The sequence below is a fragment of the Ptychodera flava genome, assembly GCF_041260155.1.
Source record: "Ptychodera flava strain L36383 chromosome 23 unlocalized genomic scaffold, AS_Pfla_20210202 Scaffold_23__1_contigs__length_28996876_pilon, whole genome shotgun sequence".
Classification (NCBI taxonomy): domain Eukaryota; kingdom Metazoa; phylum Hemichordata; class Enteropneusta; family Ptychoderidae; genus Ptychodera; species Ptychodera flava.
In genome coordinates this window covers 28,244,940-28,315,009 of record NW_027248277.1, presented here as the reverse complement: position 1 = coordinate 28,315,009, position 70,070 = coordinate 28,244,940, and the positions used below count along the sequence as shown (strand labels likewise).

Here is a 70,070-nt window from a genome sequence, read left to right as displayed (position 1 = left end):
AACAACCGTAGTGCTTGTCAACGATGACGTTTAAAACTGACGAGATGACATTTTTGCAAATTACTAAAGCTTTCTGTGGCTCTCGTTCATCACGACAGACAACGCTTGACGCCTAAAACTCCTAAAACTGACCAACCGAAACCGTCACCAGTCCTGCGAAATACCTTTTGGAATCGACTACAACCTTTGCTAGCGTCTCCCCCATAAATAATCGTACAGTCTGGTGATTTACGTCATCAGTGTATTACATGATCCAAACATTGGCTTCAGATTCGGATTCAGAGAAAAAAAGTCTGAAATAAAAGACATCAAGAGTAATTTTGGTGACTAAATTGAATTATTTTGAGATAATAAGGACTGTGCATCAAGAGACCATATGGTACTACATTTATGCCCAGTTACAAAACGATCGCTTCACAGATGCCACAGAAATCGTTGGGACGGACGGACATGACCTAACCCATAAAGTCCCCGCTTGCGGGGACTTAATAAGGACTGGTGCACTTTGACATACTCTTAATGTAATCTTATAGAAATGACTTCAAATATGCTCAAGTCTGAAATTTGTCCGCGATCAATGAACGTTGCCACAAATAGAGCACACATTTCAATTTACACATGCATCGTTTCTGTAGTGATGTGTCGTGTAGACAGTAAAATTGTTTTGATACAACGAAGTATGAACATGCAAGAATAAAATGTTTAGATTTCGGTTGATCAAGCAACATTTACAAGGTTTTTAGCCATCAATGCCATGTAATCTTAATAATTAAACTTTTGGAAAGAAGTCATCACAACAAACCCCTCCAGTGGTTAAGAAAAATCACACAAACATGCAAACACTCAGTTTTTGATGATACATATTATGCCTTATACATTTATACCTTTGTTGATGATGACTCCCAAAATTAGACCCACTAGCCAATCCATTATAACAATGTAATTTTTACTTAATCATCAGGGCGAATAAGCTTTAGTTCCCATTGAAAACAATGGTGTCTAATGTACTGAACACACTGCACACTTCTCGCTGGTTAAAATTCCTTAATCCTTTGCCATGCAAAATTCCTATGGTTTTAAGTTTTGAATTTCGTGACAAAACTTATGTTATTTGCATGGAATTTATTCCAATCACTGAAAAATATACTCCTGCCCCAAATAAAATGACGATCTTACAGCGTTTATGCAGAACAAGGGTCTGAAATTGACGCAATTTTCATCAGTAAGCATCCCGTAAGTCGTACAGACAAAATACCTGTCTCCTGTTTTAATGTATACGAAATTTGGGTGAATATGAACGATGAAAATTGCAGTAAAAAGGAAAGATATCACAGAACAGAGGCCAACACAGGGCAAAGTCTCGTGTAGTGAACATTATGGATCAATATTCTTTTACCATAAATTGATACATTGTTGTCTAGCACGCTCGCAAATTGTTCCAAGCTCACAATGGCGCCAAACTTGGCTAAAGTCCGGGGCTAAAGTGCGCTAAAATATGCTGAAATATAAAAGTATCACTAAAAATTCAATAAAGTTGTTGATTTAATTTGAGTACAAGAAAGAAACTAAGATGTTGACGATATTGGCATATGAGTCAATGTAGGGGTTATCATGGAAATATTCTGGACGTGACCTGAACACACGAGCAACACGTGCGTGCAGAGTTCTATCGATATTCTAATGAAAATAAATTGATAATGTTCTCTGTCGTCAATGGCGAACGACTGAAAGCGCATTAAGATAGGACATGCGCTTTGCCGAATAGTTCTCACACAGGCATACTTTTCCCCCATGGCATGATCACCGTAATTTGCTGGTAATAATAGTTATGAGAACAGGCCATGTTGGAGTCAGCAGTTGTCATATTGCTTGCTATATAAAAATGTAGGGAAAAGTCAACTTATAGCACTAAAGTCTGATAAAAAGGTTTTACATACACTCATAGTTGTTTCTAATAAATGACTTCATACTTGCCAGAGTAACAAATTTATGTGATTAATGAAAGTAGCAATGGTTAGTGTGTACATCAAAGATCAAGCTTATATATGCCTTCATAATTCAGCTTGCGAACGCACAGAATCATGCTACCAATACCATGATTTGAACTTAGTTCTATGAAAATACAATGATCTTTAATTTCCTGAGCACTATGACACCACTACCTTGACCTCATCAAGCACGCCTTCAATAATTACATTGATCATTTCTGGTGATATTTTGCTGGATAATCGATACTAGTTGTGTTGATGTGATGAAACATGATCATACAAAAATAATGTGCTGATTTTGGTTTACAAACAATATTTTTGTGTTCTACAGTGTGAAACTGGAAGCACTCACTACTTTTGAAACACCTGACAACACTTCCTGGTCTGTTTGCTAGAGGTCCATATATCTTATTGACTTTGTTGTGTGTACTGGTACTTTGTTATGTTTTCTGTGCTGTTTTTTGTCTTTAACTGTTAATGGTGTATTACAAATTTTGACCTAGTGTTATTGGATTGTGGATGAGTATCATTGTGATTATTTTAAACACAAATGCAATGCCATCAAAGTAATGACAATAATAATTGAACTTTAGGTAAAATAAGGTGATCACAACAAAACTCTCCAGTGCTTAAGAAAATAACACACACACCCCTGCACACACATGGGTTTGGAATGATAGTATATGCCTTATCGAAGCCCCATTGGTACATCAACACTACTACTGGCAGGCATGTTAATGTTTAAGTTGTTGACAACACTCCCCAGATCACACTGCATGATAATGCAGACATAATGATTAAAGGTTGTACTGTCACCTGTCCCACTTTTGCCACAGTTACCATGGAAAGAGAAAATTTAACCAATCACAGATTTTATGCGGATGGCCGATTTTTAAAAAAACAGCGCCCTCACATGGGCATTTTGAATACCAAGGAACGCCCCTTTGACCATATATGGACATATTTAGATTACAGGTGACTGTATACCTTTAAGCATCACACAGTTACCGAATCAAAGTCACATGGATTCTAAAAAGGTAAAAACACATTCACAAATGGGTCATCAATTCTCTTTGTGTGGACTTGGAAACAGTGATAAACTGTACAATTACAGTAATTTACTGGTCATTGGATAAACAGGTGTCATGCTTGTTTCTGGTAAGATCACGATGTGTAAGTGCAGGGAATACTGTTTTTTTATTTTTTTGTGGGGTCGCCATTTTATGGGTGCGGCATCATTTATTATTAAACATTTTAAAACATGTAGGCATGGTCAATACACGTCCTTCAGTTAGCACGTTTACATGAACAAAGTGTGGTTTGAAAATAAAATCATGAGAAAAATGCATAACTTTATCAGCTGTTGAGGCTTTAACCAATGACTGAATAATGAACTGTTTAGATATTTTCCTTACAGATTTAATCACTGTGATATTGTGTAGTTTGTCTTGAATTTATCTACTCCGTGTGCAATTATTTGACACATCTTTTACCAATGATCTAACACCTCATCTGAAATTCTGTGCTGTGCTTTTTCCACAGACAATAGTAATGGAAATTGTCTGGCTTTCTCTAATGCAAATCCACTGAGAAGGCTATTATCAGAAAATAATTGAAACTGGTCAAAATTGAGTGGTATACCATAGCTGGGTGTGATTTATAGCTATTATATCATAACATTGCATTGAAATTCTGGCATAGAACGTCAGAAAAGGATTATTGCTCTGCCTGAAAGCTTGCCACATGTGCTAGTCATGGTATATCGTGAACATACCATGGTTCTTTTCATGTCTCCTTCAATCAGATTGCTGCATTTGCATCATCAATACACTGGTATGATAAAATAATAATAATAATAATAATAATAATAATAATAATATTTTTATTGCTTGCTTGTAAATATAACATTTACATCACATTTGTGGCAATAAAAGTCTGATACAAAAATAAGTTAAAATTTTCTTCAATAAAGATAAAGTATTACAGTATAAAAATAAAATGTTATTACCCGAATAGATAGGTTTATGTGCCCAAGAGCTGGCGACAATATGCCCAACGCCAGGAGGGCTTGGCTCCTGCTGCTATGGCACATAAACCAATGTATTCAGGTAATAATATTTTTTTTACATGTCTCTTCACAGTTAAAGCTACATGTTATTTATTACTTACAGGGCATTCTCAAAGAATCTTACCATTAACGACTAGCGCATCAAACAAATTGTAATGAAAATCAAAGTAGTAGTGCATGCATAGATATTTTCCATCATTCTACCGGTAAGCATGTAATTAGACGTCTAAAACGTCAGGCTTCACCGGACTGCATGTATGGAAACTGGTCAGTACATTGTTCACACAGCTCGTTAACTCCCCGATGTTCCTATTAAAGTCAATGCACTGACTGCACCCATATCAAGTCATGTAACAATCGTTACGTATGCCATTAAAGTTCCATTAGCTGTATCTTCTGGCGATTTTTCCGTTAGTTTTGATTGAAATGATCACTGGCTCATGTTGAAGAGTCTTTCAAATAACATAGAATCGAATATTATTCGGAAACATTACGTGCCCGACAACTAAATAAAATGTGATTTTACAACGAAAATTTCAATTTTTGTCCGGACAGAAATACAAACTCTGTTGACACGCCGATTGCAACGCAGGCATTCTTCTGCACCTGTGCGAGCGTGCCCGGTACTTATGTCGTAGTCCATTGTCCAAACACGTTACGTAGCCAGATGTCTGGCAATCCACGACGCAATGTTGTTTTGATCCCGCAATAAAGGTGAACTTGTACATCTCGCGTGATCGCGGCGTCACCATATCCGCGTTCTCCCCAGCACGCTGAGCATGCCAGACGTCAACAAACGAGCTCGGAAGGGCAACACGTTTGGACAAAAAATAGCAGTTTTATTTGCTCACGTGTTCACACACGTGAGCATATGGTTTAGCCATGTCTGTCTGTCTGTGTGTGTGTGTGTCTGTATCCCCATTATCTCAAAAACGGCTGAACGTATTTCAGTCAAATTTGGTAGACATCTTCAGAATTCAAATGGCTAGAACTGAAAAGGTTTTGGTGGGCGTGGCTTGCATATTAATGAAGTTATCACAGTTTTAATTTTTGTGATACATGGTAGTCTATGGGAAGCATGATGACCATGGTTTCTGGACATCTCGACCCTAACCAACTCGACCCCAGTCAACTCGACCGCTACCAACCTAACCCTGGTTAGACCTTATAGCCTTGCTCCTTCATGCCAAATATCAAAGTCACAGGTCTTGCCGATTTTGAGAAAAAGATTTTTAAAGTATTATTTTTCTGATTTTTCTATGACCTTTGACCTCCCCTATACCTATGCAGCTAAGCTATGGCAATGGCTTATTCTGGCCTATGTTAAAGTCCAAGACAGCCAGCGTCTATTGGACAATGGCCAGTAGGGGACCAAATTGCTCTCCACAATTTTGGGGATTCCACTTCACCTTTGACCTTGGCATCTTCCTGCAACTCATTTATTATGTGCATTTCTAATTCTGAGCTAGCCAATAGAGCTAGAGGTCTGATTTTGGTATATAGGGATAACTTAGCAATACAACTTTTTTGACAAAATGTCATGTGATCTCGATGACTTTGACCTTAAATATGAGTATATGTCCATAACTCAGTAACCACAAGTGCTACACCCTTCATATTTGGTATGATGGGAGACCTTATGACATCACATCCTGTACCTCATTAATTATGTGCATATCTAATTCTGAGCCAGCCAATAGAGCTAGAGGTCTGATTTTGGTATATAGGGATAACTTAGCAATACAATTTTTTTGACAAAATGTCATGTGACCTCGATGACCTTTGACCTCAAATATACATATACGGCCATAACTAAGTAACCCCAAGTGCTACACCCTTCATATTTGGTATGATGGGAGACCTTATGACACCACATCCTGTACCTCATTAATTATGCGCATATCTAATTCTGAGCCAGCCAATAGAGCTAGAGGTCTGATTTTTGGTATATAGGGATAACTTAGCAATACAATTTTTTTGACAAAATGTCATGTGATCTCGATGACCTTTGACCTTAAATATGAGTATATGTCCATAACTCAGTAACCACAAGTGCTACACCCTTCATAGTTGGTATGATGGGAGACCTTATGACATCACATCCTGTACCTCATTAATTATGTGCATATCTAATTCTGAGCCAGCCAATAGAGCTAGAGGTCTGATTTTTGGTATATAGGGATAACTTAGCAATACAATTTTTTTGACAAAATGTCATGTGACCTCGATGACCTTTGACCTCAAATATACATATATGGCCATAACTAAGTAACCCCAAGTGCTACACCCTTCATATTTGGTATGATGGGAGACCTTATGACACCACATCCTGTACCTCATTAATTATGCACATATCTAATTCTGAGCCAGCCAATAGAGCTAGAGGTCTGATTTTTGGTATATAGGGATAACTTAGCAATACAATTTTTTGACAAAATGTCATGTGACCTCGATGACCTTTGACCTCAAATATACATATATGGCCATAACTAAGTAACCGCAAGTGCTACACCCTTCATATTTGGTATGATGGGAGACCTTATGACATCACATCCTGTACCTTATTAATTATGCACATATCTAATTCTGAGCCAGCCAATAGAGCTGGAGGTCTGATTTTTGGTATATAGGGATAACTTAGCAATACAATTTTTTGACAAAATGTCATGTGACCCGATGACCTTTGACCTCAAATATACATATATGGCCATAACTGAGTAACTTTAAGTGCTACACCCTCCATATTTGGTATGATGGGAGACCTTATGACATCACATCCTGTACCTAATTAATTATGCACATATCTAATTCTGAGCCAGCCAATAGAGCTAGAGGTCTGATTTTAATCAAGTTAGGTAAGGATTTGAAAGGATACATCAGCAGTGGGAACCATTAAGGGGTGACATGAAAGATATTTGCTAATTTGCATATTTAATGAACTTTCCTAATTAGGGATATATATCTAAATTAACTTGATTTTAGTCATTGAAACTTGCTATATACATCAAAGATACTGTGATATAACATTATTGAAAGTCAAAAGACATTTTTACTTCAGCCAATTCCTAATTTGCATATTAAATGAATTTTCATACTTAGGGATATTCATCTGAATTGACTTGATCAAAATTGATGTAACTTGCTATGTACATTTCAGACACTGTAATACAATATTATTGAAAGTCATTAAGCATTTTCTCTTCAGCCAATTCCTAATTGGCATGTTTAATGAACTTTCCTAATTAGAGATATATATCTGAATTGACTTGACCAAAGTTGACAAAACTTGCTACATATATTGCAGATACCATGATACAACATTATGACAATCATTAAGCATTTTTACTTAAGTCAATTCCTAATTTACATATTTAATGAACTTTGCTTATTAGGGATATATACTGGGATTTACTTGATCAAAGTTGGCAAAACATGACAACATTGATGATTATACCTGGTTAAAACAATATCGAAAGTCATTTCACATTTTCATGTCAGCTAATTTACAATTTGCATATCTAATGAGCTTTCACAGCTCGGCATATATGGCTTGAAAGACTTGGCCAACGGTAATTACACTTGCTATGTAAAATGGTGATACAATGACAGCAGTCAAAGAACTTTGATATTTTTATTTCAGCTAATTACATATCTGTATACTTCATGACCTTTGAGAATTAATCGGCGGTGATTATTGTTCATTATGTTGATCATAATACTTTCAATGAAGTTGCAAACATGTGGCAAAGGTTCAAATTTACACATAACTGTATGAAACACGTGAGCATTTTCAGTTCATATCTGGTGTGGCTATAACATCACTAATCATGTTGTGTTTCTTCGTAAAACACACATTTTGCAACAAATATGAGCCTCCAACATGGAATTGTCCGAGGTAACAAATGGTCAAAAGTTACAAATAATGGCCCTTTAATGTTGGGTTCCATATAAGTCAATATACATGAATATACTGAATGTATATAAAGCATTGTGAGAGCGTCTATGTTTGCCTTAGCACCAATGAGAATCTCTGCAACATCTTTATGGCCATTTTGGGCAGCATGGTGCAGTGGAGTAAAACTTCTCTGAAGTGTGAAATATGAAAACAATGAAGAGTATATATGTGTACCAAGAGTTTATAAAAATAAAGTCAGAAGAAGCCATTTAAGATATAAATAATATGCATCCTTTGGAAAGAACATTGGCCTTATTGGTAGGTCTTGAGGACATAAAGTCTCATGAGTAGAATTATGTATTCTTACTTGAAAAAGCACATGATATCATGATGCTGTTGCATCATGATAACTTTCTATTCAAAAACATTTCTAACTGTCGAAAAATAGTTTTAAATTGGAAAAGGAAACAAACTTATTTCCCTTCGGCCAGAAGAATAGCCTATAAATATTTTCTTGACAAGTCAACCGAGATAGCTAAAATACATTATGATAGATCAACATGGCAAAAAACTAGTGTATATTGTTGAACTGGCATCTTCAATGATATTTTTTAACAATGATGTAGTATACAAAAAGAGAGACACAGGTACTCTAGCTTTCATGTACAGTCATTACTCTAATTTACATTGATATGCACTTGCTAGAAGTAAACGTTAAATTTTTGATTATTCTGAAGGTAAAGTCCCATCTAATATTGATAACCAATAATGTTGATGGAAAGGTTACAATAGCAATGGCTGTTCATTTACCATCATTGAAATGAGCCCAGCAACCAATGTATATAAACTACTTTTTGTAAAAAAATAAACACACTGTCAACTTTTCACCCACCACTAAGATAAAAACAGTATGAGGCTGGTTCATTCTGATATTAGTAGGTCAAAATAACTAGTCAGCTTTCTTGCTTGCTTAAGTACAAAGCTGATGCCGACTTTTTTTCGAAAGTTTACATCACCTAAACCTTCGAAAATGAAGATTTTATGAAATCGGACCCTGAGAGTTTCAGCCCTTTCCGTCGACTACCTTGTGAGCTGCTAACAGCTAATTATAATCAACGAAATAGCGAAACTGCGAAATGGCGAAATAGCGAAATGAGGGACTGGACAGAAATTACCAGGAGGGAGGGCTGGTGTTGTCACGAATTAATGAGGTTCAGGATGTGACGCTATTAGGTGCCTCATCCAACCAAATATGAAGGCTGTAGCTCTTGAAGTTACTGATTTCTAGGCATATTGATGAAATCAAGGTCAAAGGTCATCCTGGTAACGTGAAATTTTGGCGGAAAACTTTGCTTACATAATCAATCCTGTCCACAAATTTCAGCTCTCTAGCTCTACTGGCTAGCCTTTAATTTCATAATTGTTTAATAAATGAGGTACAGGATGATGAGAGTCAAAGGTCACCAGAAATTTTAGTTATATGGTTTCATCCCTTACTGGTCATTTTTCAATATACACCAGCCCTCTCGGACTGTATGTAGGAAACGATATAGTCATAGCTTTACTGCAAGGTCTAGGGCAGGTTAAAGGTCATAGAAAATTCAGAAAAAATAATACTTTCAAAATCTTCATTGCAAGATTAACGTGGACATGGTTTAAGACATTGATGTTTGCAATGTAGCAGCCAAGCCATATGAATGTACAGAAATTTGATTGATCAAGTATTATACAAATAAGGTCAATTTTAACGTTAAAATCCAAGATGGCCACAAGAAAAATGGGTTTAAATATTATTGATGTGGACTGTGACATGTAGGGGAAGGTCACTCCTGGTGTGCATGAAAATAGGGGAGGTTACCAACACTTTTGAAGGGTTATTATTTTACGCACAGCGTCATTTTGAAAAAGTGCCGGCCCTCCCTCCCTTTAATTTCTCTCACTTCCCTTACTCACATGAGGGCGCTGTAATAACAGGACAATGGAGAGCTTGTGGAGCAAGTGTTACATCGAATCGACCCTCTGTTTGCTGTTTGTCGGATTTGTTCATTCTATATATTTCAGTTTCGCATTATTTCTTTATAAATATTTGAATTTACTACTCAGTTTCTTTATTTCTTCATTTCGCTATTTAGCCATTTTGCAGTTTCACTATTTCGTTGATTATAATTAGCCGCTGCAAACGAGGTGTTTTGTCAAGGCGATAAGCCCCCGCGTCAGTGATCGGCAGAACAAATTCATGAAGGGGATTAGGGAGGGCAATTAACAGATATAGAGTGTTTTCTTTGAAATAATACACACAGATAACTAGGTTAAAGTAACAGGTGGACTATAGACACAGGTAAGGCTTATGTAATGAAAAATAGTTTAATACAAGACATTATTGATAATATTCATAACTTCTAGACAATATTGCTCGCGAGACTCTGTGAAGAAACAGAAGTTGACTCTGATTTATTGTGAGACAGTAAACTGCATGTACCAATAAACTAATACTTTCATGTGGCGTGTACCATTGACAGTATGTATATGTTATATGTTTATTGAGACACTAACAGTGGCATTCCAGACTCAGCCTCACCTCACAATTTGACAACAAAGTCAAACTAAATGTTAAGATATCAATACCTTTACAGTAGTCTTGAGAAACTTACATAGAAGCTTATGTTCAATAAAATAATCAGCATTTCCAAATAACGTAGTCTGTAAAAGTTTTCAGATGTGTTCAACTTACACTTTGTACCAAGATTATCAAGTAAGTTCGTCAGATACTGAATTTCTTTAAATTTATATCTAGCACTTAAGAATAATCCAAGCGACTTGGAGGAATTTGTGCAACATGCAGTTAATATGCTGACATCACAGTATCGTTGAGCAAAGTTATTGAGTTAACCAGAGATAAATGTTGAAATTTACTGTTCCTCCAAACTTGATTGACGAAAGAATGTAATATTCGGTTTGTATGCTTTCACCAGTTTTTAAAGATTGCCACAAAAATGCTATCATGTCAGTTCATGAGTCTAAAATCTGAAATGTCAACTTTAAATCTCTTGATGTCCCAAGCATTCTGTTTATTTAGTCAGTAATGTACAGTTTTAGGTTGACAACAGCGTCCATCTTAAGTTATTACTTAAAAGAGAGCTTGTCATCAAACAATACACTTATATGGTTTAGCTTATATCGGTGGTTGAAGCATCTTTGAACTGTGATCTTGACATACTAACCAGTTTATGTACATTTTATGTGACAATGAAGGTGGCGGATAAAAGTAAACCAGATTTTTCTCATATGGATTGACTTCCTTATGGCCACACACAATAACTAACTAAAATTTAGTCACCATGGACCAGTGGTTAGGGTAACGGACTCACTATCGAGGATGGCGAGTTCGAGTCCCGGTTCAAGTCCCGGTAGATCCAGAGTAGCGGATTCACTGTCGGAGGACGGTGAATTCAAGACTCTAGCTCGGTGTTGTGCCCTTGAGCAAGGCACTTTACTCCTCAGTGCTCCATTGGGTTTAGTGGGTTATGGGTACTCGTCCTGTAAATGGGCTAGCACCCATTGGATGATGGACAAAATAAAAAAAATTGCCCCGAAAACTTTTGAGTTTGAAAACATATGGGTCATTACACATTGATAAGGTATTCATCCTGCTTTATAAAGTATTGGCATTTCATAATTGTTCGTTAAAAAATAATACGCTGCGAATCTTTGTGTTCTCCGTTAATGTAACTGGTACGGTGTCTCTTTGCATACTATGTGCTCTTCTTTTAATTGGATATTTCAAACTGATGGGTGTTTAAAAAAAAACAACTTAAAACTGATAAAATATGTCAAAGATACAGTACATCATAATGCAAGCTTTGATGTACGGTTTTTGATTTCAATATATTTTATCTTTCACCTTTCAACCTCCCTTCTAAATTTTGTTAGTTGTCTAAGAATTTTGATATCAAATCATGACTTCCAATTTATCAATATTCTTACACCTTGCTGTTTAGTAATATTTTTTTTTTGTTTTCAGATGCGAATTTGTTGGAATATATTTTATATATAGGATGGTAACTTTTGCCCACAAATGTTTCTTTAGCTTGTTAACTATGAGATCTCTTTGATATTGTCATCTTTTACATCTAAAATGTCAAATTTCTTAACAACAAACTCTGCAAACAAAAGGCTCTTTATTAAGTATACTAAGTTTTGCTATTTTGTTCCAATTGTATTTAGTGTCGTGTTTAATTCATTGTCTCTCAAATGTGTTCTTTAAAAGCAGCAAGATGCACTGGCATTGAATTATCCTACAAGTGAAATGAAAAATAATTGATGATATTTAATCCCTGTAAAAGTAACTAACTATTCAAGAAATTATTCAACCTGATCATAAATGACAGGTTGCATTTAAACCCTGATACACTGAAATTGATTTCTTTAAAGATAGAGTAAATGCGTTGTGTAACAGTGTTGGGCTGGCATTCGATTATCCTGCAGATGAAATGAAAACTCGTTAATGATGTGTAATCAACTTGAAAGTAACTGTGGAAGAAATTGTTTAGCCTAAGATAATGACAAGTTGCTTTGAATCTCTAATACATTAAACTTTGTACTTGCAATGTTTCCACTCGTAATCAGAGCTTAAATTGTAACAAATTAACATAATGCCATGAACGTTATTGAAGATACATTTGAAAACTTGATCAACAGACACAAAATTAAACCTAGTACTTGTTATGTGTTGCTTATATAAATGTTTTTTTCAGAGTCAATGTGCCTGTAATTTTACTAAAGCTAGATATTTTGAAACTGCAGTTATGATCTACTTTTCTGCTCTGATACCCAATTTATAACAATGTCTTACACTTTATTTGTTACAAAACTGGGATATCTGATCCTAATTAACCATTTCTTATTTGATTTTCAAATGATGCATAACTCTTGTGATGACCACATATAAAATTTAATGTTGCATTGTTTTGAACTGTAACAGTAAACCTCATTTGTTTGCATACATAATTAAGGTAGTCTGATTCAGCTTTCAAAAAGACTAAAATTATACTCTTGAGAAATACACTAATACAGACTCTGAGTTACAATTTATCTTCGGTTAATGAACCATGACACACATTATCACGAAAGCTATTGAGTTAAAAAACAAAAAACAAAACAAAACAAAAACATATTCATTATTTGTTAATTACAAATATTGTCTTTATATAGTCCAGTCAATTTAGGGTTTAACTTAGGACTAATTGCAACATAAAATATTTCTTCACCATGAGCTTTGGGAAGGTCCCACTAATATCATATAAAAAGTATAGGAAAATCTAAGTGGTGCAAATGGATTAAATTTGCATATATTCAAATTACCTATGTGTTTTCTTTAAAATGCATGCAATGCTCACAGTTGGGCATGTAAACTGAATTGTAGTGACTATTTTCTTTGCCATACGATTGAGTAAGGTTCAAAAAGTTAATTATAAAAGTCTGGAACAATAAGTGCAATGCATATTAGTTAATTCGCATCATGTAAGCTCATTATTTCAATATTTCTAACAAAATGGAAGTGTTTACTCCTGTAAACAAACTTTTTCACTACGAAATTGATAAACTTTGACGAATGTATCTTTGTGTCTTGCTATATTGGTGGCATATAGAAGTGTATGAGGAAATAGAAGCAATGGACATACTTTTTCTTCCTAGATTGCGTAATATAATTAATATCTAAATTATGTTGTGCTAGCCCAGCATTTTCTGTTCAGGTTTGTTGGGTAGCTCCTCATCCTAGTCCCTGTTGTTTGCTGCAAAGTGAGAATTATTTCGCTTGCCGTGAGAACCATAACAAAACGTGCAGAATCCCGGAAGCAATTGTGACAAAATGCAAACTAACCATAGAAGAACATAGCAAAACTTGAAAGGACCATGATATTGCCCTGCTTCCTGTCCTACTATGGACAATCTCCAAGTTTTGTTACGGTCTACTTTGCTCTGTCACCTTTCCTTGCGTTCAGCCCATTTTACTATGGCCTACCAGGTTTCTCATCCGTACCGTCACAATTTTCAAAATTTGGACGGAAACCATGGCAATCACGGCTAGTCACATTTGCCCATTCCGTCCTTCCACATTGTCTCACATCCATCCCATTTTGTCCATGGTGGCCTGAAACGGGACTGCCATGGTCGCCGGGAACATAGTGTAAATATAGCATTATGTATGAAGCCAAATGTTTTACCAGGATAAATTTGCAGACATCAGTTTTCTTCCTAAATCAGACCTAGTCAGTCAAAATGAGTGAGTAAATCATTTGCTTATATGTCATCTATAGTTCATATATTTGATTCAACATTGGCGCTGGTTATTAAAAGCATTAATATCCGAATATTGTTTTCAGATGGTCAATATAAGCAATTTCATTTACCTTAAAATAACTGAAATTTATGAATCTAAACTTGACCTATTCTTTTATCTTTGAACTTCCCATGTTATGCATTGCGTATTCAACAAACTAAGTTTCAGTGGTAAAGAATGCCCTCAGATTTTACTTGTGTCATAAGATTTAAACTTGGCGCTTAGTATGCAGACACATGAAACATTTAATAAAATAATTGATCGTTTTCAGTTTTCCCTGACACATTTATGTCATAACAACAGAACATTAATAACTGGCAGCAATCAGATTCCAAAGTCAAGTAGAAAGATTATTTTCCAGTAGCTTTAAGCAATATTTATGCTGTACCGGTATTCTATGACAAACAAAGAAGCCAGAAAAGGGCAAAAGACATGGATGGGGAATAAATCATACAACTTGTTCACAACTCTCCTTTTAATCATATATACTACTTTAATTGTTTAATTGTTTTAAAGTCTCCTTATTTGTACTTGTATGAAAATTATTTGTGGGAAATAATTGTATTTTTAAAGATACCTATTTGTTTATTATTCATTGTTTACATTTACAAAATGCACACATTGAACTTCAGTTGCATCACTTGACTTCATGCAGCCATCAGTATCACCACTGCCTGCTATAGTGCATAGATGTAATTTTCCCTAATCGGGTAATTTTTCTTTATTCTTTTATATTATACCAAGCCTAGCATTTTTTTTTCTTGCAAAAAACAAAATCCTAATTGATTCTGCTTTGAAAGTATTGATAATATTATTACTGTGTCAGCAAGTTGCCAATCATTTCATTTCTTTGGTAACTTCACAGAGGAACAGCACTCCCATTCATGTAAGAGGCAAATACTGGATGATGTACACATACCAATCTTCCACAAAGTTTTAGTTAAACAAGTCATCGTTGATGAACAGTCCCCACTTGTGAATGGGTACTTTGATTAGAAGTCCCTAGAGAGGATAGAGTCTTGTTCATTAATGGGTCTGTGATTAAATGAGTTCCATGATAGTTAAAACGTAAAAACAATGTCTGTTGCTACCCTTATTACAAAAGGTCATGAATAAGTCAATTAGTAATTAATCAATAGGATGTAGCCAACATAAAACTTCTATGACTGAGGAAGTATCACACAATATGACCTCAGCTTTATTATGAATTGATATTCACAAGTGGCACAAACAATCCCACATCATCAAATCTATTAAATTTAACAAACTTTTATGAGGTGAAACATACTTTCACAATAGTTTGCCATTTTACTAAAGCTCACAAGTTAAACTCATATTTGTATTTTACTTTCAATGCACAAATGGTAGAACATTACCAACTTGTAATGCACAAAGTATCACAACAATCAAAGTTGAAAAAAAATCACTTTTCAAAGGACTATGTGCATTCTACTGGTGACACATTTACTATGATATTTCATTCACTACTGATCAACTGTCATTATTTTTCCATTTTGCTGTTGGTCTTTTGCAATGTTCTATAGCTAGCTCTTCTAGTTACAAGATACACAACTATATATTTGCATAGATGCTTAATGCAATGTTTAAATTTACAAGTCTTACCAAGCACCATGAATTATTGATTGAACAGCATATAATGGGCCAAAGACGACAACTATTGCAACAGGTCAGGTGAGATTGCAATTACATATAGTGTTAGAATTGTCAGTACATTGTATCAATTATGCAAAAAAGGGCTCAATGAATCATAAAATTAGGTACACTTACATTTCTATCTTTGTGGGTAGATATTATCATTCACTATGTTACCTGATATCAATATCAAGACTTGCTAACAATGTTTCCTTTGTATATGATAAATTTTAGAATCTGTGGTGCCTGAGATGCAGCTGTTGTAACAAAAGATGCACTGAACCATGCACACAATTATTCATAAAACCATTCACATAAACTTCCAAAGAAATATTGTAATAAAGTCCCAAAGAATGTTCATATAATAGTGAGTTAACTAGGCAAAAGAGTCGAACTGTGATCCTGAGGATGCAATTGTTGTTTTTGTTCAAATTCTGTTCCTCAGAAAGTCTTTGCCCATCGCTTTGCAATTGATTAAGTTCTTTGAATTTAGGATCTTTGAATTATTACATATGTATTGCCGTATTCCAAGTTGCACGTGAAAAAAATAAACCTGTATTTTTACAAGCTGATATGCAAATTAGCAAAAATTAAAGTAATCCCTGTGTCTTTCTTTGGAAAAAACGTAATTTCTAACATTTTATTCCCACACTGTACACATATAACGGAAAAGGGATACGTCCAGCGTGCGAAATTAACGTCGGTCGACGGTCCGAGACTGACAGATTTATTGTCGGGCCAAAAGTTTTTAGCAACATGTTGGTCCTTATGACCGACTGAAATTTGGAATAAATGATGAAAATTTCTCCGTCAAGACCTGTAACAGATGCAGAAGATGACTGACTCTGAACCATGTGATTCAGACTTGAATGTCATGCACCTATCAATGTTTTCAACTGTGGAAGTGCGGGGCAACAGGGAATATTGATCGCACTTCGTGTCCTGGTACTGGGAATTCGATCTCTATGGTACGCCAGACAGGGAGGGGTGGCGGTTAACAATGTTGCAACATAGTAATTTTGTCTTGCGACTTTTTGCATTCGAGTCTAATCTCTCCGATCGACGCGCATAGCATGGTGCAGCTGATTACTTTCAGATCAGTATGAATTATGTCCGTGCATGCAGATTCTAGCAATGGAATGAATTGATTTTTGTGCAACAATGTGACACAATATTATAATAATACTCGTCTAGTGAGTGTAACCCTGGTAATGTTAGCATATCTGTGTCATATGACAACAACACCCAGTATCACTTCACTAGTTCTACACCTTAAGTGTTCGATATTTACATGTACACAAATATACATAATACAGCCCTTCGTTTTATCAAACTGACTCGTTTTCTTTGCTTTGATTTTCCATTTAAGCGTTCAAAACATAAACAGTTCAGTGCTGTTGACTAATCATATTTGGTTTCGAACATGGAGGTATTTTTTTTACCTCAATGGTTTTGAACTACGCCCGATAAAAGGACTAGATGTTACATGACAGCCCTATTGTGCTACTTGCAGTCGACAATCAAGTTCACGTTTCGCTGCGTTGATTTGTGGACCGCCAAAACATCTTGCTTGCTCATTGGTCTTTAACCAAAGTTCACAAGGCCGAGTGTTACCACGATATATCGACATGATAATAAGTGTACATTTTATAAAACAGAGCGGCCCTATCATAACAGTTTTGTCGAGTTGCAAGATCCGTTATGTATACTCTCAGAGGCCAAGAGTAGGGCTTCAAATAGTCTCGATGTATAGCGGTACCGTTTTATGACAGGCATGCAAAACTAACCGTCATCCTGGGCTGTAGGCCTAAATGTCTCAAAAATACGTCATATAAGATTTTACGGTATCATTATCTGATCGTGTCGATAGTTTTCAGCAGTATCGAGTGTCTGTCAAACTTTTCAGAGTCATTTTAATTACTTTAAGTTTTCAAAGTGATGAGACCCAGCAATTGCTCAGGCAAAACTTTTCCATCAGAAAATATGCATTCATTTCCGCGAGTGGTGTTTGCCATTCATGTTGTCTGCAATTTCTTTAATCGAGAAAAAGTTACGATACTTGTCCTTTTAATTAAAAGTATAACTTCATCTGTTTCTTCATGAATGCAACAGAGGCCACATTTAAGCATATTTGTTTATTTGAACAATGTTGAAAGTAATCCATACGTCATATCAAAATACATACCAAGTATTTTCTCCCTTCTGTTTAAAAAGGACGTAGTAATCAATGTTTGCATAAAAAATATTCATACACTTATGACTGTTTTCAAGGTACTAAGTTATTCACTCACTCTTCTACCTCTCGCATTTTCTAATTTCAGAAGTGATTTGCAGCTCGCCAACCATTTTCAAATCACAATATCACATGCCCTGGTCAGTGTACAATTTTACACAGCCATGTAGAGAACATCATCTCCCATAGACTGTCATGAGAGACAAACAGTCTCGCTTTCATAACCACATGTAGCCAGTGCATGAGCCTGTATTTGCCGGCTCCTGGGTGTTTGATATCATTTTATGATCCGAAAGTGGGGGATTCGACATGGCTAGAAAAAAAGTCAAATTCTCCTGTTAGTCCTATAGCTATGTGCAGGCCCTTCTGAACTGAAGCTATTTTTTCTTAATTTCGCACACTGGATACGTCTGACACCAAATTCATTGCAATATTTGGTCACAAAGTGATCAAAATCATAATTTGCCAAATTAATACCGCGTGTGACAAACTGGTATTTTTTATTAGGCGATATGCAAATGATATCATCGATATGAAAATTTAATAAACAACATCTTTTGGGAACTACTTTCTATTTGTAAATATTGTCGTCTGCAAACTTTGCCGTTCATGGAACAGCTAGAGGATAAATATTACGACTGGGTGAATTATGTGTACGTCAAACACTTTGAAAGTGAATTTTATAACCAAGATGATGAGGAAAGTGTGAACAAAACGACAATGCAGGCCTTCGAAGTCGAAAACAGCAACTCAGCGATGGAGCCAGAAGTCGAACGCCCTTCAACTTCAACTTCGGCTAGCGAGAAACCGAGGTTGGTAAGTTTCTCTGCGGACGAAGTAGCTGCTTTTGTGGGCGACCACAAAAACAAGAATACCGTTTTGAAAACGAAGCGAGAGGTCGCCGTGTTTGAAGAATGGAAATTTAACAATGAAGACAGAGAGACATACGTTAACGGAAATACCACCGTCCGATCTTGATCCCCTCCTTGCGAATTTTTTCTCGGCATCAGGAAGAAGAACGGCGACGACTACGAGCCGGAAATCAATCAAAAGGTGCTTGCGTGATAATGATTATGGTGCTAGCATTATCCGTGACGAAGCGTTCGCATCAAGTCGTCGTGCTTTGGCAGCGAAACGCAAACAGCTCAAGGCAGCAGGAAAGGGGAACTTGCCAAACAAGTCCGAGGCGATAACATCTGAACACGAGAACACTTTGCTGAAAGCCAGTCAGCTCAGAGTCCACTCCGCATCGTCGTTACTTAATTAACACCCTCTGGCTGAATAACACAAAACTATTCAGTCTTCGCGCCAGTAATGAACACCATCAGATGGAATGGGGTGACGTTTCCCTGGGCATGATGAAAACGGGGAATATATCATCTACAACGAAAGGCTCACTAAGACTCGCCGAGGGGAACCAGGCAATACGCGAAGTTTTGCCCCAAAAGCGTACGCTACCCCGGCTTCTCCAGATACATGTCCCGTTATCGCGTACAAGACCTACGCTTCGCGAAGACCAATAACATGAAATCTGCCACTTCGCCATTCTATCTAGGCATTGAATATGTTCCAGGTACCATCAACAGAGGCATATGGTTCCGTAACCAGCGTATGAGAATCAACAAGCTAAACACGCTCATGGGACGATGTCCCGGATGATGTCGAAAGCGGCCGGACTCACCGGTAAGCTCAGTAATCACAGCGCTCGCAAAGCTTGTGTTCAGCGACTCCTCGATGCAGGCGTTCCTCCAAACACCGCGGCACAACTTAGCGGACATATAAATGTGTCAAGTCTCAATAGGTATGCTGTACCTAACCAATGCCAGATGAGCAATATTCTAACCGGTGTACAGGAAAGCTACGACTCGCGACCGAGTAGCAGCAGTACTGCAGCCGTCTGATCGCGATTCTCATACTCCTGCGATGTTACCGTCAACCGCCGTCGTTCCAGAGCAATCAAACCCTTCCGTAATGACAAGCAACAACTTGAATACGCTGAATCACGTTCCTCAACTGCATGAGTATGTTTGCCAATACCCAAATACATGGTGGAAGTTTTAATTTCCACTTTAACGTTGCTGGGATGGAAGTCCCAAGTCGACCGGCTCCTGTATCTCTCCGAGTAATACAAGTAAACGCCGTAGACCATGTGTGATTTATTCTGACAATTCGGACTGAAACGATCCCCGATTTCAAAATTTTGCCACTTCTATTGAAAGCAAAATATGATGTGTAGTGTTCTCTGTTTGTTTAAATATAACAAACTTTAGGTAATTTAATGACAAGTTTTCTCCGGTTTTTTTTGTGAAATAAAAGTTAGGATTTGTGATCTACGTGTACTACTTCAGCGTTTTGTTTTCAATGGGCAAGTGAATGAGCTCGAGCGAAGATGATGACCTCATAAATTTACATATGAATAGACGTGTGTTAGCCAAGCCAATCAGAGACCTCATACAGAAACGTAATGGCTGCGAATCACTGGCATTTTCTTATGTAATATTAGTGCACTTCGCGATGCATTTTGCTGTATAAGAGGAACAAAAAATATCATGTAATAATAACAGAACCCCATGAGCTCGCACAGCATTGAGGGATACTGAAGTTATTTTAACTCATGATGTGGCATATCCTGCTGTACCTTTCACTCGCTTCGCTCGTGAAAAGTACTGCCGCAGGATATGCCGCATCACTCGTTAAAATAACTTCAGTATCCCTCAAATGCTGTGCGAGCTCATGGGGTCTGTCATATGTTATATAGAAGTTATACGACAATCACCCCATCATGGACAGGCAATATGGTATTTTAAGAAACTCTTAGAAAATACAGCTTATTATTTTGAGAACTCTTTATATGAATATTTCAACATCATAACCTGAGATGTACACACAGCTGTGACTATATTTACTTTTAATTCATAGTAAGATACAGTATGGCCTGTTTTGTATGAACCCCTATTACAATACTCAACCTTAAACATGCTAAAAGTTGTATTTTATGGTTTACAAGAACTTTGAAATCTATTGTTTACTGTGTGTAGTATTGGTCAATTAGAAGATAATCATTACTTCACTAACTGGCACACTTTTCCTTTCAATGTTCAGATGTGAAGCACCAGAAATTCACAATTTGCACACTTCAAGCAATGGCATACTTTTTGACTACGTCATTTAGTTGTAAAATGTACATGAATTAAGAGACGGAAAAACTGATGGGATTCTTTTTGAAGATACTCATTTGGGTAATCTACACAAAGACCCTGAGTTGCTAGCACTACTGCAATATTTGTGTGTGGATAGATATTGTTGATTCATTGAGGTTGCAAGGTATCACAGCAATGCTAGCAATTTTGTTATGTTGATGACTTTGTCATGGTTTTTTGTAATAAACATTGTTTCCAACGAAAAAATTGCCAGATTACTTTGAAATTTTTAGTTCCATAGAGCTACATGTTCACAATGTAATATAAGTAATTATAATAGGCTAGCATCATTCTGATAATGTTTATTGTCGTTTTGTCAAAATATATTTTCATGTACTGCTCTCATCATTTTTCTGGAAAAAAATATCTTCAGTTTCACAGGCAAAAGTTTAGTTTCCATTTGGATTCCTTGTAATGATGTTTTTTGAAGATATCAACCTTAAATACACATTGTGATATAATTTAAATTTTCTTTCATGGCAAATTTTTTTCTTATACTGAGAGTACAGCTACTGATATTAACATTGTAGAAGCACTTAAAGCAATATGCCGTGTTGGTGTTAATATTATGTTAAGTTCATCAGTGAACAATGGTAAATATAACTGAAGGAATCGATGAATCTGTCAGTACCAGCAGAATGTAGAACGGACGATTCTGTGGAACTAGAGGCATCGCATGTCAAAAACTGAGTAAGCTTTTAGCAGTCGGAGGCTCAACTGGAGGAGACAACTTGGGGGAACGCTCCTTTACGACTAGTCGGATTGTCATTAGCCTGAAACTAATACAGTTATTGCACAAAAAGGTTACACTGAGTGGCAAGACTTGAGACCATAGCATCAGTTAGTCGGTTGAAATGGTAGGCAAGTCACTGCAAGACTAGTATCCTCGTCAGACGGTGGATGACAACAGTCCTCCTCTTATGGAGACCGGAAACGTGAAGAAACATCAAGCGCTGAATGATCAGAACTGTTCATCATTTGGAACTTTCCACTGATGCTTCATGAAAGTCTATGCAGAAAACAATGCTGATCATGATTAGTAAGTACCAGTATAGTCAGTCTTTGTCCCATTGAGGCTTGTGAGGGCAAGTATCAGCTGGGTGGTTGGATTGTACCTTCTGTGTGAATAGACATGGATGGCAGCGATATGATGTTCAGTTTTCCCCTGTAGGTGAGGAGGAGGTCTATTAGGTGCTCTGCTCTGTACTGTCTGTGACTTTCTGGCTCTTCATGGAAAATGATGGATGACTCCATGACCTCGCACAAGGGCAGGAAGTGATAGTTTTGAAAAATCCAAGGTCATCTAGACTCCCAGTACTTGTCTTTGAAGTGAACTTGTAGGGCCATGGCACAATAAACAACACTTGATCAGCTGCCTTCCTCGAAGCACCCGATTTTGGCTTTTTCTTTTTTATCTTTACTGCGAATGCCTTGTAATCTAAGTGCCTATACCTCTTTGCTTTGTGTCTCTGGTCGTTGTCTTCAATTCACTTGACTCAGAGTCGGACATGGAAAAGCTGGATGTTGATGAGACAACACCAACTTCTTTCTTTTCCTTCTTACAGCAGCCATCACCTTTTCGCCTTTTTTCACTGAATGGATTGAGGTCGGAGAAGTCATATGTGCAGTTTTCCGGTTTTTTTAGCTTCTGCTTCAGTTGAGAATTCCAGGCCATGGCTTCCTTTATTTCAAGTTCCCAAACCAATTGATTGTTTTTCTTTCTTGATGGAGTCTAACAGCAGGGACCTGTTGTCACTATGGCCGAGGGAGTACTATCAGAAGACCATGAGGTAGAGCTAAAAAAAGATGGATCGTCAGCACGTTTGGAACTGGTTGCCTTTAGGTTGGTCTTCTTTTTCACTGCTTGGTCCTCTCTGGCTTCACTAAGTAGAGGTGAATGGCTGTCTGCCAACTTAGTGGGCGACGACCAGAAGTTGAAAGGATTAACTCATCACATTAAAGCCCGGGGCGAAATGGACCGGGATTCGGATTAATGCCAAGTTTGGGTGGGCATTTTGGGGCATGGTTCTGTATAATGAGTCTGTTGGTAACGGTTGCTATCGTTCGCATTTTCTGCGTAATCTGTTTGCTCTCAAATCATGCTCTGACTATAAGCTTAGGTACAGCCTTGTAATACGCGAAAGAAAAAAGAAAGAAGGAAAAAATATCAATTTCATTAAAACAGGAGCGTGCTGAGTTGATCAACTGAAGTTTTTGGTGAGTTGATTTACTGAAGTTTTGGGTCATCATACAGTACGCGTTTAAGAATGATTCGGCTACTGACCGCCATATCTACATACGGAAATGGCAAGGTATGTACATGTAGTGAAATAATCGTCAAGAAAGTAATAAACATAAACATTAAAAATAATCCATAGCTGGCAATTTCATATGTTGAAATCACGAATTACCGATCAGAACATTGACTGAGAAACATGGTCGGAAAAATGGCGGGAAATAGGTGAATGACGCGACGTCATGACCGATCGCTAAAATAAAAAAAAATAAAGTAAGTTCATTACATCACGGAAGGATCAACATTTCCTGAATCTCGCGTACCATGATATCTGTAAGCAATCAAAGTCGGCTGCTCGGTTGCTTTGAGGGTGACCCCGGACAACTCATCAAGAGTAATGTTTATTTTCGGAACAATGGCATCAACTACGGACTGGGTTCATAGATATCTTCGTTATTGAAGAAATTAAAGTCCAACCTTTTTCAGAATCTTACGATGTAGTGCCAACTCAATGAGCTGGTCTTGGACAAACGTATCCTCTTAGGCCTAAGCCTTTCAAAGAAGATCGGATAGAGGGACAGTGATCGGATGATGACGCTCACTGCTCTCACTTGCTCACCTCGAACTAACATTGACAAATACAATGTTTCAACTGTTTTGATGTCTTACAAGCTTTGTTTAATTCTCATAACAGAAGTCCAAACGTTACTGGGGCAACCGGTATGTCAAAACCTTACAAGCCCTCCGAACACGACATGTCATTACCATGTGTGAGAACACGTGTACATATACAGAAACCATACGGCCGTTCGGGCTAGCATTTATATCAAAAGCGACTGTAGCATACCGGTACTTTCGGCGTAGATTTGGGGGCTGTTTAAAAAAAAGTAGCTCTCTTTGACTGACTGTAATGAAATTGATCATAGAGGCTAGTTGTTTTCGATGACTCTGCCTGCATTTCTGTAAAATACAGTGTACGCACTTTTCGCAAGAATACATCGTACCAGTATTGACTCATCTCTTGCTAAGTCGCATGACCGAAAGTGGCTCACTTTTGTGATGTCATTGCATCATAAAACGCTTGTTAGTAAAAAGTTTATGACAACCACGAAGTTTTCATTGTGTGTGCATGCCAATATATATGTAACTCTAAACCGTAATTGTTCTCATATGCACAGCAAATGTTTGACAAGTTTACACCTCTGTGCGTCACTGAATGATTGACAATTGTTTGAATCACGGAATGACTGTTCCCTGGGGGCCATTTCCTTTGTTACGAAAGCTTTTTTCCCCTGATTGTTGTAATTTTAAAATGCTTGTGAAACTTTTCGGATACCTGTATGGCCTATGTGTTTATGAAACAGTCTACGTTTATGGTATGCCAACAGTGTTTGTTGGAGAATCGCTTCAGCTGATTTTCAAGGAGCGGTCTACCTTGCTGTTGCAAGTTGTCACTCAAGCGCCGTTATGAATTTTCGATGAGTAAGGGTGTTTTATACACCGTGTAACCTCCACAAATGTAATAATCTCCACAAATGTAATATCAACCACAATTGTAATAAAATCAACCAGAAATGTAATAAAATAGTCAACCATTAATGTAAAAACCCGCAACCACAGTAATGTAATAAACAAATTAACCATAAATGTAATAAAACTCAACCATAAATGTAATAACCTTGAACTTGCATATGTGACCATTTGTTTATCAATGTCCTGAGTAAATAATAATTTTAATAAGACTAGTGTAATGTTACTGCATACTTTCCTGAAACTAGGTTTCCTTTCCGAAACACAGAATAGAATACTTTGAGAACGCTATCAGAAATCGGCGAGGTACTGATCAAACCATTAGATAATGGAAGTGGAACAGCAGTTCTAGACACTGATAATTACATAATAAGGTAGCGTCAAAATAATCATCAACCAGTGATACCACACAAAGTTTATGACAGATGACTCAGAACAAATAACAGAGAAATATAAAACCTTATAACAAAAACTTACGACACAAAACATGTTGATGAGAACATATATTTCAATCTAGTAAAAAACAATACGAACACTACCTTGAAAACAGTAGAACAAATTAGACTCCTGGCATCTCTAGTGAAGGAACAAACTTCAAGTGGGACAACATAGGAATACAGATAATCTATCGATTATTCCACACAATTTATCCACTGAAGACAAATTTGAGGCAATTGATTAAGAAAGTACGCAAATTTTCGAAAAACGGCGTGAAAGGATTGTAGTGTTATAAGTCTTCCCCACTCTGGAGTAGAGACTGCACTGACATTCACATTAACATTGGCCAGAGGTCCATATATCTTTCTTTCATGAATTTGACTTTGTTTGTATACCGTCTATTTACTGTCTGTTCTGTGCTGTTTTGTGTCTATGTTTACAACTATTGTCTTACAAATTTTGACCTAGTGTTATTGGATTATGGATTGGTATGATTGCGATTATTTTACAGCTGTGTCTAGCCATGGCCAATCAGTTCTGTACACAAAACAGGGAAACGTAAAATACACTTTCAAATATGCAAAAACACCAAACCCAAACAATTAAGACATGAAGTAATGTGTGGAGTTGCTTTCCTTATTACATAGATCAATATTTAATGGCTAATTCCTCAATTGCAACGACAAATAGATTTATTACATTTATGGTTGATAAGTATACATTTATGGTGTTTTTTTTATTACATTTATGGTTACCATTTATTACATTTGTGGTTGGTGTTTTTATTACATTTATGGTTGATTTTTGTTACATTTATGGGCGATATTACATTTATGGGTGCATTTTATTACAATTGTGGTTGTTATACATTTGTGGAGATTATTACATTTGCGGAGGTTTACACCGCACTGGGGTTTAACGGTACAATCTTGACCAGTGGGGCTCTTATGTTCATAGACGGGTACTTTACAAATGCTGCAAAGTCTCATCGGGCGGCAGAACGTCGACTAAGACGTGAAAAACTCTTAGTGAAACACTACTGCCATGAACGAGCAGACTGAGCAAAAGGCAGGAATTAAGGATCAGAGAGAGGCTGAGTTAGAGGTTCACCAAAGAGGGTGCTAAACTGATTCCCGCCACTGAGTATGTAAATTATACAAAATTACCAAAGTCAATTTACACAATGCCTGTTAAATGCATGGCAAATATCATGTGTGTCATTTGTCATTTATTGTTAACCTTTCAGTTCAGTCAATATGATGTTATAGTTCCCTGATGTTTTGAGTACTTTCCAGTGTATTAACACACTACTTGTCACAGTCATTAGCTTTCGTTTAGGTTTTGGCAACAGGTATTATGTAAAATTGTACTTTATGTCAAGCAAAGTTTACAAAGTGTTTGTTGTGACAGTGAAGCTTCCATCACACATGTACCGGTACATGCAATTTATTAGCATGGTGAAAACATGATTGACCTTGAAAATGAAAGCAAAAATCACAAGAATCCAACACAATTTGGATGCACAAGTGTTTAGTGACCACAAAGACCTTCACTTGTATTCATTTACAACTTCTGAATAATTATTGCACTACATTGTCGCAAGTCAAATGAAGCAAATACTATGATTCTATATAAGAAGAAGGTGACATTAGGCAATGACTCCGATTCATCATGTAGTGAGGCAAGAATGTTGAAAAAAAATGTTTAGTTTTTATATTCCAAACATGCATTAATAAAATTATAAACAAGTTGTATTTGTGTCACATACTAAAATGTCACTGTGGATTCACAAAATATATATCTTCCCTGTATGAGTATAAAGACAAACTAAAATGGACTCTGACAGAACTGTTCAAGGTCCATAAAAATATTACTGTAATTGTACTTGAAACCGTTTCTATGTCATGATTTAAAACATAATGTAATTGAACAAGATTGCATTTTTGTATATATTAAATTTCAAGTCTGCAGACAATACAGAAGCAAATGCCATCTAGCACTATCAGGTATTCTCTGTAGACTGTTAGTTACTGCTAGTCTCCTTTATGAAGTTGCTTACTTCTCTTTAAAACTTCTATGACACATGAGGTACCACACGATATGACGTCAGATATAATTTAAATATATGTTCACAAGTCACAAACAATATCCCACATCAACAAAACTATTCAAATTTAATGCACCTTTATGTGCATGAACATACTTTCATAAGGTGTAACATACTTTCACAATAGTTTGCCAATTTACCAAATCTTACAAGTCAAACTCATATTTGTATTTTACTTTCAATGCACAAATGGTAGAACATTACCAACTTGTAATGCACAAAGTATCACAGCGATCAAATTCGAAAAAAATCACTTTTCAAAGGACTATGTGCATTCTGCTAGTGACACACTTACAATGATATTTCATTCACTTCTGATCAACCTATTATGTAAAGCATCATTTTCCATGTTGCTGTTGGTCTTTTGCAATGTTCTATAACTAGCTCTTCTGGTTAGACGATATACAACTAAGTATTTGCATAAATGCAGTGTTTAAATTTACAAGCTTTATGGTACAGTTCAAGCACCATGAATTACTGATGGACAGCATATAATGGGCTTAAGACATCAACTATTGCAACAGTCCACGTGAGATTGCAGTTACTTGTAGAACAAATGTGTTAGAATTGTCAGTACGTTGTATCATTGATGCAAAAGGGGCTCAATGAATCATAAAGTTAGGTACACTTACATTTCTATCTCTGCGTGTACATGTTTTATACAATTGTTCACTATATAACTACATATCGACTCTAACATTAGTGCTAATTTTGTTTCCTTTGCCCAAATTTATTATATTTTTGTAGTAATGTGTAATTTGTAGTGCCTGAGCTGCAGCCGTTGTAACAGAAGATGCACTGAACCATGCACACAGTTATTCATAAAACCATTCACATTAATTTCAAAAGCAATATTGCAAAGAAGTCAAATCACTCAAACATTAAGTTTACACAGTAAGCAGAGTAGAGTAGAGCAGAATTGTGATCTTTAGGGAATAACTTTTTGTTTCAATTCAAATTCTGTTTCTGTGATAGCAATGTTTTTTTTTTTCATTTTACTGAGAGTACAACAACTGATATTAGAATTTTAGAAACACTCAGAGCCTGACACTCATTACAATATGCTGTGTTGATGTCAACATCATGCTAAGTTTATTGGTGAACAATGGTAAAGATAATTTTAAAAATTCATCAAAGATTAAGATAAGATCTAAAAGAATACATAAATCTATCATTTTATCATAATAAATGCATAGCAGCCAACTGTACATGTACTATATTTTCCCTTCTTAAGATCAACTGCAAATAAGAATTCAAAAGAACGTGGCCCTGAACAGATTAAAAACAAATTACATACCGATAAATGACCATATTAGATCACAAAACAAACTGACATACAGTTGTATGCCTTGACAAAGGGGTAAAATGAGAATCAAGACCAGGAACACTAAGATACTGTCATCTTGTGACAGAGATCTAAAGTGATGCTTTGATACAACCAACAACTTGTGAGTCCATGCATATATTTAACACTACGATGGCATATATTTAACACTACGATACAGATTAACATCAAAGCATATTCAGAATGCTTAACAAGTGGTATTTTAAGATATTTTCCACTCAGACTAAATAACTTCTTATCTGAAAATACAGTGGTTTCTTTCCACGGACAATAGAAATGAAAATTGTGTGGTTAACTCTACTGCACATCTATTGACCGTGAGAGACAATAATTTATCAAAAATAAAATAAAAAATGACAAAATTTGTGATAGTTCATGTGTTACTTCAACTTTAATTATTTGGATACTGTAAATCATACACTATTTGAGACCCTTGGTGAGGTTATCTCAATTGTTTGCAGCATATTTGAAAAAATACATCCTAAAGGTTGGCATGTATACAAATAGGCAAACAGTGGAAGTGCCACACTTATGTCTTTCTGCTGAAGGAGATAGTTACACTTACCTTTGTCAGAGCTTCTAAGTTTGCCTTAGCACCAATAAGAATCTCTGCAACATCTTTATGGCCATTTTGGGCAGCATAGTGCAGTGGAGTAAAACCATCCTGAAGAGTGAAATATGAAAACAATGAAGTACAGATATTTGTATCAATTGTTATGGTAATAAATACAGAAGCCATCAACAATATAGATCACCGGTATTATTGGTAGATCTGAATGACAAAAATTCTCACAAATGAAATTTTGTAGCATGCTTATATTAAAGAACTAGAATAAGTCTTTTTTGAACTCTTTATAAAATGTAATGTTACTTGAGTAGGCACAAACCCCTTGTGAAATGTTTGATTTGATGTCGCATTGTGATTATTTTCTATTCAAGAACATTTCTATCTATTGAAAAACAAGTCATCGTTGATGACACAGTCCCCACTTGTTAATGGGTACTTTGATTACAAGTCCTCAGAGAGGATATCCTCTTCATTAATTAGGTCTGTGATAAAAATACTTTGATACAAATGGCCCTCAATGGCCAAGAATGAGTTCCATGGTGATGAAAACATAAAACTAATGTAGGCCACCATCCTAAAGGTCAATTAATGAGTCAACTAGGAATTAATCAACAGGATGTTACAAAACATTTTTGCATCCCATCATAACACTGATAGATTATCACTGGTACCATATTTTATAAAGTTTGATGCAGTGCTTCTGGACATTCACCCTAAAAACAAAAGTTCATCATGTAAATGCAAATTAGCAATTAATTAATTTGATTTATTGGATCGTATCACAAAATAAATCAACGTGCAATGTATGACATAGGTTAATGTCCTTATGTACCAACTTAGAATAAAATCGGTTAAGATATGCCTGGGTTATGGCTCTGTACATGAAAAAAACGTAACTAAATGGCCGCATAGCAGCCATATTGGATCATATCACAAAAAATAAATTGACGTGCATATCTATGACATTTGTCAATGTCCTTGTACCAACTTTGAATAAAATCCGTTGAGATATGCCCAAGTATGGTTCTGTACATGAAAAAATCATAACAAAATGGCCACACAGCAGCCATATTGGAACGTATCACAAAAGAAATTGACGTGCATATCTATGACATTGGTCAATGTTCTTGTACCAACTTTGAATAAAATCGGTTGAAACATATCTGAGTAATGGTTCTGTACATAGAAAATCGTAATAAAATGGCCGCATGGCGGCCATATTGGATTGTATCACAAAACAAATAGACGTGCATATGCAGGCCTAGGTAAGAAATATTAGCAAAGCGTACGGTCCATATCGTCAGGATGGAATTCTAATAGCTAAGCTACGAAGTCCCACCTATGAGATGTAAAACACAGATAGTTGATGACAAAAGCCAGTTGTCAAACGCAATTTTGACGATTTTTCCCGTCATACATGGCGTTTCAACATGGCGGCCTAGGATAACGTCGATGCGAAGGCAGCAGTCGTGGTAAGTTTTCACTGTTATTTTTATGTTTTGAAGTGAGAAATCGTGAAAAAATGTATCGCCTTCCGGGTCAAATATCATGGAAAATCCCCTCGTGAAGTATTTTTGTCGAACGTTTGGTATTTTAGAGAAGATAGATGTTAATTGTGGACTGCTGTGGGTCTACCAGCAGATCTGTGCGATTTTGCAAATACTAATAGGAAATAGAGCAAACTTTGCATGAGTACCATTTAATAAGCTAGACCCTGCACATACGGTAATCTCAAAGATCAGATGGTAGAAGTCGCATGTTGTATACGACCAAGTCACAAGACTAATGAGTTGGTATAAAGCCTTGTACCATACCGTGTACCATACTTGTACTGATACGCACGTGGTTTTCTATGGATATCGCACAGATCTGCTTTATAGCAGACCCACAGCATAATAGAATAATACACGTGAATACACATGAATCCACATGAATATAGGCTTGCTGAATACAAAACTATGTATTCATGACTGTATTCATCTGTATATGCACTCATCAGCTAAAATACAGGCAATAATCCATGCAAATACAGTAAGTATTATAGGTTTTTATGCAGTGCTACAATACGTTACATCAAACATGCTAAAAGTTATTGGTCATGGTCTACAAGAACTTTGAAATCCATGTGTAATATTGGTCAACTAGAATATTGACATTAGTTAACTGGCACTCTTTTTCTTTGAATGATTCCACAGAAATTATCCGAAAATCATTCAAACACGAACTAGCAATGAGGTGTTTTTAAAGAAACTCTAAGAAAATACAGCTTTATTACTTTGCCTACTCTTTATATATTTCAATATGGTAACCTGACATGAACACACAGCTATGACAATATTTAGGGGTTATTACACGAAGTTTGGGCGATACCGCGTCGTATTCGAGTGATGTGTGCGTATTTTGACGAGTTGCGCAGCAACGAGTCAAAATACGGACACATCACGAGAATACGACGCGGTATCGCCCTAACTTCGTGTAATGACCCCTTTATCATACATGCATGCTTTGGTTATGACTGTTTTCCTACAGACGCTCCGAAATTAGCGACGAAATCAACTTGAAATCGACCTTGCTTCCTTCAGGCTGTACTTATAAAAGTTGGTTGCTAAGGAGTGATGACAACCGTATCACTTCTTGATATTATTCCGCTATTGCATGGCCATTCCACTTCAAAGGAGGGTTTATAGAGCACTTTTAAGCAAACAATTTAGATATTACGATGTCGACACAGGTTTTCACAATTTGAAGAAGATTGATTTTAGTTTAAAATGACGATGGATGTGAAACATAGGCGGGAGATTGTAAAATGGGTGTGTTTTTGTGTTTGATACATAACCTCATCCCTGCGTGAAAGTTATGAGGCCGCCAAAATCGGGTCAAAATACTCGCGCCACGCTCAAACTCTATCGAGTATGAACAGCTGAGAGCACAGCTTGCACAGAGAGCAAGCAGCTCTGCGACATCTATGAATGCACATACAGTGGATATAATACCCATACCAGTCAGTTTATCTCGAAGAATTATACATGTTCCAAGACGTCAAATATGCCGGATTTACCATCTCAGATCTCAGTAAGCGGATTAGTGAAAACATGAAGTGAGTACACTGTAAGCTGTAGTGTCGTAACTCGTTCGTGATTTTGTTGCTGTACGAATAAAACATTTCAAAGGTATTTCCGTCGTCTGCTCGTATATTTTCGTTCCTGGCTTGCCTAAATAGAACTAAACTTCCTTTAACAACCTAAGCGAAAGTTTGACTTTCCCTAGATGGTACATTGTATCTGAAACCCGCACCGCATCGGTGCCACCAGACACGATCATGACCTGTGAACTGACAGGTACAAATCGGAAATATCATGTGCACCTTCAACCTTGTCTGTCGCGAGTATTTTCAGTGCGGTTGGATTTTCGTGGCTCATTTACGACTGTAAACGATGTAATTCACCGCCCAGATACTTTAAGCTTATCAACAGGAAACTTGTCGTAAAGCGATTCAATCATGATGCTCTGTCAACCGATATCATTACGTGTAATCGTACAACCATGGTGTAATCGTAAGCAGCGTAGACGACACGAAAACACTGCACCGTGCACAGCAACGGGACCGGCCGTGAATTGACAGGTATTGGCAAAATATACAAATTTTCAATACGTTTGTTTGTATGTCTTTGGTACAACTGTACTTGTGCCTAAGTGCAATGCCCATGAAGTGACTGCAAACAACAGAATTTTGACCATAATCAAAATGACGTTTCGGATTGTCATTTGTCTTATTCGCTCAGCTGTTTAGTACATATATACCAACGGAGGTCATGCATACAGCGAAGGTCACGCGTACGCGTCGCTGTAAGTAGTTCGGTTACAGTGAAAATATAATTCGTATTTTCACTAGTTACAATATGGGCTCATATCAGTACCGTCTGAACAATAGAAGAATGGCAATACAGGCACAGCATGTATGATAATATTACTTTTATACGCACTGACATACAGTATGGCCTGTATTGTATCCAGCTCTATTACACTACTTCATGTCAACTGCTAAAAGTTATCTTTTATGGTTTACAAGAACTTTGAAATCTATTTCACACCCAGTGTAATATTGGTTAGCTAAAACATTGTCATTAGTTCACTGGCACTATTTTCCTTTGAATGTTTACATGTGAAGTACCAGAAAGTCACAACTTGCACATTTCAAACTCTGTGGCATATTTCTCAACAACCTCATTTAGTTGTAAAATGTACAAAAAATAAGAGACAGAAATATGAAAGGTTTTTTTTAAGATAATCATTTTTGTAAACTACACAAAAGGCAATCATGTTGCTGGGATGCAGCCATATTTGTTGTGTAGTTATTGTTGGATCATTGAGTTTGCAAGATCTCACAACAATGCTAGCATTTATATATGTTGTCAAATTGTTCTTCGTTTTTGGTAAAAACGTTCTTTCCGTAGAATCAATTGCCAGTCTGAGAATACTTTGAAACTTTTAGTTCCCTAGAGATACTGTTCAAAATAATAATATAATAATTAATATATAGGCTAGCATTATTTTGATAATATTGTTGTCATTTTGTCAAAAATATAGTTTCATGTACTGCACTACTAATGTCTGTCATCATTTTTGTGGAAAATCTGTTCAGATGTCACTAGCCAAAAAATTGAAATTGCCGTTTAGCTTCCCATAATGATGTTACTTGAAGATACCATTCTGAAATATGGCACACTGTGCATTACTTTATATTATCTTTTATAGCAATATTTTTTTACTGAGAGTACAAGTACTGATATTATAATTTTAGAAGCTCTCAATATGCTGTGTTGGTGTCAATATTATGCTAAGTTTATTAGTGAACAATGATAAAGATAATTTTAAAAGTTAATCACAGATTCAGATAAGAACTAAAAGAATAAATGAATCTGTCAGGAAATCACAATAAATGCACAGCAGCCAACTGTACTGTATTTTCTCTTTTTAAGATCAACTGCAAGTTAGACATTTAAAGCATGGCTCTGGACAGACAAATTAAAAACAAATTACGTATACCACAAAATGGCCATATTACATCACAAAACAAACTGATTTACAGCTGCATGCCTTTGCAAAAGGGGAAAATGAGAATCAAGACCAGCAACATTAAGACACTGCCATCTTGTGATAGAGATCTAAAGTGATGCTTTGAGACAACTAACAACTTATGAATCCATGCATATATTTAGCACTATGATGTAGATTAACATCAAAGCATATTCAAAATGCTTAACCAGTGACATTTAAAGATATTTTCCACTCAGGCTAAATAACTGGTTATCTTAAAATACAGTGGTTTCTTTCAAAGACAATACAATGAAAATTGTGTGGTTATCTCCACTGCACATCCATTGACTGTGAGAGACTAATAGAATCCCACACCCCAACGGGTTGGGATGGAATGTCTCACACGAGTTGGGGAATTCTGTCTCACACGAGCCAAAGGCGAGTGTGAGACTGAATCCCCCAACGAGTGTGAGACATTCCCCCCCAACCCATTGGGGTGTGGGATTATTTTTCTCACGTCCCTCCAATATCTTTAGAAAATTGCATTTTATTGTGGTAGGTTTATACTATCAAAAACCAGCACTCGATTGCTCTTGTTTCATTTGTATCATTCCGCACAGAAAAATGAAGTTCCTTTCATTGATGTGCATATCAAACACGTTCATATGTACCGTATATTACCGATATGGCAATTTTGTTTTGTTGGTCAGCCACAAAATTCACCAGGTCATCTGGGAAAATGTTGCGAAACAGCTCTGGTGGCCATCTGTTGATGACATTGCATGGACGCTGTCGTCTGCTACAGCCTCGTGTGCAGATGGCTCGCTCATCGAAGTCTTTCGCTAACTGTATCGCTGTCAAGTCAGTTCTTCTCCAGAAAATATGACGACGAGCGTAAACAGCCGATAGGTTTGTAATGGCCTGAATTCTCCCGTTACAACATAAAAGCGGTCATCCTCCGTGTATTTGTTGCCGACGCTGGACCGTACTCAAATCTAGAACAACCCATTCACTCTGCAGTTCAGTCGTCTGTCTGCTATAGTGCCAGTTGTACATTACGCGATGTTCTATTCGTCAAATAATTCGTACAGAGAACTAGGCGCTGAGCAGAATTGACCAATCAACATACGTTTCACATACGAGGTGTTCGTTCGCGCAACAATACAGAGTGTGAGAACAAATTGATCTCACACTGGTGTTCTCACACTCCCAGCGCACTGGGGACGTGAGAAAATATTTTCTCCAAAAAAACCCCAGAAAAATGACAAAATTTGTGATAGTTCATGTGGTACTTCAACTTTAATTATTTGGATATTGTAAATCATACTCTTTTTGAGACCTTGGGTAAGGTTATCTCAATTGGTTGCAGCATATTTGAAAAATACATCCTAAAGGTTGGCATGTATACAAATCGGCAAACAGTGGAAGTGCCACTCTTATCTCTTTCTGCTTGAGGAGATAGTTACACTTACCTTTGTAAGAGCTTCTATGTTTGCCTTAGCACCAATAAGAATCTCTGCAACATCTTTATGGCCATTTTGGGCAGCCATGTGCAGTGGAGTAAAACCATTCTGAAGAGTGAAATATGAAAACAATGAAGTAAAGGTATTTGTATCAATAGTTATGGTAATAAATTCAGAAGCCGTCAACAATATAGATCACTGGTATTATTGGTAGACCTGATGGACAAAAATTCTCACAAATGAAATTATGTAGCATGATTATATAGAAAACTAGTCATTTTTGAACTCTTTATAAAATGTAATGTTACTTTAGTAGGCACAATCCCTCTATGCAATGAATGATATACTGTTGCATTGTGATTATTTTCTATTCAAGAACATTTCTATCTATTGAAAACAATAATTGTAAAACTAAACAAAGATACAAAGCAACTCATTGCCCTTTGACCACAAAACACCTACAAACATTTTCTTGATGAGTCAAAAAAGACAGCCCAAAAACATGATGACAGATCAAGATGTCAAACAAGTGTATTTTGTTGTATTTTGTTTGTCTTCACAGGTGTTTTGTCATAATGATACCGTTATACTACACAAAAAGTGAGTCAAGGATACTTTATCTTCCTTATATGGGTATTACTTTAGTTTGGACTGCTATGCACTTTGCTAGTATCAAACATTTAACTTTTGAACAAACGATTATCAGATTGAACCATTTCACTGTTGTTTTATCATAGTGGTAGGTGGGAAGATGACAGTAGGTTAACTGTTCTAACACAGAACATTCATAATATGAGGTTATTACGAAAATACCGCAAAGGATTAACGAGACATTGGCAAGCGGTATCGCCCGACGCGAAGCGGAGGGCGATGCGCGGCGCCAATGTCCGAGTGCATCCTTGCAGTATTTTCGTAATAACCTTATTATTATACATCTTACATTCCTGATCGGGGTATCAAAATGTCGTAGTAGTGACCGTTTTTCGTGCATGTCAACAATTTTTCTTCCGATTTTATCGGCGCCACTGTGGAACGCTACCTCGGACGTGCTTCTGCAGTTTTGGAGTGTGAGCACTACACACATACGTACGTACAGAGCGCGCGCGAGACTTGTTCTGGCACTCGTCCAAGGGTTCCCTTGAAACCGTTCTACAGTGAACGCGCAGATACAGCCGCAGGGAATGGTGCCTTGAAACCGTACGTGTTACGGAACGGGCGCGCGTTCAATACGGCTTTTTTAGCGAACGCTAAATCTATTGTTCTGATGGTAGATGTATAATAATGTCCCGTATATGCATGTTCGTATTGCATATATAATGACAAGTGTTAATATTATATACTCGAATTAGGGAAAAGTCAAATTGTTCAAGCACAGTTTCAAATCAAACAGTCAGCTACATTTACTGTGAATATTTTTTAAATTATCAGACTAAGCAACTCTCTCAATGACCAACATTTTGAAAGCTATTTGTGTCTCCATGCACACACAGGGAAGACAATGATTTTTCTGCATTTTAATAAATGATAGAAACAGCAAATTCTAGATTTTTTTGATTTGACTGATTTTTATCAATATGATAAACAGTCAGTGTACTGTAGACCTTGAGGTCTGTGCCTGCCTTACTAATGATACAAGTGGCTATATATAGCAGTCACCAGGTTTGTTTACAAAATGCTGACTGTAGGACGTTCCAAATTGTTGACCTTACAACATACTTTAAATGTGGGAAATTCATTGTTTTACCAGGAAAAAATTGCATTCTTTAGTTTTCTTCCTAAATCAGACACACATTAGAGCAACTCTTACTGTAGTCAGTCAAAATGAGGGAGCAAACCCTTTGCTTACATGTCATCGATAGTTAACATATTTGACTCCATATTGGTGCTGGTTATTAAAAATATTATTATGTGATATTTTTTTCATCAGGTTCATACAAGCAATTTCATTTACCTGAAATAACTGGAATTTATGCAGCTAAACTTGACGATTCTTTTTATTTTTAAACTTCCCATGCTATGCATTGGATATTCAACAAATTAAGTTTAAATGGTAAAGCATGCCCTCTGATTTTACTTGTGTTATAAGATTTAATATGCACACACATGAAACATTTAATGCAAATAACTGACCATTTTCAGTATTCCAGACAAATTTATGACATAACAACTGAACAATCATATCTGGCAGCAATCATATTCCAAAGTCGTGTAGGAAGATCATTTTCCGGTTATTTGCTTTCTCACTACCTCTCATTTAAACCATTTTAATGTTTACTTTGTAAATTGTTTTTAAATCTCATTATTTGTGCCTCTGTGAAAATAATATAGGAAACAATTGTATTTATAACAAGTCATCGTTGATGACACAGTCCCCGCTTGCTAATGGGTGCTTTGATTACAGGTCCTGTGATAAAAATACTTTGATACAGATGGCACTCAATGGCCAAGAATGAGTTCCATGGTGATGAAAAACATAAAACCGATGTAGGCCACTATCCTAAAGGTCATTAAATGAGTCAACTGGGAATTAGTTGACAGGATGTTGCAAAACATTTTTTCATACTATCCTAACACTAATAGATTATCACCGGTACCATATTTCATAAAGTTTAATGCAGTATTTACAACACTATGAGATCAACATCTGTATCAAGTTTCATCAAATTTGACGTTGTATTTGTGGATATATTACTCTAATTAGGAAAGTTCATTACATATGCAATTACAAATTAATTAAAATGACACTGATAAATGTCTTTTTCACTGTTAAAGCAATGTGAGCTTAACATGTGTACAAAGTTTCATGAAATTTGATGCAGTATTTCTTGACATATCAGCCTAATTATGAAACTTCAATAATTGACATGATACTGCTACATGACCTGAAACAAACTGACGAGCATGTATGAAATATGTTAATGTCCTTGTACCAACTTTGAATGATACTTGTAGAAATATGTCTGAGTTATGGCTCAGTATATGAGAAAATCGTAACAAGATCGCCGCCACGCAGCGATATTTGATCTTACTGTTTAAAAAATCAACATGTATATGTATGACATAAGTCAATGTCCAGTTACAAACTTTGAATAAAATCAGTTGAGACTTGCCAGAGTCATGGCTCTCGACATGCAAAAAAACCATAACAAAATTGCCACCATGTGGCCATATCGGACCATATCGAGAAACAAATCAAAGTACATATTTATATTGAAGTACATTATGTATACTACGGTATAAGTCAATGTCCTTGTACCAACTTTAAATAAATTTGCTTGATACATGTCTGAGTTATGGTTCAGGACATGAAAATCGTAAAAAAAATGGCCACAAGGCGGCAATATTGGATCGTATCACAAAACAAATCAATATGCATATGTATGACACAGGTCAATGTCCTTGTACCAACTTTGAATAAAATCGGTTGAGATATGCCTGAATTATGGCTCTGTACACGAAAAAATCATAACAAAATGGCTGCACAGCAGCCATATTGGATCGCATCACAAAACAAATCCATGTGCATATATATGACATAGGTCAATGTCCTTGTACCAACTTTGAATAAAATCGTTGAGATATGCCTGAGTTATGCCTCTGTACATGAAAAATCAAACAAAAATGGCTGCCTGGCGGCCATATTGGATCGTATCACAAAACAAATTGACATGCATATATATGACATAGGTCAATGTCCTTGTACCAACTTTGAATAAAATCGGTTGAGATATGCCTGACTTATGGCTCTGTACATGAGAAAATCGAAACAAAATGGCCGCCTGGCGGCCATATTGGATCGTATCACAAAACAAATCAACATGCATATATATGACATAGGTCAATGTCCTTGTACCAACTTTGAATAAAATCGGTTGAGATATGCCTGAGGTATGGTTCTGTACATGAAAAATCAAACAAAATGACCGCCTGGCGGCCATATTGGATCGTATCAAAAAAAAATCAACATGCATATAAATGACATTGGTCATTGTCCTTGTACCAACTTTGAATAAACTCGGTTGAAAAATGCCTGAGTTATGGCTCTGTACATGAAAAAATCTTATAAAATGGCCGTCTGGCGGCCATATTGGATCGTATTGCAAAATAATCGATGTACATCTGTAGGTCATAGTGCTGTGCCTTTTTGCCAAGTTTGAACAAAATTGGTTCGGCAGTGTCTGAGAAACTGTTGATGACGGACGGACGGACGACGCACACGGACGGACCCAATCTATAAGTCCCCGCCGGACTTGTCCGCGGGGACTAAAAATGCCATTGTTTGTTTATTATTATTGTTTGTTTTACAAATATACACATTTTAAATTTCAGTTGCATCACTTACAGTAAAATAATTTTTTTCTCGCAAAACAAAAAATCATAAATGATTCTGGATTATGGGTTTGAACGGTATAACTATTACTGTGTCACAGACTGCCTGGTATGGCACAGCATAGTCTGCTACCATGTTGCACTGATCTACACCAATAATGAGATGTAATTTTTCCCTAATCTGGTATTTTTGTCTTTATTCTTTTCTTAATATTTCTTTACGCCTGAAATTCATTTTTTTCTCGCAAACAAAAAATCCTAAATGAACCTGCGTTGAAACCGTTGAACTACTTTTGGAATAATATCATTACCATGTCAGCTAATTGCCAATCCTTTCTTTTCTTTGTTCACTTGAGAGGAACAGCATTCCCACTTACGTAAGAGGCAAATACTGAATGATCACTTGGTCTACACAACCAAAATTGATGAAAGTTTCTATGCACATTGACGATACTATGATACAACATTATTGAAAGTCATTAAGCATTTTTACTTCAGCCAATTCATTATTTACATATTTAATGAACTTTAATGAACTAATTAGGGATATTTATCTGAATTGACTCGACCAAAATTGACGAAACTTGCTATTAAAATTGTAGATACTATTATACAACATCCAATTATTGAATGTTTGCAATTGAATGTGTCATAAGTAACAAAGTCAATGCTTGATGAATACTATTGAACACGTAACTTTGAACATGTCTCCCAAGAAATGTGTTTTATTATATTCACTTTTTGTCACTGTTAGCATTTGAAGCGAATGCTAATCCACATTATGTACTCATTTGGTGGACTAGTATCTTGATTTGCACAAGTTTTGATTGGCAGTGATATAAAATCATTATCAGCATCCCTGGGGTGACTTCCTATTGGCCACACACAAGTACTACTAAAATATCCCAGAAAACTTATGAGTTTGAAAAATGTAGAGTCATTATACATTGAATAGGTATTCACTCTGCTTTATAAAGCATTGACATTTCATAACTTTTCATTAATAATAAAAACGCCACAATATTTGTGTTCTCCGTTCATGTTACTTGTATTGTGTCTCTTTATATAGTATATAATAGTATATTAGTATATATATTTAATCCGGTATGTAAAGCAAATGGGTGTTTCTATTGAAAAAAAAAACAACTTAAAATTGATAAAATATATATTAATGATACAGTATATCATAATGCAAGCTTTGATTTATCGGTTTTGATTTGAATATATTTTATCTTTCATCTTTCAATCTCCCTCCTAAATATTGTTTGTTGTCAAAGAATTTTGATATCAATCATGACTTCCAATTTATTAATATTCTTACACCTTGCTGTTTAAGTATATTTTTTTTGTTTTCAGATGCAATTTGTTGGAATATATTTTATACGTAGAATGGTAACTTTTGCCCTCAAATATTTCTTTAGCTTGTTAACTATGAAATCTGTCTGATATATTGTCATCTTTACATCAAAATGTCAAATTTCTTAACAACAAACACTGCAAACAAAAGGCTCTCAAGTAGGTGTACTAAGTTTTGCTATTTTGTTCCAATTGTATTTAGTGTCATGTTTAATTTATTGTCTCTCCAATGTGTTTTTCTGATCACTATAATTGGTAATTAACTTTTCTTGTCTGATCAACACTATGCCTGATATTAACCAATATTTCAACAATAACAATTTATCAATTCATTTGAAAGATAAAAGGATAAACTGATAATAATTTGATTGGTTTGCTGTGATTACATCATAGATGATATCACTGTGCTGCAACACTTTGTTATTGGATTTTTCCATAATTATGATGTTCGCACATCACTATAAACTGCAATGATGCTGCAAGGATCGATAATTACCACCTATACTTAACTTGTATGACAGGGCTATGGGAATTAACACTTAACTGATATGATTTGTATTTTTTTTCCTCTGTCATTCTGTAAATTTTTTAAATTCGACTTTTCGAATTTTTAAATTTTTTAATGTCGACCTGTGGAAGAGCGGCCTTATTGGCCGAACATGTTATCGACAGTAAATAAAGTTAAATAAATAAATAAATAGATTTATCTTACCTGAGATTATTGCATTTCAATTTGACACAATATAAACAATGATCAGCATAAATGTTGATGAGTAACAAAGTCAATGTTTGATGAATATCCTATCAAACACTTACTGATGTAACAGCTTCAATGTCAGCACCAATACCAAGTAGATATTTCACCACTTCACTGTGACCACCCTCAGCAGCATTTATCAGGGGAGTTTTATTGATCTACAGTATAATTGAAGAGTTAAACAGATAGATGTGTGTTCAATGCATGAGGTATACTTGTATGTCAATACACTATCAACAGTAAAACAGAGTTCACAAACTTGATCTAGGGGAGGAAATATATTGAATAATTACAATTAGTCATATTAATGACTCTAATACAGTGTTGAGCATTTCTGGACAGTCCATTATGTGTCCTTATCATTTCAATGAAATCAAGTTTTTTGTCCCAGTTCTATCAAAAATTAGAAGACGATGTAGGCACATATATCAGGATCTAAATATCAAAGTGTACCCCATATATATATATATATATGTATGTGTATATATATTATATATATATATATATATATATATATATTATATATATATATATATGTATATATATATAATTGTACTTATAGTTCATGAGTGATCTTTGGTTTGTTTTCATAACAGCTGAACCTTGAAAGGCTTATATTTGTTTGAAGAAAAATATGCCTCTTGGTATTTCTGCTGTGACTTCCTGCAGAAACCACGATTTGATTATTGTCCGCTCTTTCAATCTCATTTTATCTTGCCGGGACTATTTCTGTCAAAATCTTGAATGCAGTACCTCCAACTTTGTAATGTTAATTACCAATCAACTTGCATTCCCAATATTTTATACAGAGACTTAGATCATAAGGAGATGAATATTCATGTTTATCAGGTCTTCCCTGTTAGAGTTGAAAATTTCTAATGAAATTTGAAAAAAGAGTCCATTACATAACCCTCAGTCTTTATAAAACTAAAAGACTAATTAGCTATTTGATAAGCCAGCTCCTATTCTCATGTACATATGACAACAAAGGAGTTAAAATTTTAAAAATGAAATATAAACACTTCAGGTATGCCAAAATCAAGTTAAATTTTATTGACAACATCATAAATATTGCATTGTAAAAATAAAGGTTTTCAAATCTCAAAGTTGGTCTTATACGGGGATAATATTCCTAAAGCATTTTTTTTCACTCTTTTAAAAAATTAACTACTTTAATGAAAGTAAACTCACATTTCCTTTGACTTCTTTGTCAATACCAAGATTTTCAACAAAATACTTCACAATATCAAGGTGTCCTTGCAAAGAAGCGAGATGCACTGGCATTCGATTATCCTGGAAGTGAAATGAAAAATCGTTATTGATGTGTAATCAACTTGAAAGCAACTGTTAAAGAATTGTTTAGCCTCAGATAATGACAAGTTGCTTTGAACATCTAACACATTAAACTTTTTTTTGCAATGGTTCCTTTCGTAATCACAGATTAAATTGTAACAAATTAACATAATTCCGTGAAAGTCATTGAAACTACAAGTTGGAAACTTAATCAACATACACTAAATTAAACCTAGCACTTGTAAAGTGTTGCTTATTCAATCGATATTTCAAAGCCAATATGCCTGTAATTCTACTTTGAGACTGCAGTTATGGTCCATAATTCTGCTTTGACACCTCTTTGTTTTCTTTCATTGTATTTGTCACAACAATTGTATAGCTGATGAATCAACGGTATCAAAACGCAATAATATAGATAAATTCACGTTTAATGAATTGCCTGTATTATAGAAAAATACACATGAATTCACATGAGTCCACATGAATACAATACATCTACCTGAATACAAGCAATGTATTCTTGACTGTGTTTATCTGTATATGCAATATTCAGTTAAAATACAGGCATTAATCCATGCGTATACTGTAAGCATTATTCAGTTTTCAAAAAAACAATAATTACTCTACAGGAATACATTAATATGATTTACCATTGACCTTTGGTTAATGAAGCATGTCACAAGTTATAAAGAAAGCTACTGAGTTACATAAACAAAAAACATTAGCAAAACAACATATTCATTATATGCCATTTAATTACAAAAATTGTGTCTTTTTAGAGTCCAGTCAATTATTATTATTTTCTTAATTGATTATTATAAACTTTATTCCGGACTCATTGTCCATATAAACAACAAAAGAAAATCTGGTGATAAATATACACAGCTTGGTTAAGTTATACAAAAAGAAGCTTATTCCATAACTTTATCATTTCAGAGTTTAAATATAATGAGTCATACACACATCGTACAATATCATTACTGCTTCTTAGAAGTCTTTGCTTTAAACCATAAATTTGCCTTCGCAGCAAGGCATCAAAGTTATTGATTCTGTTAGATATAAACATAGAGCTTGCACTACTACGTTTATCATAACCCAATAAAAGACGAGCAGCATTATTATAAGCAACTTTCAATTTCCTCATAATATTAACAGAATATTTCATCCAAATTGGACCACCATACAATTGATAACAATATGTTTTGAAAAGAACACTCTTGACTTCAAAGGTACATCGAGAAAATTTTCTCATAAGCATATTGGCTGATATATAAAAGCATCTCATCTGTCGCTCGATATCGTCATCATCACGAAAGTGATCGTTGAGAACAAAACCCAAATGTGTCTTCTTTGTGACAAATACTAATTTAACTCCATTGAGATACACAGAAGGAATGTGACGAATCATAGAAGAATCGCATCTCACACACATACATTTGGTCTTTTTGCTATTAAATAAAATATCATGAGTATCACCATAGTCACTACAAATATTGACTAACTTCTGAGTTCCCTTGACAGAAGGACTAATCAGACAAATATCATCAGCATACATTAAATGATTGACGAAAAGTCCTCCAATGTTACAACCTGTTTTGGAATTAGACAGCATAAAGCTCAAATGATCAATATAGATATTAAAAAGCTTCGGTGACAAGATCCCACCTTGCTTTACACCATTGTAGACAGTAAAACCACTGGAGGTACATGCACCCCAGCGAATAAAAGTCTGTTGAGTTCGATACCATCTCAGGAGAAATCTGACAAAATACACTGGTACTTTGCGATCAATCAACTTTTTGAAGAGAACCCAATGGTTGACTCTGTCAAATGCCTTGGAGGCGTCCATGAAAGTGACAATGACATTACTACCATGCTTTCTATAGTAATTGATTACTTCTTTAAGTACAAAGACACACATATCGGTCGAGTGACCAGATTTGAAACCAAACTGGTAATGTGACGTTTCAAGAGAACATTCAATATTTCTAAGTAAAATTAATTCCATAAGCTTAGAAGCAACGTCGAAACTGCAATCGGACGATAGTTACTTTTGTCATTGATATTGTTGTTTTTGTCCTTTATGATGGGAACTAAAACAGTATCGGAAAGGCGACTAGGGCAAACATTATGCACAAACATCGCCGTAAAACACATACTGAGTAAAATGGAAACTTTACTGCTAGCATACATAAAATGCTCAGCTGAGAGATAGTCAGGGCCAGCAGATTTACCAGCCTGTAGTTTCCCTATGGCATCACTAATGTCACTGGGGTAAACAATGAAATCATTATCGAGAGTACACTTTTCAACAACATCTAACACAAACTTCTGGTCATGTGTCGTATTCACTGAGTTGTAAACGCCATAGTAATGGTTACGCCACATATCAGCAATATTAGCTTCGCCAGTACAGCCACCCACATTGTTTGGCCTGGACGAACACTTTTTACTATTAATGGAGTGCCAAAATTTTTTGTGATTTCCACTAAAAAGATTTTTGGCCATAGCATCTGCTTTCATTTGCTCTTCATTAACTCGACACGCCCGTAACGCATACTTAAAGCGAGCATGAGTACAACTCTCTCATACATTAACAAGCAATGAGTTTTTTTAAGAAACTCTAAGAAAATATAGCTTATTACTTTGCCTACTCTTTAATATATATATTTCAATATGGTAACCTGACATGTATACACAGCTATGACAATATTATTACTTTCAATACACACTGATATACAGTATGGCCTGTTTTGTATCAATGTCTGTTACAATACCTTACGTCAAACATGCTAAAAGTTATCTTTTATGGTTTAGAAGAACTTTGCAATGTATTTTACACCCAGTGTAATATTGGTTAGCTAAAAGATTGTCATTAGTTCACTGGCACTATTTTCCTTAGAAAGTTTACATGTGCAATACCAGAAATTTACAATTTAAAGATAATCATTTTTGTAAACTACATAAAAGGCAATCATGTTGCTGGGATGCAGCAATATTTTTTTTATGGTTATTGTTGAATCATTGAGTTTGTAAGATCTCACAACAATGTTAGCACTTATATATTTTGTCGAATTGTTCTTCGTTTTTGGTAAAAACGTTCTTTCCATAGAATCAATTGCCAGTCTCTGAATACTTTGAAACGTTTAGTTTCCTAGAGATACTGTTCAAAATAATAATATAATAATTAATATATAGGCTAGCATTATTTTGATAATATTGTTGTCATTTTGTCAAAAATATAGTTTCATGTACTGCACTTCTACTGTCTGTCATCATTTTTGTGGAAAATCTTTTCTAGATGTCACTAGCCAAAAAACTGAAATTTTCGATTTAGGTTCCCATAATGATGTTACTATGTAGATACCATTCTGAAATATGGCATATTGTGCAATACTTTTAAATTACATTTTCTTTTATAGCAATATTTATTTTTATTTTACTGAGGGTACAAGTACTGATATTGTAATTTTAGAAGCTCTCAATGTGCTGTGTTTGTGTCGATATTATGCTTAAGTTTATTAGTGAACAATGGAAAAGAACAGATTAAGATAAGATCTAAAAGAATACATGAATCTATCATTTTATCATAATAAATGCACAGCAGCCAACTGTACTTGATTTTTCCCTTCTTAAGATCAACTGCAAGTTAGAATTTCAAAGCATATGGCTCTGGATAGAAAATTAAAAGACAAATTACGTACTGATGACCATATTAGAAAACAAAACAAACAGACATACAGTTGTATGCCCTGACAAAAGGGTAAAATGAAAATCAAGACCAGGAACATTAAGACACTGCCATCTTGTGATAGAGATCTAAAGTTCATATTGCTTTGATACACCAACAACTTGTGAGTCCATGCATATATTTAACACTACGTTGCAGATCAACATCAAAGCATATTCAAACTTGAATAATGTGTCATGCTTAAAGGCAGGGGGAGCCTATAAATACCCCCTATCTCCCTGGGGATTCATAATCCAACATGAGTGGCACATGGTAACAACGTCAACGAATGCTCCCGAAAATCTGGATCTTTCAACAACCATGGTGTAAATTAAAGCACTGTTCCAACATATTACGTTTTGTGAATACTTGTGGCATCACCCTGTTGGCGAAATTCTCTCATTTTTTCCATTTTAAGTTGATTTTTTATGCCAAAACTGCTTCGATGCTGTGTTCGAAGCGTCCAACGAACAATAGATGAAAGCATTCAAACAGCTGCCAATCACGAGGGGACGCGCAAAGGTGCAAACGATCAAACATTTGTTGTGTACATCGGATCGATTACGATGTCAACAATGAATAAACGATTCTTACTACTGAACGAAAAAACTTGACCAACGGTTACTGAACACGCGCCTCAATGAATTCAGACACAAACGGACTACTTCATGGTTTCAAGCAGATTGCCTCTCCCTTTTTGTTCGTTGATATGTGTACCTGTAGGCCTATGAATGAGTGATGTTTTTGTTGACCTGCAGTACGATATTTTACGATAGATCGCCTTTGAAGTATGTTGTGGCATAGCCCTGCGTACGATGACGTGTATTCCCGGCGTTATACGGCCTCCCACCACAGCTCTGCTGATTACCATGGACAAAACCGGCAACATGCGGATCCAATTTGGACGGAGCACGAAAAACTACTTTCTAACTGTTTTCCGCCGAAATCAACTCGATTCCGATCTACATGTATGCAGCCTACCCAAACCACTCAACCGCTCACAGACTGCGATAAAAATGCTCTCGTGACATCCAAAACCGTTGTTGCTCACGATGCACGGTCAATGGCTCATGCAGTGGACGGGCATTGGATACGTTCATGCCACGATTACATGTATACAGGTGCCCATGTGCTTCATTATTTCCTGTCGGGTCGGGGCGATGAAACTAAATCATGATTGATTCATCTCTGTCGGATTTGACCAAAAAGAGACACTTGACATAGATTATAGCATCAAATGTTGACCGTTCAGACTGAAACATGATAAAAGGTCTGAAGATCGCCGTGATCGGTGATGTCGTTCTTCTCTATACGTTTTTCTGAGCTAGTTTTTTACTAAATTGTTCGAGTATTAGCTGACGTTTTTTTGAAAACTTAATCAACTTTTCTTTCCCAACCAGGGCACAACATTACCTTTTTTACTTTCATGGTAACCTAGGATGAATTAAATCGCAGATTAATAGACTCTTATGTTCTTCCTCGATTGTCTGTGACTGATTTTGCTATCTCCATATCGATATTGCGTTCGCACTCGGGTGTCTTGAAACTTACGTCATTCACTGAAATAGTTTTCGGACAAACTCAAGAAATTCGACAACTACTAACGAATAGTCGGCAAAATTTACAGAGACAAGCAATAATAATTATGGTCATTTTACCGTCTTTTTTTACCATTTTTGCCGTCTTTAGATAAGCGGACTCGTTTGACGGAAGCAGTATATAACGATCTGAGTTCCCATATTTTTACCCTACCGTGTGAGTGTAGTATTCAAATGAGTGAGATCATAATCTTACGCTGTTCCGAGTGGTCTGGAGATTTTTTATAATATACAATAAATTGACCTTATCAAAATTATTGTTTTACATTGCTTGGATATTGATACTTTTTCCGTACGTTTTGACTGGTGATTTGAAGTCTTTTGATTCTCCATTGGCAGCAGCACATGTACGGTTACAACCGCCATGTGATGACCAGAGTGTGATTGTAAAGTTGTCGGGAAGTTGTTCAGAAGAAAATCATTTTGTATTTAGAGGCTTCAGTTCGGGATTTTTCAAGATAAACAAATCATTATACATTTCCTACGTCTTTGAAACGGGGATTACGGTAATGTGATGAATGTGATGAAAATTTTGTGAACGTCTTTGCAATGTGTTCCCACGATGAGTGTGAACTGATTCTTTGTTAGTAAAAATCGTCAGAAATGGTCCAGTGACCGTGATAAAATAAACACAGATGCAAAACCATTGCGAGGAAGATAGTAAGAAATTCACATTGCAATATTTGCTGTCGTATTTCTCAGCAGGAATAATCAATTTTTACACGTTGTGTATAAGATCAGCAAGCAGGTGTTCGGCGGTCATTGCTTCTATCATAATGATCTTGATCACAGCTATTTGGCGAGAAGACAGCGGGTACTTATATAATCTCGCAAAATTATTGATATGATGTCTTTGTGTTGAAAATTTTCGATCGGAGGCAGCTCAAATCAACAGCCGTGATATATTCGGAATCGTGTTCTCACTGGACACCGAACTACCTGCTATCAACAGTACGTTATGTACCATCGGCGGTAACACATTGGTCGTAATCTTGTCTAATTCTGCCCTCGCCGTTTGACGGCAGATCGTCCTGTAACCGACACGAACAAGAATGTGGTGTTACCGGCTACCAAAAACTTTAAAAATAGTAAAGACATGAGCTACAAAATCACCGTCAGTTTTAAGTTGCAGGTAGAATAAGTCTGTGCCTTTGTAAAAAATACTATAAAAATAGTAGAAAGTGAAAAACCAGCTGAAAGTTAGTTGAGGAGACCTTAACCGCATATCATTTGCATATCATTGTCGGCTACAGGACTGTGTGCCGCGTACAGTCCAGAAATTCAAAGCTAGATTCTTTCACCCTGACATATAATACAGCGACCTTGCACACTAATGATCATCATTCCACTGTTTCTGTTGGGGTTTGTTGTTTTTTATTTGCTCCGTGGCCCCGGTAAGATTTTTTCAATACGATACAAAGTTTGAATTTTTTTCAAGGTAAATTTAGTATATTCCCATTTTGTGCGGTAAAGTTTTCTGGAGTGAAAGTTTGAGTTGACGCTGATAGAGTAGACGTCGAGCCCGGCACAGTTGACTGGGACCCGTCGGTTTGGGGTCGTTTAGTCCAGAAACCTGCAGCAGAGTTCATATGATCACCGTTCGGCATTTGGGTGATTTTTTGGTCAAAGTAATGCAGTAACAATGTACGCCAGATTTTTTGTGTTGTTTTTGTCACAACTGTCATGTGCGTATACGGACGGTTTTCGATTAAAAACGGTAGTAATATCCAGTGCTCGTAAATGCGTGCAAATTTATTCGGTGACTGTTTACGCAGCAGTCGTAAATACGACTAGGATTTACCACTACGTAACAACTGTAAACACAGCATCAATAGTCCATACGAAAATTTTGTGCTGAATCGAGGGAGATAACAGTTGCGGTAGAAAAGGTCAGTCCATCATCCGTCAAAGTTGTTGATCGAAAAATCTTCACTGAGCGCCAACTACATGAGTGGCTGTTATAGTTGTACACGTAGTTCTGTGGGCTTTCCGCTGTCACTTGTTACGAGCTATGTTCAAAGTGCGTCAAGCTACGAATATTTTCATGTACTGAGTTACAGACATCGGTGAAGTACCGGGTACATTGATTTTGTTCAAAACCACTGCCTGTTTGTTCCTCGTGTTGTTTTTGTGTCCCTAACGTCGACTGGCTTTAATTGCGTACAAACATAGCAGTCGGGATTAAGATTTCCTGGATAAATAGATTTATTCCGCCTCTGACGCAAAGATACACACTGTTTTACATGTGCCACTCCTAGGCCCTGGGATCGATTTTCATACCTTTTACCAGTGATATTTGAGATATTTTCCATTCAGAATAAATTATCTCTTTGTCTAAAAACACAGTGTTTTCTTCTACAGACAATAGAAATTGTGTGGTTATCTGTACTGCGAATCCATTGACTGTGAGAGACAATATTTATCAAAATAATAGAAAAATGACAAAATGTGTGGTAGTTCATGTATTACTTCAACTTTAATTATTTGGATATTGTAAATCATACTCTATTTGAGACCCTGGGTAAGGTTATCTCAATCGTTTGCCACATAGTTGAAAAAAACATCCTAAAGGTTGGCATGTATACAAATCGGTAAACAGTGGAAGTGCAACACTTATCTCTTTCTGCTTGAGGAGATAGTTACACTTACGTTTGTGAGAGCTTCTATGTTTGCCTTAGCACCAATGAGAATCTCTGAAACATCTTTATGGCCTTCTGGGCAGCATAGTGCAGTGGAGTAAAACCATCCTAAAGAGTGAAATATCAAAACCATGAAGTACAGGTATTTGTATCAATAGTTATGGTACAGAAGCAATTAACAATATAGATCACTGGCATTATTGGTAGATCTGAAGGACAAAAATTCTCACAAATGAAATTATGTGGCATGATTATATAGGAACTAGTCTTTTTTGAACTCATTATAAAATGTAATGTTACTTGAGTAGGCACAATCCCCCTGTGCAATGAATGATATACTGTTGCATTGTGATTATTTTCTATTCAAGAACATTTCTATCTATTGAAAAAAAATAATTGTAAAACTAAACAAAGATACAAAGCAACTCATTGCCCTTTGGCCAGAAAAAATAGCCTACAAACTTTTTCTTGATGAGTCAAGAGAGATAGCAAAAATACATTATGATGGATCAAGATGGCAAACAAGTGTATTTTGTTGAGGTAGTGGCATAGGCGTTTTGTCAGAATGGTAAAGTACACAGAAATAGAGTCAAGGACACTTTATCTTCCTTAAATGGGTATTACTTTAGTTTGGACTGCTATAGCACTTTGCTAGTATCAAACATTTACCTTTTAACAAACCATTATCAGATTGAACCATTTCACTGCTGTTTTATTATAGTGGTGGGTGGGAAGATGACAGTATGTTTACTGTTCTATACGAGTATACAGCATGTTCATAATCTCTCGTCATTTGAATCATTAGAAATGAAGTTCAGCGTATGGTTATTGTAATCTTTCCATCAACATTATTCATTTCCAATGTTAGATTGGACTTTGCTTTCTGAATAATATCATCAGAACCAAACAAAAGAACTTTGAATGTTTTTTTTTAACCATTCGACAGATGTTAATTTTTCCCTCCAAAATTTTAGTGCAACATTTTACCAATTTTTGTGATTGTGTCTGTAATTTTTAGGATAATATTAGACCAAACGGACCTTCTTTTTATTGCTACAGTTTTGGATCAAAATTGTGTAAATATGAACAAAAATTCATTGGTTATATTTTATCAAGGTGACAGAAATTGACTTTGAGGTTATATTATCAAAAAAACCCATATAAGTATGCAATGTTACAGTTTTGAAAATATTATTAGGCATTTTTGTAGACCTCTAGGAAAGCACTACTCATAGTTTAGCCAGCTTTCTATTTTCATAATTAAAAACAGTGACAAAGTGTTTTTAATTGTCTTGCCTTTAAGTAGTCTGTCTGTCTGTTTGTATGGAAATGACAATTATAAAAATTAGGAGAAAATAAATTGTTTTGAGAGTATTTTAGGCTTTGATATACAATTCAAAAAGACACTCCTAAAATCATTGCCTTCTCTAAATTTGAGTATTTTACAATGATGAGTTTAGATGTACATGATACATGTACAGTTAACGCTGCAATTTATGTTAAGCCCTCAACATTCACTTACAAATCTAAGCGTACTAGGGTATACGTCAAACTCCTCTTACACACATTTGCCATGCTTAAAACATATTTGTTTATAACCAAATGTCCCCTTAGGCAATTGTTCAAGTTTTAATTATAACAACGTCACTTGACAAATTATTTAGTCTCCTACTCAATAAACCCACTGTTACTGCATATGAGAACAACAATGTTAATGCGGCTAGTTTTCAATCGGATCGAACCCACAACATACGGCATCAGTCGCCTAGCTGATATCATACTCTAATTAGGCAAAAGTCAAATTGTTCCAGCACAATTATTTCAAATCAAACATTCAGCTATTTTTACTATGACTATCTTTAATTTATCAGACTAAGCAACTGTCTCAATGACCAATGTTTTGAAAGCTATTTGTGCCTCCATGCACACACAGGGAAGATGATGATTTTTCTGAATTGAAATAAATGATAGAAATAGCAAATTTTAGATTTTTTTTGATTTGACTGAATTTTGTTAACATTTTAATGGTTAACAGTCAATAAACTGTAGACTTTGATCTCAGTGTGTGCCTTACCAATGATACAAGTGGCTATAGCAGTCCCCACGTTTGTTTACAAAATGATAATCGTAGGATGTTACAAGTTGTTGACCTTGCAACATATCTTTAATGTGGGAACCTGATAGCTTTTCAAGGACAAATCAGCATAAATCAGTTTTCTTCCTACCAATTTTTCAGCAACTCTTGCTCTATTCAGCCAAAATAAGTGAGCAAACTTTATACTTATATGTCAACTATAACTCACATAATTTGATTAGATATTGGAGCTGACTATTAAAAGTATTGATATGTGAATATTGTTTTAATCACAGCAATTTCATTTACCTAAAATATTTGGAATTGAGGCATCTAGACTAGACCTATTCTTCTTATTTTTGAACTTCCCATGCTATGCATAGCGTATTCAACAAACTAATTTAAGTGGTAGAGAATGCTTCCTCATTTTACTGGTGTCATAAGATTTAAGCTTTTTGCTCAGTATGTATACGCATAAAACAATTGATGCAAATAATTTATCCTTTTCAGTATTTCCTGACAAATTTATGTCATAATAACAAAACAATTACATCTGGTAGAAATCAGATTCCAAAGTCATGTAGAAAGATTATTTTCCAGTAATTTTAAGTGATAATTTCATACTGTATATATCTTAAGAGAAACAAACAAAGCAACAAACAAGGAAAAAGACAATGGTTAGGGAAAAAATCATATAGCTTGTTTACTACCTCTCCTTTAAATCATTAATATTTACTTAGTGAAGTTTTAAAAGCTCCTTATTTTTGCCTTTGTGAAAATTATTTAAGGGAAACAATTGTCTTTTTAAAATACCAATGTTTGTTTATCATTTATTATTTCCATTTACAAAAATCCACATTTGATGTTCAGTCACTTGCCTTTATATAGTCATCAGTATCACACACTGCCTGCTATGGTGCATATATGTTATTTTCCCCATATTGAGTTATTTTTCTATATATTTCTTTAAGCCTAACACATTATTTTTTTCTCGCAAAAAAAATCCTTCATGATTCCACATTGAAACTGTTGAATTACTTTTGGAATAATATCATTACTATGTCAGTAAGTTGCCAATCATTTCTTTTCTTTGGTCACTTGTGAGAGGAACAGTACTCCCATTCACATAAGAGGTAAATACTGGATGATTGCTACGTCTACACATACCTTCCACAAGTTTTATATGAATTACAAAGACTGCATTAGACACTTCCTGGCTCAACACTTCTTCAACTGACCAATAGCTCGTGTTTATGAAAATGATTTGTGTAATTCCTTCTAACTATTCAGATGTTACACTTGCTATACTTGTTATACTTGCTAGTTTGTGAATACACACAACTGCTAACATAAGTTGAGGGTTTATTGCAAAAAGAAGAACGGAAAGTATAGATTTAAGCACAAGCCCGTACACTTGAGAGAAAGGGAAAAGAGAGGAGGAGACAGAGGATTGTGGTGGGATTGGCCGAGCTGGTATGGCATGAACCCAGCGGCTGAATGAATGAATGAATGAATCGGAGCGATGAGACAAGGGCTTGATGATGTAGTGTCGTGTGCAAACGTGGCTGATTGGCTGGGAAGGAGGATTGATAACAGTCATGGGTAGAAGAGCTGATTGACTAAGGGGACGACGATGAGGATGTAAGGAAGGCAGATAGCTAGGTGTAATCACAAAACACATCTGTGATAAAACACAGATTCCACAGTAACAAATTTATGTGATTAATGAAAGTAGCAATGGTAAGTGTGTACATCAAAGATCAAACTTATATGCCTTCATAATTCAGCTTGCGAACTCACAGAACCATGATTTGAGCTTAGTTCTATGAAAATACAATGATCTTTAATTTCCTGAGCACTATGACACCACTATCTTGACCTCATTAATTCGCCTATCAATAATTACATTGATCATTTCTGGTGATATTTTGCTGGATAATCGATGCTAGTTGTGTTGATGTTATGAAACATGATCATACAAAAATAAAAATGTTCTGATTTTGGTTTACAAACAATATTTTTGTGTTCTACAGAGTGGGACTGGAAGCGCTCACTACTTTTGAAACACCTGACAACACTTCCATGGTCTGTTTGCTAGAGGCCCATATATCTTGTCTTTTACAAAATTGACTTCGTTAATTGTGTGTATGGTACTTTGTTATGTTTTCTGTTTTCTGTTTTTGTCTTTAACTGTTAATGGTGTATTGGATTGTGGATGGAGTATTATTGTGATTATTTTAAACACAAATGCAATGCCATCAAAGTAATGACAATAATAATTGAACTTTAGGTAAAATAAGGTGATCACAACAAAACTCTCCAGTTCTTAAGAAAATAACACACACACCCTGCACACACACATGGGTTTGGAATGATACTATATGCCTTATCGAAGCCCCATTGGTACATCAACACTACTACTGGCAGGCATGTTAATGTATCGAAGCCCATTGGTACATCAACACTACTACTGGCAGGCATGTTAATGTTTAAGTTGTTGGCAACACTCCCCAGATCACACTGCATGATAATGCAGACATAATGATTAAGTATACACAGTTACCGAATCAAAGTCACATGGATTCTTAAAAAAAGAGGTAAAGACACATTCTCAAATGGGTCATCAATTCTCTTTGTGCAGACTTGGAAACAGTGATAAACTGTACAATTACAGTAATAATTTACTGGTAATTGGGTAAACAGATGTTATGCTTGTTTCTGGTATGATCACGATGTGTATGTGCAGGAAATACATTTTTTTAATTTTCCTGTGGGGTCGCCATTTTATGGGTGTGGCATCATTTATTATTAAGCATTTTAAAACATGTAGGCATAGTCTGAATCAGTGAGCAGTGATACTCCAAGACACATCCTTCAGTTAGCACGTTTATATGAACACGGTGTGGTTTGAAAATAAAATCCTGACAAAAAATGCATAACAATATCAGCTATTTTGGGCTTTAACCAATGACTGAATAATGAACGGTTTAGATGTTTTCCTTACAGATTTAATCACCGTGATATTTTGCTGTTTGTCTTGAATTTATCAGATCTACTTCATGTGCAATTATTTGACACATCTTTTACCAATGATCTAACACCTCATCTGAAAATGCTGTGCTTTGCTTTTTCACAGACAATAGAAATGAAAATTGTCTGGCTTTCTCTAATGCAAATTCCCTGAGAAGGCTAAAATAATAGAAACTGGTCAAAATCGAGTGGTATACCATAGATGGGTGTGATTTATTGCTATTATATCATAACGCTATGTTGAAATTCTGGAATGGAACGTCAGAAAAGGATTAGTGCTCTGCCTGAAAGCTCGCCGCATGTCCTAGTCATGGTACGTATATCATGAACATACCATGGTTCTTTCATGTCTCCATCAATCAGATTGCTGCATTTGCATCATCAATACACTGGTATGATAAAATATTATTGCCCGAATAGATGGGTTTATGTGCCCAAGAGCTGGCGACAATATGCCCAATGCCAGGAGGGCTTGGCTCCTGCTGCGACGGTACATAAACCAATGTATTCAGGTAATAATATTTTTATTACATGTCTCTTCACAGTTAAAGCTACATGTTATTTATTACTTACAGGGCATTCTCAAAGAATCTTACCATTAACGACCAGCGCATCAAACAAATTGTAATGAAAGTCAAAGTAGTAGTGCGTGCATAGATATTTTCCATCATTCTAGCGGTAAGCACGTAATTTGACGTCTAAAACGTCAAAAGGCTTCACCGGACTGCATGTATGGAAACTGGTCAGTACATTGTTCACACGGCTCGTTAACTCCCCCGATGTTCCTATTAAAGTCAATGCACTGACTTGCACCCATATCAAGTCATGTAACAATCGTTACGTATGCCATTAATGTTGGGTTCCATATAAGTCAATATACATGAATATACTGAATGTATATAAAGCATTGTGAGAGCGTCTATGTTTGCCTTAGCACCAATGAGAATCTCTGCAACATCTTTATGGCCATTTTGGGCAGCATGGTGCAGTGGAGTAAAACTTCTCTGAAGTGTGAAATATGAAAACAATGAAGAGTATATATGTGTACCAAGAGTTTATAAAAATAAAGTCAGAAGCCATTTAAGATATAAAAAATAGTGGCAACATCACTGTTCGCTCCCATATAATTATAAAAACAAGTCAACAATTGTATGAAACATGGACATACATATACAGACAGACTGACATACACAGACTGGCACAGAGTGATGACATTGACCCTAAGTGTGCCTTGGCCCATGGAGAGTGATAAAGATATAACAACAGCTGAATGTAATGATAAAATAGTTAAGTATAGGCCTATACAGGCACTGAGAGTGAATATGTTACAGCAATTTGATTAGTTTCTTTTCCTTTTCTACTTCTGTGATAATCTTTAAGACTATCAATCTGCAAGGCAGTATATGTATTGACAAATATGTTATCTTTTATAAGCACACAGTAAACTGTTCTTGATTTTTTCATTTACAATATTTGACATAGACTGAAATACATAACATGCAACCAATGTTTACACTTCGCCCATACACCAGATACATGGAGAAATTTCAACATACAATCATCAACTCAGAAACCCTACAAGGAAAATTAAACATTGTTTTCTTCAAGAACAGCTGGTGCATCCACGTCTGGAACACTAACAAACTAAACCAATTACACAAGGATGATGACACAAGCGATAAAGTTAAACTGTGGTGAACTTGACTGTTCCTTTCGAATCCTTACCTAAATTGACATCTTAACCCTTTCACCACCATGGTTTGGCCCAAACCTATTGTAATCAATGATGACTGTGGACCTGTTTACAGGGAATTGGGGGTCAACAGGTTAAACTAAAAGACACTGCATGGTTAATTGCACACAAAAATACATCGGGGTGGACCATTTGATAAGGGACGGTGTCTGGAAGATCGATGAGGTACAATATCTTTTTTATCCGATCCATTGTACATTCTTTTTTTCCCCACTCTAGCACCTTTTCTTTTTGTCAAACCTTCTCTGGCTGAATTTTGATTGGCATTTGTTTGGAATTTTTTCAAAATCTGCCAGGATTTTTTTACAGCATTTCAACACCAAATACAGGTTACCATATCAAATGCTTACTAAATCACCACATTAGATACTCTTAGTTCCAGTAGATATAAAATTACCAAAAAAACTTAAAAATACAAAATGAAAGATATCCCAGTAAAACTGACAGTTTCGCAAAGTTGCCCCAAAAATTCAAAATTCCGGATTTCAACTTAATTTCAATATATCTTATTAACAAAAACCCTAAGAACTGGTTTACTAAATATCAAAACAATCAGACTGGTAAATTTTGAGAAACAAATTTTTGACCAAAAATGGGAAAAATTGCCCCCCAAAATACAAAATTGCAGATTTCATCCTAATTTTGAATATATCTAATTAACATAAACCCTAGGAACCTGTACACTAGATGTCAAAGCTACCGGATCAGAGGTTTTAGGAGAAAAATATTTTTACCAAAAAGGCAAAAATTGCCCGAAAATAAAAAAAAAATTGCCAGTTTCAACATACCTTCAATACATTATATTGAGATTAATCTTAGATACCTGTATACCAAATATCAGAGCTATCAAATCAGTACTTTTTGGATAAAAAAATTATCAAAAATTGGGAAAATTTCACCAAAATTACAAATATGACAATATCAATACAATTTGTTCAGGCATGACTGAGGCCATCCTGGGGAACATGAATATTAAATTTCATAGCAATCAGACGAGCGATTTCAGAGAACAAGATTTTTTGACTAAAAACGGAAAAAATACCCTAAAAATATAAACATGAAAATTTCATCCCAATTTTGACACACATAATTTAGAATACCTAAAGAAATCTGCATACCAAGTTTCAACCAAATCTGACCAATGCTTACTGAGTTTTAGCCATTTGCAGGATTTTTCCTTTTTTTTCCCCTCATTTGCATATTTTGGCACTGACATGTTCATTTGAACAAATTCACATCTCCACCCCTAGGTGCATCTTTACACCAAATACTAAGATAGTAGGTGCTACGGTTTAGGAGTTTTTCATGTGGACGGACATACATACATACATACATACATACATACATACAGACCACATTTTTCCACCTTATACGAATACCTCCCATTTGCATATATACATATGCATATTATATGGGAGCTAATAATATGCATCCTTTGGAAAGAATGTTGGCCTTATTGGTAGGTCTTGAGGACATAATTCTCATGAGTAAAATTATGTATTCTTACTTGAAAAAGCACATGATATCAAGATGCTGTTGCATCATGATAACTTTCTATTCAAAAATATTTCTAACTGTCGAAAAATAGTTGTAAATTGGAAAGGAAACAAACTTATTTCCCTTCGGCCAGAAGAATAGCCTATAAATATTTTCTTGACAAGTCCACCGAGATAGCTAAAATACATTATGATAGATCAACATGGCAAAAACTAGTGTATTTTGTTGAACCGGCATCTTCAAAGATATTTTTTAACAATGATGTAGTATACAAAAACAGAGACACAGGTACTCTAGCTTTCATGTACAGTCATTACTCTAATTTAGATTGATATGCACTTGCCAGAAGCAAACATTCAATTTTTGATTATTCTGAAGGTAAATTATTCCAATCTAACATTGATAATCAATAATGTTGATAGAAAGGTTACAATAACAATGGCTGAACTTCATTTACCATCATTCAAATGAACCCAGCAACCCATGCATATAAACTAGTTTTTGTAAAAAAACAAAACAAAACAAACACACTCAACTTTTCACCCACCACTAAGATAAAAACAGTATGAGGCTGGTTCATTCTGATATTAGTAGGTCAAAATAACTAGTCAGCTTTCTTGCTTGCTTAAGTACAAAGCTGATGCCGACTTTTTTTCGAAAGTTTACATCACCTAAACCTTCGAAAATGAAGATTTTATGAAATCGGACCCTGAGAGTTTCAGCCCTTTCCGTCGACTATCCTTGTGAGCTGCTAGCGGCTTATTATAATCAAAGAAATAGCGAAATTGCGAAATAGTGAAATGAGGGACTGGACAGAAATTACCAGGAGGGAGGGCTGGTGTTGTCACGAATTAATGAGGTTCAGGATGTGACGCTATTAGGTGCCTCATCCAACCAAATATGAAGGCTGTAATTCTTGAAGTTACTGAGTTCTAGACATATTGATGAAATTAAGGTCAAAGGTCATCCTAGTAACATGAAATTTTTGCGGAAAACTTTACTTACATAATAAATCCTGTCCACAAATTTCAGCTCTCTAGCTCTACTGGCTAGCCTTTAATTTCATAATTGTTTAAATCTGCACTTTTCAATCCCAGGTTCTCGCATTAGTGGAGTTCTCCTTCCAGTCAAACACTGGCCAGTATAATGTTTGATTTCTATAACATTAATTACACAAACTGATCTCAACCTTTTGTCACCTTTTGCTAATCCTGCAAACAGAGTTTATGCAAGCTTTTGATTGACAGTCGGTTCAAATCGCCAACGGTCATTGATTCCCCACACAAACGCTCAAATTTCAAAAAAATTTGTCTTCCAGTCGCGTAGACTTTGAATGTAACCACAGAGTTGATCGGCAGCAACTTCACACTGACCGCTTGGCAGTCTGTCTGTGTTTTTGCAGCCGGGGAAAACTAAAATTTGGCATTTTCTGGACCGTGTGCCCGCGTGTTGCCTGTTTGGTGTCCACTTACATGATGAACGCCGCCATACCTCGGCGTCCTTTTAAAGGGAGGCTCTGCCTTTAATAAATGAGGTACACGATGATGAGAGTCAAAGGTCACCAGAAATTTAGTTATATGGTTTTATCCCATACTGGTCATTTTTCAATATACACCAGCCCTCTCGGACTGTATGTAGGAAACGATATAGTCATATTTTACTGCAAGGTCTAGGGCAGGTTAAAGGTCATAGAAAAATTCAGAAAAAATTGTGGTTGATTAGGTTCGTGAGATGGATAGATAGGGAAGACGTAAACCTGGTTGAACTTGAACGTGAGCTTTATTGACTGGTTTCAGTGCAAGTACAACGAGGCGCTGCAAGACACGCACGTCTGCACGCCATGAACACTAGAAAGTTCTAAAATCTAATAACTCTTAGTCACGTGACCGGAGGTGAATACACGTAATGATTGACAGATAGTTTGATACTTTTACTGTGCTCAGAGTTCGTTCCCGACATTTACTCCGGCCCGCGAAATATCAGTTTACTTAACTCAACAAATATGAAATTCAATGAACAATTGAAACATGAAAAGTTGCAAGCACAACTATTTCTTTGCACGAGAACTGTCCGTCAAAGTTCTAATAAAGTTAACACATGAAACTCAATACGACGTTAATTGTCATTGTTCATCCGTGGCAATTACTCTATTCCACTCCTTGATTCGTCTCATAGCCTCCTTGTTGCTCGTCTGGATGAGCGTCGGATGTGATTAGTTGTAGCGCAATCATCTGTTGATGGGCTGGTCCGTTGACATCGCCAGTGTTTATTTCAAGGGGGTGTAATTTGGTGATAGGTCGGTTGCTAGGTCCATTTGCCGTTTTAATTTCAGCTGAGCGAACTAACCCGTCGTTGCCAGCGTTCAGTTTCTGTACAATGGCTAGTTTCCATTGCGCACGTTTCTTCTGACTGTCGTGTATGAGTACGACGTCTCCGACTTTAATTTCATTCGTAGTGGAGCCCCTCACGCAATTAAAGTCTCTTTCCTTCAGTGCAGTCAAGTATTCGTTGCTCCAACGAGCGTGAAATTGCTCTAAAAGTCTTGAAAGACGTGAGATCTCTTCTCCAAGACGGTTTGCGACATGTAGTTTGGATCGCGTAGTTCGTCGACGTTGATGTCGTCGTACGGTAAAGTGGTAATTGTTCGGCCGACGATGAGTTGCGACGGAGTTAGAGGTAGGGGTTCGTTGCAGTCGCCGTACACGTAAGTCAGTGGCCGATCGTTAATTACTGCTTCGATCTCTGTGAGTAGTGTTCTCAGCTCATCTTCGTATATGAAAGCTCGTCGCAGTACTTTCTTCAGGCATAATTTTGTAATGCCAATCAACCGTTCCAGAACCCCCCGAACCAGGGGCTCGCTTCGGTATGAAGTCCCATTGGACGAGGTGGTTCGCGAGAAATCCCCTTACAGATGGAGAGTTCATGATTTCGTGAATTTCCTTCGCTGCTGCATGATATGTTGATGCGTTGTCACTCAACATGCGATGTGGTAATGAGCGTCGGGCAGCGAAGCGACGAAATGCTCGTAGAAATGCACCAGTACTCATGTTTTCCACTAATTCTAAGTGTACACCACGTGTCGTAGCGCAGGTGAATAAACAAACATAGCGTTTGGTTTCCTTGCTGATTTCCGATTTAACGTAGAGTTCCCCTGTAAAATCGACACCTGTTACGGTAAATGCTGGGTGATCGGTAACTCTCATCTTGGGTAGTGGTGGCCTTATAGGTGCCTGATATGATTGTCCGATTACGAATTTGCAAGTGACACAATGACGTGTGACTGATTTCACAACAATGCGAATACTTGGTATCCAATAGTATTGGCGTAGTGTTGTGACTGTTCCTTGTAAGCCGATGTGCTTGGAACGACGATGATGATACAACACGATGAGGCGCGTGAAGTGATGGTACTTCGGTATCAATGCTGGAAATTTTGCTGTTTCCGTCAGCGGCGAGTTGTGAAGACGACCTCCACAGCGGACAATGTGATCTTCGTCTAGAAAGAGTTTCAACTGTTTGACGAGTTGTCCGTGTTTTCTCTCGTTTGATTTGAGCAGTCTGAGTTCATCTGCGTAGCACTCTGATTGGACGCCGATGATCCAAAGTTTCTCTGCGGCTTTGATCTCTCTAGCGGTTATTTCACCGGTTACCCGATTGTTAGGATTCCGCAGATTTCCGACAAAACGTAGAACTAATGCTGTTATCCTACGCAGTCGAGTTAGAGAACTGTAACAATTAACATCAATAATCTTGGTAATTCCCGTGTGCATTTTGTCTGCGTTCGCGTGGTTTGTAGGGTTTGCCTTTACTACCATAGCGGTTTCCTGTTCGTTCGCGTCTGTGATTAGCCTTGATACTGGCCAGTCACCGGTTTTCAACCAGTACGGTCCGTTCCACCATAGCTGTGATTCCTTTAGTTGCTTTGAGTTAATACCCGGGTGAGGACGTCAGCTGGGTTGTCCCGCGTCGGGCAGTATTTGAAAGTAGCATTCGGTATTGTCTGTGCGAATTTCGTTCACTCGGTTTCTGATGAAGCGTGGTAGTGTTTTGTCACTTCTAAGCCAGTGTAGCACGATTTGACTGTCTAGCCATAGAACAGATTTAGTTATGTTGATTCTGCTAGCCAGTGCAGTGTGTACAAACTTGGTCAGTCTTGCTCCGATTACAGCTGCCATCAATTCCAGTTTGAGCAGAGTAATTTCTTTGATAGGAGCAACCCTGTTTTCGCCATTACGAGTGATGATTTCAAATCGTGGACCAGATATGTAGTGCAACCACGTCCTTCCATACTGGCATCTGTGAAACAGTTGAGTTTGTAGTCGTTATTGTCCTTGCTGCGATGTGGAACATATCGTCTTGCCAGAACAGTGTCAGTTACGTGATCAAGGTCGTTTCTAATTTCTCGCCAATTAGTAACGATTTCTTGTGGGAGAGACTCATCCCAGTCTAGATTTGATTTCCAGATTTCTTGGATAAGCATCTTCGCTCTGATGTGGACAGGTGATACGTATCCTAGTGGGTCGTACAATGAAGCGACGCGTTTGACGACCTCGCGTTTTGTGTGTAGCTCTGAAGTATCACAGTCACTCTGATCTGTAAGCTTTGTATCCTTGTCCTTATAGCCAATTTCGTCAGTAACCGTATTCCATTTCATGCCGACAAGGTTTGTGGTCATTTCTGGATGGAACGTTCCTTTGCGTTCAAGCGATTGTCCGTAGTGTCGCATCGTTCGTTGATATCGCACGTAAGTTGAAACCGCCTTGTTCCATTATATCGTTCCTTCGATGAGATAACTAGTCGCATCACCGTTGATACTGCTCAAAACATTATCGACGTAAATATCTTCCTTGATGGCGTTTGCAGTGTCCGAATCGAATGTGTCCAAATGAGTTCTGATGACAGCATTCAGAATGAACGGTGAACAGGTAGCACCAAATAAGACTGACTTGAACTGATACGTAATGAGATCGCTTTCTGGGTCTGCGGGATCAGACAGCCATAAAAACTTTGTATACTGTCTGTCAGCGGCATCAAGTCCCACGTGCAGAAATGCCTTTTCTATGTCGCTACTTATGGCCGTTCTGTTCAATCTAAAACGAAGCAAGATGCTGACGAGATCATTTAGCATATGTGGTCCCGCCTCCATACACTGATTCAAGCTCGGTGATTGGCGGTCAGCCTGACAACTACAATCGTAGACTACGCGTATGGGTGTTGTCAGGGAATCCTTCTTTACAGCGTGATGCGGAATGTAATGTCCGACAGTGACGTCGTCGATCGGTACCCGTTCTATGAAGCCTCGCTTCTCTTGTTCGTTGATGATCCGATTGTAAGTGTCCCGAATGTCCGGTTCTAAGCGGCGAATCATATTACGAGTGCGTTTGGCGGCAATCTCGTAATTGGTTGGGAGAGGAGCATGGTCCTGTTTCCATGGCAACTTCGCAGAGTATCGATCACCTTCTCTGGTGATACAACTGTCCCGATAAGTTTCGAATGTCAGTTCATTTTTGACGCTTTGTGGATCGTCCGTAATACCGAGTGTTTCTAATGTCCAGAAACGTTGCAACGATTGTTGTTCATCCGATGAATCCAAAAGAAGAAATGTAGAATCTGATCTGCGACCATGCACGCGTCCGGGTACTGGACCGGAGAGCAAATAGCCTAACTTTGATGATACCGCTGGGGTGGACCTCGTATTATCTTGTCGCCAACAAAATCCCAGTAGAAATCTGCCCCGATGAGTATGTCTACGATGAATGATGGGCAGTCCGAAAGCGGGTGAGCGAGTTTCAGTCCGCGTAAATGAGTTAACTCGCCGAGTTTCCTTGTCAGCTGATTCTGTAGCGGTGCAGCGATCTTTGGTACGACCAAAGCTTTCATTGGAATGGTTTCTCCGTTTTCCGCGACGACGTTTATTTCAGTAACTTTGAAAGTTCTCGACCGAGGTGATTTGTCGCCGAATACAGCTAAATTTATTGTCTCTGCAGACGTAGTAACTGCGCCGATTTTGTCCGCGAGATCTTGTGTGACAAATGAGCGTGTTGCCCCTTCATCAAACAAAATTGTCGCTGTAGTCTGTACGCGTGGTTTTGATGGATGCCGTACGTCTGCGATAGCTGTTTTCAACATCACTGAACCAAACTGATAGTCAGTGCCAGTTCCTGCAAATTGTACACGATCAGTCGATTTCGTTTCAACGGGTGTGTGGCATATCGACGTATGATGCTTCTTACCACACTTTCTACAGCGCGACTTGGATTTGCAAACTCTGACTACATGGTTGCCGAGGCAATTAAAGCATAGTCTCTTCTGTGTAACAATTTGCTTGCGTTTATCAATGTCTGTTATGACGTCACAGCTGTTGGGATAATGACTTCCATTGCAGAGCGCACATTTCGGTTTTTCGCGGGGTTTTTCCCTTGAGCATGAAAAGCTGCAGTCGATGCAATGTCACGAGATTTGTAGGTTTCCGAACCCATGAATAAATCAGACTGTGAGCCGTCTTCCAATGCTTCGACTTCCTTGAGTATAGCGTTTCGTAAGTCCGACAAATTCCACTCATCCTCGTGGTCGCGCGAAATTTGTGTACGTGTTTCGCCCGGTAGTTTCCGCATGATGATCGGAACAAGCAAGTCCCCGTATGAATCTTCGCTCTTACCAAGAGCCTTGAGACCGCGCACGTGCGTCTCCAATGTATCGTAGAAATTTCGCATACTGGAAATTTCTCTACTCGGTGCCTGTAAGTCCCAAAGAGCTGACATGTGTGCGTAGATAATCTTATGATTTTGCCCATACCGTTTAATCAGAATATCAAGTGCGTTTTCGTAGTTTGCGTCTGTCATTGAGAGTCCTTCGATCGACTTCAACGCTTCTTCGCGTAGCTGTGCTTTGAGATACTGGAACTTTTGTACTCCAGTCAAGTTTGGATCGTTGCCGACTGCTGACTTGAACGAATCGTGAAATGTTATCCATTTGAGTACGTCCCTTCGAAAGTAGGTAGTTGTAGCTTTGGTAGCTGAGTTGTTTTTCCTCGCTGGGTCACTGGGGTAGCTGACGAAGACTCAGAAGTAGATAACCGTTTCAGTGTATTTTCCCTTTCAAAATTTGTACGCGAGTATCGTGCAGGTAGTCGTCTGCCTCTATGATGAGGTTTGTGAGTTCGTCTTGTCTTGCCGATGTAAGTATGTTTTCATCCAATCGCTGCAGGTAGTCAACCTTCATGTGTAGACTGTTGATAATTCCTTGTAAATCCAACAGTTTGTCCTTTTTCGTTCCTCAGAGATGCTAGATTCGACGTCACGAATCGCAGAGTCTGCCATCCAAGTAGTTTCACAGTTTGTCTTCTGTGAGCGTCCCTGAACGTTTGTGACGATGCTCGTGAGGTGGGCCCTGGGTCTCCTGATGCTGCTGCAGTTTTGCCCTCGTTCTGTAACTTGGGTGCTTCTTCCCGTCCAGTCGCCATGTCTATCCTTTCCTAATCTAATTCAATCCTGGTCTCGGCACAAAGTTTATGTGGTTGATTAGGTTCGTGAGATGGATAGATAGGGAAGACGTAAACCTGGTTGAACTTGAACGTGAACTTTATTGACTGGCTTCAGTGCAAGTACAACGAGGCGCTGCAAGACGACGCACGTCTGCACGCCATGAACACTAGAAAGTTCTAAAATCTAATAACTCTTAGTCACGTGACCGGAGGTGAATACTAACGTAATGATTGACAGATAGTTTGATACTTTTACTGTGCTCAGAGTTCGTTCCCGACAAAAATAATACTTTCAAGATCTTCATCGCAAGATTAACGTGAACATGGTTTAAGACATTGATGTTTGCAATGTAGCAGCCTGGCCATATGGTCTACAAAGTGAATGTACAGAAATTTGATTGATCAAGTATTATACAAATAAGGTCAATTTTAACGTTAAAATCCAAGATGGCCACAAGAAAAATGGGTTTAAATATTATTGATGTGGACTGTGACATGTACGGGAAGGTCACTCCTGGTGTGCATGAAAATAGGGGAGGTCACCAACACTTTTGAAGGGTCACTATTGTACGCACAGCGTCATTTTGAAAAAGTGCCGGCCCTCCCTCCCTTTAATTTCTCTCACTTCCCTTACTCACATGAGGGCGCTGTAATAACAGGACAATGGAGAGCTTGTGGAGCAAGTGTTACATCAAATCGACCCTCTGTTTGCTGTTTGTCGGATTTGTTCAGTCTATATATTTCAGTTTCGCATTATTTCTTTATAAATATTTGAATTTACTACTCAGTTTGTTTATTTCTTTATTTCGCTATTTCACGTTTTTGCAGTTTCGCTATTTCGTCGATTATAATAAGCCCTGCTTATGAGGTATTTGGTCAAGGCGATAAACCCCCGCGTCAGTGATCGATAGAACAATTAATGAAGGGGATTAGGGAGGGCAATTAACAGATATAGACTGTTTTCTTTGAAATACTACACACAGATAGCTAGGGTAAAGTAACAGGTACACAATAGACACAGGTAAGGCTTATATAATGAAAAATAGTTTAATACAAGACATTATTGATCATATTCATAACTTCTAGACGAATATTGCTCGCGAGACTCTGTGAAGAAACAGAAGTTGACTCTGATTTATTGTGAGACAGTAAACTGCATGTACCAATAATATTATTATTATAATTTACAGCACTTATATGTTACATATTTATTGAGACACTAACAATGGCATTCCAGACTCAGCCTCACCTCACAATTTGACAACAAAGTCAAACTAAATGTTAAGATATCAATACCTTTTCAGTACTCTTGAGAAACTTACATAGAAGCTTATGTTCAATAAAATAATCAGCATTTCCAAATAAAGTAGTCTCTAACAGTTTTCAGTTGTGTTCAACTCTGAAGTAATCAACTTACACTTTGTATCAAGATAATCAAAGTCAGTTCGTCAGATACTGAATTTCTTCAAATTTATATCTAGCACTTAAAAATAATCCTAGCTACTTGGAGGAGTTTGTGCAACATGCAGTTAATATGCTGATATCACAGTATCGTTGAGCAAAGTTACTTAGTTAACCAGAGATACATGTTGAAATTTACTGTTTCTAAAAACCCGATTGACAAAAGAATGTATTCGGTTTTTATGCTTTCACCATATTTTAAATATTGCCACAAAAATGCTATCATGTCAGTTCTTGAGTCTATAATCTGAAATGTCAACTTTAAATCTCTTGATGTCCCAAGTAATTCTGTTTATTTAGTCAGTATGTAGAGTTTTAAGTTGACAACAGCGTCCATCTTAAGTTAATTATAAGAGAGCTTGTCATCAAGCAATACACTTATAATGGTTTAGCTGTTAATAACTGCAAATGGCTTAGAAATATTGAGATGAGCCTTATCTGAGAAAATTCAATAGGGCAGGTAGTTTTCATATCGGTACATGTTTGAAGCATCTTTGAACTGTGATCTTGACATACTAACCAGTTTATGTACATTTTATGTGACAATGACGGTGGCGGACAAAAGTAAACCAGATTTTTCGTGTATGGGTTGACTTCCTTATGGGCCACACACAAAGAAGCACTGCACAGAGTTTTCCACCTGGGAGCTCAGTTTTCTGACTGATTGCATTTCTCAAGTTCCATTATCCCAACACGGCACACATCAGGTACAGCCAGCTTGGAAATATTTGTGTTAAGTGATTCAGTGCCATAGCAGCTGTATATCAAGTGAATGGGGAAATATTGAAGTTAATTTTCCCCATTTGGACAACCAAGACAGTTTCTCTTGACATCTGATTCCCACTCAGACAAATATATAATATACCAGTAATGTTTTCGCTTCATATCGGTCAGGTACCCAGCCAATGGAAGCAAGCAAATGTTAAAGCTATCTTTAAGAAAGGCAAGAGAAGTATACAAGGAAATTAC

At 36.6% G+C, this 70,070-nt stretch overlaps 2 protein-coding genes across 2 annotated transcripts; both read right to left on the bottom strand.

Annotated features, from left to right (window-relative positions):
- Nucleotides 1-23,065: 23,065 nt before the first annotated feature.
- On the bottom strand, nucleotides 23,066-52,503 carry LOC139123891 (26S proteasome non-ATPase regulatory subunit 10-like). Its single transcript, XM_070690042.1, has 6 exons — nucleotides 52,473-52,503; nucleotides 51,814-51,911; nucleotides 43,735-43,836; nucleotides 42,603-42,701; nucleotides 29,599-29,697; nucleotides 23,066-23,149 (listed from the first exon to the last, which is right to left on the bottom strand). The coding sequence occupies exons 1-6, from the start codon at nucleotides 52,501-52,503 to the stop codon at nucleotides 23,066-23,068; spliced, it is 513 nt and encodes a 170-aa protein (XP_070546143.1).
- A 12,422-nt stretch (nucleotides 52,504-64,925) lies between these two features.
- Nucleotides 64,926-65,525, bottom strand: LOC139123890 (uncharacterized). The gene has a single exon (XM_070690041.1). The coding sequence runs from the start codon at nucleotides 65,523-65,525 to the stop codon at nucleotides 64,926-64,928; it is 600 nt and encodes a 199-aa protein (XP_070546142.1).
- Between the last annotated feature and the right edge of the window lie 4,545 nt (nucleotides 65,526-70,070).

What these genes read in the sequence shown, in the direction of transcription:
- LOC139123891 (XM_070690042.1), bottom strand. Translation starts at nt 52,503, where the DNA reads ATGGTTCAATCTGATAATGGTTTGTTAAAAG. An exon ending in ACATAGAAGCTCTCACAAAC is followed by an intron (nt 43,837 to 51,813) that starts GTAAGTGTAACT and finishes TTTCACTTCCAG; the next exon opens with GATAATCGAATGCCAGTGCA. An exon ending in ACTTAGAAGCTCTGACAAAG is followed by an intron (nt 23,150 to 29,598) that starts GTAAGTGTAACT and finishes GTCTTCTGATAG; the next exon opens with TACTCCCTCGGCCATAGTGA.
- LOC139123890 (XM_070690041.1), bottom strand. Translation starts at nt 65,525, where the DNA reads ATGATTCGCCGCTTAGAACCGGACATTCGGGACACTTACAATCGGATC.